At 43.3% G+C, this 72,089-nt stretch overlaps 1 protein-coding gene across 1 annotated transcript; it reads right to left on the reverse strand.

Moving 5' to 3' along the window:
- Positions 1-6,387: 6,387 nt before the first annotated feature.
- Positions 6,388-57,338, reverse strand: LOC126195011 (luciferin sulfotransferase-like). The gene is made up of 7 exons (XM_049933437.1): positions 57,300-57,338; positions 49,824-50,029; positions 39,996-40,095; positions 31,812-31,947; positions 22,188-22,308; positions 12,366-12,460; positions 6,388-6,944 (listed from the first exon to the last, which is right to left on the reverse strand). The coding sequence occupies exons 2-7, from the start codon at positions 50,011-50,013 to the stop codon at positions 6,618-6,620; spliced, it is 969 nt and encodes a 322-aa protein (XP_049789394.1). The 5' UTR covers positions 50,014-50,029; positions 57,300-57,338; the 3' UTR covers positions 6,388-6,617.
- Positions 57,339-72,089: the final 14,751 nt, after the last annotated feature.

Genomic DNA, 72,089 nt, shown 5'->3' on the forward strand with positions numbered 1-72,089 from the left:
TGCTTGAGAAAAATGTAAATGTGGATGTATTTAACTCGAGGGGTCATTTTATGAGTTACATAAGCAGCAGGCCTAATTAATTACATTCAGTTCGTCTATTTGTCTACCATAATATTTTTAGCTAACACCTATTTTTCTGCAGTTACAAGCCTGTTCACGTTAGTTTTATGACATCGAGTTATTAGGCATACATTCTCAAATGTCAGCATGTGTTGAATTATAGCCCTGGGGTATGTACCTTAGCATTTTGGGCACTAAAATGGCGAATATGTGTATATATGGAAATTAATTCACACTTACTTTTTCACTGCAGACATGTTTTTGCAATATTATGATACCATAGTAACTGATTTGAGTCTCACAGCGTTTTTATATAATACACTCCTGGAAATGGAAAAAAGAACACATTGACACCGGTGTGTCAGACCCACCATACTTGCTCCGGACACTGCGAGAGGGCTGTACAAGCAATGATCACACGCATGGCACAGCGGACACACCAGGAACCGCGGTGTTGGCCGTCGAATGGCGCTAGCTGCGCAGCATTTGTGCACCGCCGCCGTCAGTGTCAGCCAGTTTGCCGTGGTATACGGAGCTCCATCGCAGTCTTTAACACTGGTAGCATGCCGCGACAGCGTGGACGTGAACCGTATGTGCAGTTGACGGACTTTGAGCGAGGGCGTATAGTGGGCATGCGGGAGGCCGGGTGGACGTACCGCCGAATTGCTCAACACGTGGGGCGTGAGGTCTCCACAGTACATCGATGTTGTCGCCAGTGGTCGGCGGAAGGTGCACGTGCCCGTCGACCTGGGACCGGACCGCAGCGACGCACGGATGCACGCCAAGACCGTGGGATCCTACGCAGTGCCGTAGGGGACCGCACCGCCACTTCCCAGCAAATTAGGGACACTGTTGCTCCTGGGGTATCGGCTACGGTCCCGCACACCGTTAGGCCGTCTTCCGCTCACGCCCCAACATCGTGCAGCCCGCCTCCAGTGGTGTCGCGACAGGCGTGAATGGAGGGACGAATGGAGACGCGTCGTCTTCAGCGATGAGAGTCGCTTCTGCCTTGGTGCCAATGATGGTCGTATGCGTGTTTGGCGCCGTGCAGGTGAGCGCCACAATCAGGACTGCATACGACCGAGGCACACAGGGCCAACACCCGGCATCATGGTGTGGGGAGCGATCTCCTACACTGGCCGTACACCACTGGTGATCGTCGAGGGGACACTGAATAGTGCACGGTACATCCAAACCGTCATCGAACCCATCGTTCTACCATTCCTAGACCGGCAAGGGAACTTGCTGTTCCAACAGGACAATGCACGTCCGCATGTATCCCGTGCCACCCAACGTGCTCTAGAAGGTGTAAGTCAACTACCCTGGCCAGCAAGATCTCCGGATCTGTCCCCCATTGAGCATGTTTGGGACTGGATGAAGCGTCGTCTCACGCGGTCTGCACGTCCAGCACGAACGCTGGTCCAGCTGAGGCGCCAGGTGGAAATGGCATGGCAAGCCGTTCCACAGGACTACATCCAGCATCTCTACGATCGTCTCCATGGGAGAATAGCAGCCTGCATTGCTGCGAAAGGTGGATATACACTGTACTAGTGCCGACATTGTGCATGCTCTGTTGCCTGTGTCTATGTGCCTGTGGTTCTGTCAGTGTGATCATGTGATGTATCTGACCCCAGGAATGTGTCAATAAAGTTTCCCCTTCCTGGGACAATGAATTCACGGTGTTCTTATTTCAATTTCCAGGAGTGTATTAATCTCAACCAGCAATGTAAATCTTCGACTTGTCATGCTGCCGACTTATTTTGCAGACATTTCAGAATTTTTAGAGCATCTTAGGTGTGGAAAATAATTAATTTACGACTCTATTGCGTCTTAACTTACTAAAGGTGGCGGAGGTAGGTGTGAAAGAGATCGCAGGTACGGTGGTTTTTCATTTAACGCCTAAAGCGCACCTATAAGCTTGGGTGAAGAACTCCGTGTCTTTGGGGGACACTGATTTCAGAGATCAATGTGTCTACTGTTTAGGAATGATTAGCAAAAATTAAGAACAAACACGTGAAAAAATTTACGTGTCGTGCCACAACTGTAGGTTTTGTCAGTAGAAACTTTGTTTTTGGTTATCAGTGAACCCCTTGTGACCACATCTGCATAAATATTTGTTTTTCACTGTGTAGTGCATGGTGGAGCGTACTTCGAAGCAATGTTAGAGTCGTATACCTTTTTTGTGTGGAACAAGAAAACTGTGCAGCAATCTATTAGTAGCAGCAAAAAGCTACACACAAAGATCGAATATTGCTCGATTTTACAATGCTGCCCTCTGCTCATGATAGGATCAAACAGGATGTGAAACAGGACATGCTTCTCTTTCACATTTTCAAAGGTTGTGCGATGACATTTAAAGTAAAATTCATTTTCAACAAATACGAGTTCCCAGCTCGTTATTTATATTTTAGATGAAAATGTTGGTTTTTAATTGTTTCTAAGGAAATGCTGTCTACTTGTTCTAATATTCCATGGCGAATGATTTATAGCTTCAAATGAAATTTGTCACTGGCATGGTGTAACCAGTGGCTCCTGAAAATCAATCCTTCCAAGACCCACGCAATCATCATTGGTTGTACCACTTGTTCTTTCAGGCTCCTTGATTTCTCCCTTACCATCTGCACCCATCCTGTCCACATCTCCCCCCACCCTCACCTACCTTTGTCTCACCACTGACCCTCACCTCACCTTTATCCCTCATCTCCGCTCTATCCAATCCCAAGCCCACAACCGCCTCCAACTCCTGATATGAGGGTTGAACCCCTCTATGATCCTCCACACCTACAAATCCTTAATCCATCCCATCCTCTGTTATGCCAGTACCGCCTCTATATCTGCTCCCCCCCCCCTCGCAAATTCTATATGTCCTTCCCACTCCTCGAGCATCATGCACTCCGCCTCGCCTTCCGTATATGCCTCCCATCCTCCATGCGAATCCTCTATGATCTGATTCCTTTGCCCCATCTGCTCCTTTTCCTTGAACATATCCACATCCTCTACACCTCATCTCCTGATTGCTCCTTTACTCTCCGACCCCCACCCTCTGCCGCGCTTTCACTGTTGTGTCCCCCCTACCCTTCACCTCTCCACCCTTCATCTCCTTTCCTGAGGTGGCTTCCGTCGACTCCCTCTCTCCCTCCATTTATCCCTCCTATCAACTCTGATCCTCACCGCCTTTCCTCTGCCCTTTCCCTGAGCTTCTTCCCCCCCCCTTCCATCCTATTTTTTTCCCCACCTAACCTCTCTCTGCCTCCCTTGTCTCTCCTAAGTCCTTTCTGCTCTCCCCTCCACTGCCTTTCCCACTCCTTCTCGCGTCCGCTCAGCCCCACCCCCTTTTCTATGTCCCCTCCCACCACCGGATCCCCCTTTTTTTCTTCCCTTCCTCCCCTCTTGTCCCCCTCATAGACCTGGGTCCTCTCCCCTCCCCCCATCTGCCGCCATGTCACCTGTAGTGCTGGTATAACTGAGTGTTCAGTGTTGTGTTGTCCATCTCCTGTCAGTGTTGTGAACAGCCGCCATACTGTCTCTAGTTGTGTTTTTTATCTCGTGCTAACAGGAACCAGACTGTCGCCATGTTTTTTAACTGTGCCTGTCTACATCTTCTGTGTATTCATCCGCATCATCACCGCAATGTTTTTATATTTTAAATTCCACAACATTCCGCTATTTTACAATGCCTCCGTTTTATCGCCTGTTTTCTTGTTTTTTTATATTCTCATTATGTTTTTTAACTTTTTGTAGGCTGTAGAGCAGCATATTACGCTGCTGCCAGGGGGGGCGGGGGGAATTGAAATCCAATAAAGAAAAAAAAAAGAATTGCCACTGTGATTGGTGCAACAGTCCTTAAGCGAATTTTTGGAAATCAGTAATGTAAACAGTTGACAGATTCTTCAGTGATTCAGATACTTCATCGTATTTAGCCTCTGAGCAGGGATGCATGGGTGTGCAGGTTGCAGGATTGGTGTGCTTCATGCAAGCTGCAGGTGTGCAGGGTGTAGGGAAGCAAGTGGTGCTTGTGGCTGGATGCTGATGCTGATGCAGATGCTGATGTCAGCGAAATATGATATGCATCGGAACTGCAGTCAACTCTCGCTCTCACAAAAGTCTGGATGCATTGTTGCACTTTATGCTGACAACATGCACGCCACTGGTTACAGAGTGGAAGCACTCAGGGCTGGGGATGTTTCGTGCAAACTTCAGAAGAGCAGGGGGGAATCAGTCCTCCCCTCCTCTCCCCCTCCCCTCCTCCTCCCCCTCCTTCCTTGACCTTAGCACACGCTTCCTAGGAAAGCTGTGGAGATAAAGAAGTGCTGATGCTACTGTCAGCAAATACGACAGGTGCTATTGCTTCAGCTGTAATATGACACCACAGATAAGAAAGCACTGGTGCTGATGTTAGCACATTCTCCGCCAGAACATACACAGCTGTACTGCTTGATAGGCTCCAAAGTGTCTTCTACATTGAGAGCAATTGGTAGAAAACAAATTTTTTTTCTTGGTAGTTGGATTGATTATTTCTACTAACTTATACAACCAAAATCTCTTATTGAATTCACTAGGATTTTATCTTTTCAGTTCCCTTTCACCTTCTTGATAGGATTCGAAGTGTCTACTACATTGAGAGCAATTGGTAACAGAAAAATTCGCGATTTAAAGATTTTTTATTTTTTTGGTTGTTGGATTGATTATTTATGCTAACTTTTATAACCAAAATCTCTTCATGAATTCACTAGGTTTTTATCTTTTCAATTCTTCTGTGTAAGTTTATTGCCAGTGTGTTAACATAGATTTTTATTTAAATAATTATTTCCTGCTTTTTAGTGTCATGTATGCGAAATTATTCAATCGATTTCAAAAATTTCGTTACGACAGAAACGGAGACATGTGTAAACTTTCAGGTTTAGTTCAGTTTCTCTTCACCTGAGTCAAACAATCTACTGCTTCTTATTCCCTATATCTCGCGATAAAATAGTGAAATTCTTCTTTATGAACTTCTCCATAAATTTGTGCCTCTTTACTACTGTTTCAAAGGTTACATGATGCTTTGCTCTGTAATTTTCACGTCTCGTAAATCTTCTCTAGTGTCTTCTAAGCAGCTAATTTTGGTCTTGTCTGACTTAGTAATGATGATAAGACCTTCGATGAGGCTGCTGTTCTACATTGTATAAATATAGCCATAGAATTTTAATTACCTCTTGTACACGGTGAGAATGAACTTACCTATCACGTATGGAGATCAGACGTTCTCCTCTTCATCCAATTTTCATTATATTGTGTGTATCCATAATTTTCCGAAGGCTTTTCAGGTCCTATTTCTCCAAAAGTTAATCCCAGTGATGCATATAGTGCTTCTAGTAAAAGTAGATATTGCTACGCAAATTAAGTTACTTATGAGATAATTGTCTGGATAAAAATCTAGTTTGATATACCATATTTTTAAATTGGACTATTTATTTCAATAAAAATCTATTTTAATATACATCATTTTTATACTGGACCAAATGTATAAAATAATTTCTGATAGCCTCATACTGATTCCTAACTCCATACAGACGGTCCTGAAAATTTTTGAGCGTGATATGTAATAGCTGTGAAAATACTTGTAAAATTTAGAACGAAAAATTTGTAGTGCAGGCATATAATAATGAGGTGAACTATTCAGGAATGCATGAATGTATTACAGGCGTCTCATGTTTTTCGTTTTAAATCTTAGGAGTATTTCCGTAGCTATTAAAATTTCACACTCAGAAATTTTCAGAATTCTCTGTATCACCTAGGAGAAATTCTTGTACGCATTTTAGTCCAGTTTTAAAAAGTAAAATATTTAAATTGATTTTTATTTAAATAATTGTTTCCTGCTTTTTTGTGTCATGTATGTGAAATTGTTCAATGATTTCAAAAATTTCGATATGACAAAAACAGAGACATGTGTTAAATTTCAGGTTTAGTTTAGTTTCTCTTCACCTGATCAAACAACCTATTGGTTCTTCTTATTTATATCTTCCGATAAAATAGTGAAATAGTGGAGATATTCGAGCTCACAAAGGCTTATCGTCGATCGTTCTTCCCGCAAACAATTCACCCCTGGAACGGGAAAAGGGAGAGATTGTAGTGGTACATGAAGTACTCTCCGCCACACACCAGGCAAGCAGGTGAGTTAATATTGCATGTCATCCAGTTTTCAGTTGTGATTTAAGTAGTGAGTCTCTGGCTCACTGGAAGTAGGTTTAAAATCAGTTGCAAAATTTGTGCTGTGCGGACAGAAAGACATGAAAGCGACCTAATAAAAACGTGATAAATACATTACTGATAGTGAAACTACAGAGCTGGAATATTTGAAACTTTTTATTGACTGTTTCTCGAAAGTACAAAACATTTTAACAGATTATTATTTGACCAGAGGTGAAGAGGTCAGTAAGAACATGTCAGTGAGTCTGTAGCGACATTCAGTGATGGACCCACAGGGCCCAGATAGCTTCGTGTTTTCCTGGTCGGGTTCTACCACGCCAGCGATTGAGATGTGTGTGTCTTTGTGTGTGTGTCCGTCTGACAGCTTCCTAGGCGTGCCCCCCGGAGATGCCGACGGTGTAGCCGGTGCCGCTGGTCTTCTCCTGGATCCACTTGTCGAAGCGCTCGGCGAATCCTGGAGGGAACTCGTTCCTCCAGCCTCCCGGCTGGCCGCGGCGCATGAACTTGGGCAGGTCGGCCGCGTTCGGATCGAGGCCCATGCCCTTGCGCACGGCGGCCACGTAGCCCTCCTTGTTCACGGCGGGGTTCGTCTTCATGTTGTCGAAGCTCAGGTGGTCCACCAGCTTCTGCAGCAGATCCTCGCTTACGTCCGTAGACAAGAAGCGCGCGCACCGCCGTACTGCTGCCGGAAGGTCCTGCAAGGCAATTCAGACAGGTGCTTACATCATCACTTGTTTCCAGGCTCGGGTCCACGATTCGCTTGAGGTGGAGGGGGGATGTCTCAGTTACCGTCCACTGTCACGTTTTCATCAGAAGCGCCACATTCCTTATGGATAATTTCTATTAAAAGGTACCGCAGTGGGTGAAGTTGCCTTCAGCGCAAGCAAGTATATCATTTAAAAATGGTTCAAATGGCTCTAAGCACTATGCGACTTAACATCTGAGGTCATCAGTCCCCTACACTTAGAACGACTTAAACCTAACTAACCTAAAAATATCACACACATCCATGCCAAAGGCAGGATTCGAACCTGCAACCGTATCGGTCACGCGGTTCCGGACTAAAGCGCTTAGAACCGCTCGGCCACACCGGCCGGCAATAACTATGAAAATACTTGTAAGATTTATAGTGATAAACGTAGGATGCATGCGATAGATACGTAAGTCAACTATTCATGCAGTTATTTTCTGCATATACTAAACGTTTTTTGTCATAAACCTTACAAGTATTTTCATAACTATTAAAGTTCACAATGACAGATTTTCAGAACTATCTCTATGTGGGCATCAATCTGTATGGAGCTAGGGGAAATTATTTTATATTTAAAAAAAAAAGGCTAGGAGAAATTATTTTATATTTTTCAGTCTGATTTAAAATATGCTATATTATAGAATTTATTTTTATTTAAATAATTATTTTTTGCTTTTTAGTCGTGCATGTGAAACCTGTCAATCGATTTTAAACATTTTGATGAGATTATAACAGAGAGCTGTGCTAAATTTCAGGTTTACGAGGTGCATTCAAGTTCTAAGGCCTCCGATTTTTTTTCTCTGGACTGGAAAGAGATAGAAACATGCGCATTGTTTTAAAATGAGGCCGCATTCAGTGTCAATACGTTACAGAGATGGCAGCACCGTACGGCAGATGGAATTTTACCGCCAGCGGCGAGAATGAGAACTGTTTTAAATACTTAAAATGGTGACGTTTTCCTTACTTGAACAGCGTACAATCATTTGTTTTCTGAATTTGCGCGGTGTGAAACCAATTGAAATTCATCGACAGTTGAAGGAGACATGTGGTAATGGAGTTATGGATGTGTCGAAAGTGCGTTCGTGGGTGCGACAATTTAATGAAGGCAGAACATCGTGTGACAACAAACCAAAACAACCTCGGGCTCGCACAAGCCGGTCTGACGACATGATCGAGAAAGTGGAGAGAATTGTTTTGGGGGATCGCCGAATGACTGTTGAACAGATCACTTCCAGAGTGGCATTTCTGTGGGTTCTGTACACACAATCCTGCATGACGACCTGAAAATGCGAAAAGTGTCATCCAGGTGGGTGCCACGAATGCTGACGGACGACCACATGGATGCCTGTGTGGCATGTGTGGCATGTTGATAAGCAATGTTGACGCGCAACGACAACAGGAATGGGACTTTCTTTTCGTCGGTTGTGACAATGGATGAGACGTGGATGCCATTTTTCAACCCGAAACAAATAGCCAGTCAGCGCAATGGAAGCACACAGATTCACCGCCACCAAAAAAATTTTGGGTAACCGCCAGTGCTGAAAAAATGATGGTGTCCATGTTCTGGGACAGCGAGGGCGTAATCCTTACCCATTGCGTTCCAAAGGGCACTACGGTAACAGGTGCATCCTAAGAAAATGTTTTGAAGAACAAATTCCTTCCTGCACTGCAACAAAAACGTCCGGGAAGGACTACGCGTGTGCTGTTACACCAAGACAACGCACCCGCACATCGAGCTAACGTTACGCAACAGTTTCTTCGTGATAACAACTTTGAAGTGATTCCTCATGCTCCCTACTCACCTGACCTGGCTCCTAGTGACTTTTGCCTTTTTCCAACAATGAAAGACACTGTCCGTGGCCGTACATTCACCAGCTGTGCCGCTATGGTCTCAGCGATTTTCCAGTGGTCAAAACAGACTCCTAAAGAAGCCTTCGCCGCTGCCATGGAATCATGGCGTCAGCGTTGTGAAAAATGTGTACGTCTGCAGGGCAATTACGTCGAGAAGTAACGCCAGTTTCAACGATTTCGGGCGAGTAGTTAATTAGAAAAAAAATCGGAGGTCTTAGAACTTGAATGCACCTCGTATGTTAGAGTCTTTCCACTTGATCATATTTAAAATAGAACAGCGTTATACCAGTTCGCTATTAACTAAAGTGCAGCTAGTCACGGAGATCCACTGTAGGGTGTAATTATTATGTGATATCGAAACTTGGTACATATTCTATTGGGTTAATGCCGAACCGATTTACCCTGGAAAGAATTCAGTTCAAATTTCTGGAGCTGTACAGCATCTCGTCGATGTCCCTGGTGACCATATAACACAAAACGTGTAGGTGACAGTTAATAACAAAATCAGCTCGATGCCTTTCTCACCTGTTTGACCATTGTTACCCACATACCGTTCCTAATCTGTTACTTAAGGAAACATTTCTGTACATCTTTCTTGCCGTGAGAGCACCAATTGGACCCTGGTGGCCATACTTGGAACTAACATTTTTCCAGCGTATATCGATTTCGCATTATCACATTACAATATCTACCAAGTTTCACTGGCATTAAAACCCACTCTGGACTTCTGAGAGTAGCTGTACTTTCACTGAAACCACCTGGTACCTACCTAGTAGTAAGATATAGGATGCAAAATTAATTTTATATAATTTCATATAAGACTTATGTGAATACTATCTTTATATCAGTGTCTTTGCCCTTGTTCACATCTTCCTCTCCCTCCTCTCTCTGTCCATCTCCTCCTCCCCCTCTAATTGTCCATCGTCTTCCCTAATTCTCTGTGTACTTCCTCCTCCTCCCTCTACCTACATCTCTCCTCCTCCCCTCTCTGTCCGTCTCGTCCTTAGCCATCTCTGTCCATCTCCTCCTCTCACTTCTCTGTGGCTATCTGTTTATCCTCCCTCTCTCTGTGCATCTCTTACTACCACTTCTCCTTCTCCTCCTCCAATCTTCTCTGTCAATCTCCTCTTCCAGCTTCATCTTTTCGTCTCCTTCTCCTCTTGTCTCTGTCCTCTCACTCTCCTCCCTCTCACTACCCATCACTTCCATCTCTCTCTCAGCCATGTTGTACTTACATACACCTCCTGAGACGCAGCCCAATAGTACTTGGTCACGCAGGGTAACCTACATGTCAGGTGTTACCAAACACTTTCACTTTCGCCACACTGGGTAGTCACACAGTCTGAGGCGCCTTGTCATAGTTCACATGGCCTCCCCCTGTCGGACGTTCGAGTCCTCTCTCGGGCATAAATGTGTGTGTTGTCCTTAGCGTCAGTTTGTTTAAGTTAGATTAAGTAGTGTGTAAGTCTAGTGACTGATGACCTCAGAAGTTTGTTCCCTTAGAAGCTTACCACAAATTTCTGAAAATTTTCACTCTCACACCCTCCCCTACCGATTAGATTGACAAGAAAGCGAGATAATACTAAATTGTCATCCAGTTCTGAGCTAAGTTTAAAGTTTCAGGTCTCTAGGTTTAGTTTAAATTAAATTCCAAATTTTGCGGCGAATAGACGGACAGACAAGAAAACTATCAAATAAAAATGTTTAAAATGTTCATAATTAAGAAACCCAAAATTCAGGGAAGTTTTAGTAATCATAAGAAAGACACCACAATATAGAGAAACTGATAATACATATAATTTAACAATATGTGAGGGATTGTATTTTGAAACGAAGTACCCTTGAGAGATTACAAAGATGCAGGAAGTTCAGTTCAGTGTTATAACGACATGAAGCCAGTGAACTCTGAGGTCTCCGAAAATAGTGAAAGCGTTAACTGGATGGCACAAAGTTACATTCCGTGAGAAAAGTCAGGTGAGATCACTGTACATCATTAGGGAAGGAATGGTGCTGATTCCATGTATTTTGAGATTCTTCGTCAATACTGAACTGCCTTTACCATTAGACCCAAGACTACATAAAAGTTTCACATATATAAAAAATGTTCTATACTACGTATGGCCAATACACCCTTATTCAACAATGTCATTCTTGTATGTAGTTTGAAAGTCGTAACACATCACGGGATCGTGACACAGACGCCGCATCGTGGGTGACAAGAAAAAGTGCGGGGTCCGGAATCTTATTAACTGGACAGTGGTGGGATGGTGACAAGAAAAAGTGCGGGGTCCGGAATCTTATTAACTGGACAGTGGTGGGATGCCAACCTCAATATCACCAGCCATAAGGCCCAAAAACCTAGCGTGATGAGTCTGAGGTGCCATTTCACCTCATAGCCGGACCCCTTGTCATCCACAGCACTCTTGCAGCACTGCTGTCCGTCGACGACATTCTACGCCTCGTTTTGCTGCACTTCATGATAAGCCATCCTGGGCTTACATTCAGTAAGATACTGCCCTTCCGCACACACGGCGAGAGGTTCTACTGCTTTTATTCTTGCCTACCAAATCCTACCTTGGCCAGCAAGGTCGCCAAATCCCTCCCCAATTGAGAACGATTGGAGCATTATGGCGAGGGCCCTCCAACTATCTCGGGATTTTGATAATCTGTCGCTCCAACCGGACAGACTCTGGCACGATATCCCTCAGGAGCACTCTGTCAATCAGTGCCAATGAGAATGACTGCTTGTACAAGGGGCTGAGGTGGACCGACGCTTTACTGAATTGCTCAGTTTGTGAACCTCTTTCTCTTGAATAAATCATCCAGTTTTTCTGGAACCATAATCATTTGTTTGAACGTAAATGTAAGTCACATCTACCGATCTCCATCCCCTTCGGATAATTCCCTTTTTTTGGTCTTAGAGAGTATATAAAAGTAAATATCACTTTAACGACCCAGTGATTCCTCAACACTGTAAACTATAATCAGAACAACTAGTGCACCTGTAAATGACACAATCTGGTACTTTTTCTTATCAGAACAGGTCCACAGAAGCTAATGTTTGGAGCTACTAACATGGCGAAGGCTGGCTGCAAGTGTGTGACGTCATGATAATCCCCTTATTTACCTCCATGGTCTCTAATGTCTTGATTATGCACACAAAGTGCTCAGTCATGGTACATACATGTTTGTATATAGGCTTTTGTTTCCTAGGAACATGGACCGTGCACGCGAATAGTTGTTGCCGTGACATTCATCGAATCGACGAATGACGTTGAAGCACATTGTGTGAAGACACAGTTACAAACTAAGTGACCACGAATTCTTAATACTGCTATATCTGTTTTTCTTGCTTTTATATGTTTATTTTAAATTCTGAGTATGAGGACTTGCATCCTCGAAACGAGTTACTCCAAGTGCTTTTGCTTTATGAAGGGAGATTGAGTCTAGATTTTAATACTGAGTTTAACAACAACGACCTCTCTTCCATCATGGTACAAAAAATTATACTTACCCTCTTCATTTCTTCATAAGTGGTGAAGAGGACGTTCGGCTGATCCCGAAGCTTCCAGTAGCCCAGGACGTGCGCCCAGTATGGGCCGTACGGAACTGAAACATTAGAACGCTTGTCATAAAGCGAAGCTAAGTTTTTTTTATGTTTATTTGATAAAGATATGAAGTCCCCCCGATATGATATCTGCAACATATCATTACTTTTACCATGTTGCCAAAAAAGAAACTATATTATGAGCTCACTGTTTTTCAGCAAACTCTCTTCTTCTTTTGGCCAACAGTGCTCTTCCATGAGATGTCTAGTCCCATGACAGTTAGAACGTGACGAGAGCATAGAGATGAACATTGTCCTGAACTGCGAACTCCAATTTTTCAAATATTTTATTCCGTTTTTGCAATTTTATTAGGTATCGAAGTACGCCAGCTTTAACATTCAAGAGAACAGTTGAAGTTCGAGGCCCTGACCAAGTAAGGTAGGAAATTAGTGTAAATTTACAGAGCAATAATTCCTCGAAATCACAGTTATTATGGACTGCTGGACATGGATGACTCGGAGAGGGAAATACTGCGGTATTCACATCACGTATACTAGCTAGAGGACAGGGACTCTAAATCAGGCTAGCTGGACGGAGCACCTGAATACCAATCCAATGTCTAAGCCGCTGGGAGGACATTACAAATATTACGTACCTAATCTGAAAACTAAGGGTCTTGATGGAGAAACTAATCCAGCTGCACACAGAGTGAGCATAGTGATCTAATAAAGAAACTGGACTCGTATGTATTCGGGATAACGATGGTTCGATGGGAACAACATTTAGATTTTCTAAGTCTTTTTCCCTCAATAATCTAAAAGAATGATAATATTAAATTGGAAACACTTGGTAATAGTCTGCAAAGTTATGTTTATTTGGTCGTGAATCGCCGTCCGACTTATTAGGCCATCTTTATCTGACAAAGAATCTCCCAGATAAAAATAACGTACGACTTACAGAGATATTATTTACACAGAAGACAGAAACACGATGACATATAACGTGTTTGCAGATGAAAGTGTTACTTTTTTGTCTTGTAGAAAAAGTTACACTATACTAAGGAAGTTTTTTATGTGGAGACACATTTAACAGCTGATGAGAAGTAATACTGAATTTGCAATCTGAATCTAGTATTTGCAACTAAAACTTAATTTAACAGAGGAGAAACAGAAAATTAAGTTTCGGCATTTAATACTAAGGTGGAATTCTCTGTCATATGTTTCTTGATTTCCGGGATACCCAGTAGGGTCATTATTCTTTACATTCTGTTTAGAAAAGAAGACAATGTGTCATCTTTCTATATTTTCTGTTACGAAAAGCAGAAAGATGACCCTACTGTAAAAACTGGAAATCAATAAAACGTATGACACCGATTGCCAACTTACTATTAAATGACCAAACACAGTTTACTTTTTGCCCTGTGTTAAATTAAGTCGTCGTTACAAATACTAGATTGAAATTGTTCAATAGTTGTTAAACGTGCCTCCTCATAAAAACTTTGTTTGCTTCCTCAGGTAATGTAATTATTTCTGCATGATTAAAAAACGTAACACTTTCCTGTGTCAGCACTCCGCACGTCTTCATTTTGGTACCTTTTGTATTTTCGTGCAAAAAATCTAAGTAGCAATGCACTTTATCTGTTTTTGCGACAATCAGTTGTCATCTAAAGATAGAGTAAGACGCCGAAAGCTAGTTCCTGACCAAATAAACACAATTTGGCTGAACATCAGGAAGTGTATCCTATTTAACAGTGTCATATTCTGCCGAGCACTGACGGTAAACTCAAGTAGTGTTAAAAGAATGGTATTTTTTGCCAGTTGCCATACGTTTTATTATCAACTGTTTTTAGCTACTGTGTGCTTTTTTTTTAGCCATAAGATGTAACTGCTGACTGCGCGGTAAATATACCAAACGCCAGTAAGTAAAGAAAACTAGAATTTATTTGAGTGGGATCGAACGTTTCAAAGCAAAGATCATGGCATTCATCTTAAGAGAATTGCTATAAACACGATAATTCTAAGTCTGTTTTTTTTTTTTTTTTTTTTTTTTGGTGGGGTTTAAGGGCGCTCAACTACTGAGGTCATTAGCACCCAGTCACTGTTGTTAGAGCACAGGGAATCTAGTAAAACTCAAGGGGAGGGGGGGGGGACACCAGAAAGACCTAACAAAGATGTAGATAAAATAAGGAAAAAGGTTAGATGTCTTTGGACAATCCAGTCAAAGCTATAAAACGCAGAACACGAGCAGCTGCTCGATCGTCATCAGCTAAAATATCCGGTAAAGTAGATGGCAGGGACAGGACAACACGAGATTGACTAAAGCGGGGACACGACAATAAAACATGGCGCACTGTTAATGCCTGACCACAAGGGCACTGTGGGGCTGGGTCACCGGAGAGCAGGTAGCGGTGGCTAAACCGGCAATGCCCAATCCGCAACCTGGTCAGAAGGACCTCCTCTCGCCGAGATGGTCGGGAGGAGGTTGTCCAAGCAGTTGGGAGCGGTTTTACTGCCCGGAGCTTCTTTCCTTGGAGGGATGACCAAGCATCCCACCACAACGACACAAGCCTCTTACAAACATCCCCACGAACGTCAGATGACGGGACACAATGGGAGGCTGGCCGAGGCAGGAGGACTGCAGCCTTGGCTGCAGCATCCGCAGCCTCATTCCCAGGCACTCCTACATGTCCGGGAACCCACAGAAAGCTGACAGGAGAACCATTATCAGAGAAAGAATGGAGGGACTGCTGTATCCTTTGAGCCAAGGGATGGACCGGATAGGGAGCTCCAAGGCTCTGAAGAGCACTGAGTGAGTCAGAGCAGAGTACGTACGATGAATGGCGGTGGCGGCAGGCATACTGAACGGCCTGATGGAGAGCAAAAAGCTCGGCCGTAAAGCTGGAACATTGGTCGAGGAGCCGGTATTTAAAGTTGGCGGCCCCGACGACAAAGGCACAGCCAACACCATCGTCAGTTTTGGAGCCATCGGTATAAATAAAGGTGTGACCGGCAAGTCGAGCACGAAGTTCGACAAACCGTGAGCAATACACTGAAGCCGGAGTACCCTCCTTCGGGAGTGAGCTGAGGTCGAGATAAATATGAACCGGAGCCTGGAGCCAAGGTGGTGTCGGGCTCTCACCCTCTCTGAAGGTGGTAGGGAGGGCAAAATCCAATTGTCGAAGCAGGCGACGGAAGCGGACTCCGGGGGGCAGCAGGGCAGACACATACAACCCATACTGACGGTCGAGAGAATCGGCGAAGAAGGACTCGTAAGAGGGGTGGTCGGGCATAGACAACAGCCGGCAGGCATACCGACACAGCAGTACGCCGCGCCAGAAGGTCAATGGTAATTCGGCAGCTTCAGCATAAAGACTCTCGACAGGACTAGTGTAAAAGGCTCCGGTCGCAAGACGTAACCCCCAATGGTGGATGGAGTTGAGACGGCGTAAGAGGGATGGCCGAGCAGACGAGTAGACGAAGCTCCCATAACCCAGCTTCGATCGGACTATGGACCGATACAAGCGAAGCAGGACAGTGCGATCCGCTCTCCAAGATGAACCACTAAGAACTCTGAGGACATTAAGGGAACGTGTAGAACGGGCTGCCAAATAAGAGACATGCGGAGACCAACACAGTTTCCTGTCCAACGTGAGCCCTAGAAACTTTGTTGTTTCCACGAATGGGAGAACAACGGGACCGAGATGTAAGGATGGCGGAAGGAACGCTTTATATCGCCAAAAGTTGATACAAACCGTCTTCTCTTCAGAGAACCGGAAGCCATTTGCCACGCTCCATGAGAATAGGCTGTTTAGACAACGCTGAAGGCAGCGCTCCAGGAGGCATGTTCTCTGGGCACTGCAGTAGATCGCGAAGTCATCGACAAAGAGAGAGCCTGAGACATTAGGTGGAATGCAATCCATAATTGGATTGATCGCGATGGCAAAAAGGGCTACGCTCAAGACGGAGCCCTGAGGCACTCCGTTCTCCTGGAGGAAGATGTTGGACAATACGGAACCCACACGTACCCTAAACTTTCGATCCGTTAAAGGGGAATCAATAAAAAGGGGCAGGCGACCGCGTAGGCCCCACCTGTGCATAGTGCAGAGGATACCTCCTCTCCAACAGGTATCATAAGCCTTCTCCAAATCGAAGAACACGGCTACCGTTGTGCGCCTTCGCAAAAAGTTGTTCATGATGAATGTCGACAAGGTCACAAGGTGGTCAACAGCGGAGCGGCGGCGACGAAAACCGCATTGGACATTGGTAAGTAGCCGTCGAGATTCAAGAATCCAAACTAACCGAGCGTTAACCATGCGCTCCATCACCTTACAGACACAGCTTGTAAGGGAAATGGGGCGGTAACTAGAAGGAAGGTGTCTATCCTTCCCGGGTTTGGGTATAGGAACAACGACAGCGTCACGCCAACGCATTGGGACCTGACCTTCGGTCCAGACGCGATTGTAGGTACGAAGAAGGAAGCTTTTGCCCGCCGGAGAAAGGTGTGCCAGCATCTGAACGTGAATGGCATCTGGCCCCGGAGCAGAGGACCGGGACAGTGCAAGCGCACGTTCGAGTTCCCGCATAGTAAAGGGGGCATTATAAGTTTCCAGATTCAGCGAGTGGAAGGAAGGTCGCCGAGCCTCTTCTGCCTCTTTCCTGGGAAGGAAGGCAGGGTGGTAATGGGCGGAGCTTGAAACCTCCGCGAAAAACCGGCCGAAGGCGTTGGAGACAGCCACAGGATCAACGAGGACCTCATTACCTGAGGTCAGGCCAGGTACCGAGGAGTGGGCCTTAATGCCCGACAGCCGGCGCAGGCCACCCCATACGACAGAAGAGGGAGTAAAACTGTTAAAGGAGCTGGTGAAAGAGGCCCAACAAGCTTTTTTGCTGTCTTTGATGACTCTACGGCATTGCACTCGGAGTCGTTTGTATCCAATACAATTCGCCAACGTAGGATGGCGGCGAAAGGTGCGTAAAGCACGTCGTCGAGCACGGATAGCGTCTCTACAAGCCTCGTTCCACCAGGGGACGGAAATGCGACGTAAAGAAGAGGTAGTACGAGGAATGGAACGTTCGGCAGCATTGATGATAACAGCCATGAGGTATTCGACCTGACTGTCACAACTGAGAAAATCATGGTCCGGAAAGGTCGCCAGGGAGGAGTAAAGTCCCCAGTCAGCTTTCGGTATGTTCCAGCTCGAAGGACGTGAGGATGGAGTGTGGTGCAGGAGACGAACGACACAGGGGAGGTGGTCGCTCGAATAGGTGTCAGAAAGGACATACCACTCAAACCGATGGGCAAGAGTGGTAGAACAGATCGAGAGGTCCAAGTGAGAGTAGGTATGAGTAGAGTCCGAGAGGAAAGTCGGGGCGCCAGTATTGAGGCAGACAAGATTGAGATGGTTGAAGACATCCGCCAAGAGTGAGCCTCTTTGACAGGATGCAGGAGAGCCCCAAAGGGGATGATGGGCATTGAAGACGCCAAACAATAAAAACGGCGGGGGAAGCTGAACGATCAGGTGCATCATGTCAGCCCGAGGATACCGCCGCAGAAGGAGTGGACACAACTGAGGCAAACGAAGTGGTCAACGGCACAGGATGGAGGTGGTCATACTTCTTCCTGGCCTCAGAATAAGAGAGACGATCCAAAGTTTTGAGTTCTTGTATCTTCTTCTCCTTCTGATATGCGGGGCAGTCTGAGGATCTAGGCGAGTGGATGCCAGGACAATTAACGCACCAAGGTGGTGGGGTGCATGTATGTTCCTCACGAAGAGGACGTCCACAATCGTCACAAAGGGGCTCAGCCTCACACCGTGACGACATGTGCCCAAAGCGCAAACACCGAAAACAGCGCATAGGAGGCGGAACGTAAGGTCGCACGTCGCACCGGTAGCACATCACCTTTACCTTCTCTGGGAGAATGTCCCCCTCGAAGGCGAGGATAAAGGCCCCAGTGTCGATGCGACGGTCTTTGGGGCCGCGCTGGACTCGCCGGACGAAATGCACGCCTCGGCGCTCCAGGTTGGCCCTGAGCTCCTCATCAGATTGCAGCAGGAGGTCCCGATGAAAAATAACCCCCTGCGTCCTATTTAGTGCCAGATGCGGGACAATGGACACTGGGATGTCCCCTAGGCGGTCGCACGCCTGGAGCGCCGCCGACTGTGTGGCGGAGGTGGTCTTTATAAGAACGGACCCCGAACGCATCTTACCGAGAGCCTCGATTTCCCCGAAGATGTCCTCAATGTGCTGAACAAAAACATGGGCTTGGAGGTGGCGAACGTCCCCCCATCGGTTCGAGAACAGACCAAATAGCGGGGGAAGTACTTCGCCCCAAGCCGGCGGGCCTGTCCCTCCTCCCAGGGAGTGGCCAAGGGGGAAAGGGCAGGAGAACCAGAACTAGAAACAGTACCTTTCCTTTTGAAAGACTCGGCCGCAGAGCGACCTGATACGTGTTGACGTTTCATCTGCGAAACGTCCGCCCCGATACCACCCACTCCGTCCAGGGGCTCTCCGCACGGGCGCCACCCAGCCTCAGCAAGGGCCACCTGGCAGGATGACCGTTGCCGGGAGTCCTCATGCCCCAAGGAGACGGGCATCTACTCCTTGGTCGACGTGGGGAGGGTGCAGCTCAGGTATCGGTAGTACGATCCCTGTGTTGTCAGGGGGCTACAACCTAGAGGGTACATGACGACCCCATCACAACGGGCTGGCTACCGTGCTGGATTTCTGGTGCCATGGAAAGTCCATCATGATCGTAGGTGCAGATGGGGACGCACTATGGGCGTAACTTGTACAACCCATCAGGCGTTTAGGCCCAATTTGAGGAATAATGGGTATGGTTACAACGCCGGTACAATGCTGAGTGCTAAGGTCTTAGTGCACTGAGGACCAGTGGTACACCACGTAAGGCGTCCTTCCCCAAAAGGCTCGTACTTCTGTAGAATTTTGAAAAATGGAGGTCAAACCCCAAGGGGGACCATCACATGGAAGGCCGAAACGGTTGAAACTCCTTTTAGTCGCCTCTTACGACAGGCAGGAATACCGCGGGCCTATTCTAACCCCCGAACCCGCAGGGGGAATTCTAAGTCTGCATGTCCGTGTGGTGATTTGAACCTCTCACTTACGTAATACAAGTCCATCGCCATATCACTGCACCACCTCTGCAGAGTTATTTGAAGGACCCATGAACGCCCTCGGCTCGGTTTTTCTTTTTTTTTTTTTTTAAGAAAAGAGAAACAATCACGTTGCAGTTTTTCTCATTTTATGAAAGTTATTAATGTCACTATTCTCCCTCTGAAATGAAAATTGTGTGAGGTGTTTCAGTTTCTATAGTAAGCAGTTGTATTACAAGTTGGAACAAAAACAGTCATTGCTTGTACGGGTGCTGGTGTGTTTCTAGTGCGTTTCACGACGAAAGTTTGGCGCTAATTTTTGGACAAATGTATGATGTGAAGAAAGCAAGAATAATTCACCAAGGATTGGCGTGACGAATGCGTCACAGCAAACATTATATGACTAGAAAAACCATTCACGTCACTGCACGTCAATGTTTCTGGAAATACTATAGTTGATTGTAGCAGCACGTTCTGCTTGATCAGTTCGGTGCGATACTTTCTCCTGGAAGATCTGCTTACAATTTCAGGCGGTGTTTCAAAATCTCGTAATATTTCCAGTGAACTCTCATTACCGGTAAGTTAAGTAAGAATTTCACATATCTCAATGAGCGTGTAAAATGTGTGTGTAGTAAATGCCAGTCTCATTGATTGAAGCTGGTTTTTTTGACTCTCCATAGTTTTCATTTTTGTTCATTTCATTGTTGGAAACTCAAATTTAATGAATTACATGTGAATTCCTTTACTATAAAGAATCCATGGTGAATATTCAGTTCAACACCTACGCAAGCAGTTTATGTTAGAAACAGAAACTTATTTAAACGCATATGAATTCCTTGACTATGGCGAGTCCGTGGTGAAATATTTCGGCACACGTCCATGGATGCCGTTCATACGTGGAAAGCCAACCAGGCTTGGATATGAGATGTCGTGCCTAAACAGTGACAGTACATATTTGGTGAATTTAAAGGCTTCTCAAGGGGAAAAACACGCTAGCGATGGCAAAGCAACGGTTCTTGCGATTTCTTTTGTAGGCGAACTGGCAAGTGATAAAATAACAAAATGGTTCAAATGGCTCTGAGCACTATGGGACTCAACTGCTGAGGTCATTAGTCCCCTAGAACTTAGAACTAGTTAAACCTAACGAACCTAAGTACATCACAAACATCCATGCCCGAGGCAGGATTCGAACCTGCGACCGTAGCGGTCTTGCGGTTCCAGACTGCAGCGCCTTTAACCGCACGGCCACTTCGGCCGGCGATAAAATAACATTACCATATAGTTACAGACGATTTATTCACTAGCTAGAATCTTTTCGAGGGTTCAAAGAATGTAGGTATTCGGGAACTGGGACAATAAGGAACCACTGAATTCCAAACGATTTCAATTTAATGAGGTAATGAAGCTAACGAGCGTTGAAATTTTGAAGAAACTAAAAAAAAAAACAAGATGCTATTTTAACGGAAAAATTTATGGGCAGTAATATGGTCCTTATGGATTCAGATTCACTAGGATGAAAACGACAAACGCTCCTACCAAGCAGTAACTGAAGGAATCGATAGAAAAAAACATGCTAACACACAAGGACTTATTTTGAGATCTTACGTGCTGTATGTTTCGCTGGACTGAAAGACAAGAACATAAACACAACAAGACAAAATAATACGTAGCCAAAACAGTTCTTACTGGCAATAAATGCGGAATTACTAGTTATCAGCATGAATCAGATAATGCTGTCAGACTAAGGCTTACTAAATTGAACGTTACATCTTTCTACCGCTACCCCTTCAATATTTATGCCTAATGAAAACATGGGTAAGACAGACAGAATGGACCATGAAATCAACGAGTGTCGTATTTCTGTTGGAGGAAAGAAACAGCACTGGTCAGTACACGGACGTGGCTTTTTGTTGGCACAATGAAAATGACATAGAGGAAAGTGATAACACTTGGTTTCAAGTGATCTGACATACATTTTTAAGTACAAAACTCGTGAAAAATTTGCAGGGCTGACGGAGGTTTCGACAAAGAATTCGATGAGTGTTCTAAACAATATTTGTCGACGGGACCTTAAACACTAATATCCTCCTCCTCCTCCTCCTCCTCTAAACAATAAACACTATAATCGCACATATCTCCTCCTCAGAGAGATAGAAGAAAATAAGAAGGAATTTGCAAAAGCAAGGCAGCACAATCGATGTTGCATCCACTTAAGGAAAATGTGGTGCATTAAATAAAATATTCCGTTGCATACGAAACAACAATTATTTAGTTTTTATGACGATTTAATCTCAGTTCTGATGTTTAAACTTTGATACTTTGGCTACCATATAAGTGGTTTACTAAATACTTACATCCACCGATTAGGCAAAGATGTACTTACTGATACTGACATAAATCTGTCTTACGCAGAATATACAGTTTCTTTCGGCCCTCTACTGTATGACGCTACAAACGATGAGTGTCACACGCCCCCCTTCCTTATTAAATACTGATAACAATCTTGTAGAATTTTTATAGGTCTGAACTAAAGTTACCAGTTAAAAATTATAACATGTTTTTGTTTTCCAACAAAAAATAATTCCCATCCTTTGGGGCGATAAATTCGATGCATTCGCCGATGGAAAACGAGGCGGAGCCGTACCGGCGCTATACTGATTGGTGGCGCTCTACTTACGGGATTCGTCGAGGAAGGCCTCCAGGAAGTCGTCTATGGAGCCGGAGTATCCGTAGCACGTCCTCATGTAGTGGTAGTAGGACACGGCCACGTCCTTAGGGTCGCGCGCCACGTAGATGATCTGTAGGCAGCGCGTACACGTGACACATCATACAGGCCAACGATGGCAACACCTTTCTTTATGAAAGTGGCTTATTCTTGAGGTGTTTAGTAATTACAGTGAATCCTAACACGGTAACACAAAAGTAGTATGTATTACTCTACCTTTTTCTTACAATTTACTCTTTAGTGAGCCTGTTTTTGCAATTAAGAGTTGACGCATATGATTCAAATTTTGTATCCTAACGGTTGATACTGATATTCAGACGTTACTTGAGTGTTACAAACATGTTTCTGCATTACAAATATTGATATTTCTGGCAAATCATCAACTTGTATGGTAACGTAGTTTTCTCTTCCCCATGAGACTTATTCCGTTCACGAAAACTGACAACGGCCGGGAGAACGGCGTGCTGACCACATGCCGCTCCATATCGGCATCCAGTGACGCCTATGGGCTGAGGATGACATGGCGGCCGGTAGGTACCTTTGGGTCTTCATGTTAGGATGGAGTTTAGTTTAATTTTTATGTGATTGATTGTCAAAGTCCATAGACAATCGGTGTACTTGATTTCGATGTCCGTCCTCAAACCCCATCATCACGGTAATTGATTTCGGTGTGTGTTTCCACCCGAACCGCCGTAATTCTCGCACTGGCCGCTGCACGGCTAACGGCGAAATACAAACAACAACCTTTGTAATAAGGTATAACGTTCCTTAAGTGATAGTGACAGCTCACGTGCCTTTTATACTTACCAAAATCAGGCACCCCAATGGCGAGAGGCAAGGGGATTCACCGAAATCAAGCATCTCAGTGGAAACAGAAAACTATACGACCGTAGATGCTTCTGGAGCACGCTAAACGTAGTTTCTAAGCAGACACTATAACGGGTAATCGTATTATACTCTACAGTCAAATTTGCAACACTAAAGTGAATTTTGAACACAAATATCAACCGATAGGTCACAAATGTTTAGATTTACATAGTAAATTAAATGTAGAATCAAATGAGTCGATTATTAATTGCAAAAGCAGACGCACTTGAGATCTGTCGATTACAGTGCTATCTACCACGAATGGAAAAAGAATGGTATGACTAAACTGTACGGATTTCTTGGCGTGGAATCCTATTATGCAATAAAAATGGGGGTGGGTGTTGGGGTGGGGATCCCATTTGAAAATACAGAGTTGACCCCGTCCACGCTGGAGGGGTGGTTAGAAGGTGGCCAATTGTTTCAGACAGATGTCGCCTTCACTAATATTTTCACCTAGAACATTTTTTTCCGTACGATGGCGTCATTTTCTAGATATTCAGTTCTCTCAAGTTGAAACAAACATCCTGAGTATGAACATCCCAACTCACTCATCACAAAATTTAAATAGAATGTTCTTGTTCGTCCCCTGATTTTCTTCCATACCATCTTGACTTAGCAAACAGATCGTAAAGGTGTGTTATGTCTAATTAAGTGTCGAACGAATTTTGCTTTGCATTAGTCTACAGCTTTCAGTAGTCCTTTCTCCTCTGCTGTTTCTAGCAGAACCGCCTAACTCATTTTTCTGTCATTCCAGTTCTCCCGCAGATCCACATTCCTGTACCTTTCTCCTGCTTTGCTAACACTGAGTTTCACATCCGTATGTCAGGACACTCCATACAAAGATCTTCACATATATTCTCTTAACGTGGAAATCGATATTCTGCTTGAGCAGAAGGTTCTTCACATTTTCGATGACACCCTTTGTCAATATTGCTCTTCCCTTGATCGCCTTGAGATTCCTCCATAACGATAGTGAGACGGTGAACTTCGGTTACCTTCTCGAGCTGCTCACTGCGTGCTCTTATTTCAGTCTTACTTCCATCACCTTTCTTGTCTACAACCCTGAATTTTGTCTTGTTGGTATTTACTTTGAATTGTAGTTTTATTATCTCTTGATTTAAGACCCTAACCTTTTTATGTAATTCCTTCTCTGGCTCTGCCTCTATTCCTGTGTCATTGACGAATCTGACATAGTGAACATGCATTCCATCCATTTTGACGTGAATGTGATGGAAACAAAGTTATCACATGACAGAATCAACTAATGTCCTCTGATTACAAGCTGCTTCACCGATTCGATGATCAGTTATCATTCTAACACAAATGAAGATACTTTAATAACTAGATTTGATACGTGGGGCTATTTATTAACCTCCTATCAGTGAAATCCGATGAAGCTTTGCGCAAATGTGTTGTGCAGTGTATCTAATATACCCGTGAATCGCGTCACTTCGCACTTTCCAGGTCTGACGGCACAGTGAGCACATAAATATCCCTAGATCAGAAGTGTTGACCACCACGAGTGAAGTGCACGCTGAAATGTTCAGCGTGATTTCACGTAGCCCACACAACGTAAATGCCATGTGTGTCCTTCTTCATCATAACGATCAGCCGCAAACTGCTGGTACAACAAGGACACTCCTTCAGCATTTTCGGTGGGAAGTGTTTGATCACCATCCATACACACCGGATTTGACTCCCTCTGATTTTCATCTCTGTGTTCACTTGAACCGCAGGCTATGACAGCATTTTGGCACCGGAAACGAGCTGCGGACCAGCGTAGGCAACTGGCGGATAGCATAGGCGGCCACCTTCTTTGACGAGGATATTGGAAACTTGGTACCACGCTACGAAAAATCTCTAAGTCGGAGCGGCAATTATATAGAGAAGTAGCTAGTAACTGCAGCTAAATGTTGCAAATAAAATATGTCAAATTTCCACAGTGGTTTCCATTTCCCAACCGATCAGGGGTTGAAAAGCAAAGTAGCCCTCGTATATGGCTTTCTATTTTGCTTCTTGGAAGATTGTCAGCTAACGTTTGTGAAGAAATATGGTTTTGATACGTTAGCACATTTTGCAACTCGCGTCCAAAACATTCTCAACGCAAGTTTCAGGGAACCGAGCTTCCCAGATTTGACTACTTTAGTCCTTCTCCGGTGGAGCGATATGTGAAGTGTGGGTATAGAGATTTCTACGGAGTCGGAAGAAAAAATGTTTCCACCGGTTGCTGGTAGGATCACCAGGGTCGCGTTAACGTCACGCGGGGTCTGGGCATGGGATACTATTGAAATGCACGACCCTGTTGAACAATACATATATTCTGTAATACATGCTGTTTTATTTACTTATACGAGTAATACGTGAAGCTAGAGTCTGATAAAATTTTATTTCGCGAATGTAAGCATTAACAGTCACATCTGATTATTATTCGCTCCATTCACATATGAAGGAAAAACTACTGCTTCAAAATTATTCCGTAAGATAAAAACTTTTAATACTCTTTTTATTTTACTTTGTTGATTTTTCTGTCTATTTCTAATTGAAGTGCTAACGCTTTATGCACTTTATCTTGGTAATCAATGTCACATACTCTGCTGGCCATTAAAATTGCTACACCACGAAGATGACGTGCTACAGACGCGATATTTAACCGACAGGAAGGAGATGCTGTGATAGGCAAATGATTAGCTTTACTGAGCATTCACACAAGGTTGGAGCCGGTAGCGACACCTACAACGTGTTGACATGACGAAAGTTTCCAACCGATTTCTCATACACAAACAGCAGTTGACCGGCGTTGCCTGGTGAAACGTTGTTGTGATGCCTCTTGTAAGAGAGGGAAATGCGTACCATCACGTTTCCGACTTTGATAATGGTCGGATTGTAGCCTATCGCGATTGCGATTTATCGTATCGCGACACTGCTGCTCTCGTTGGTCGATATCCAATGACTGTTAGCAGAATATGGAATCGGTGGGTTCAGGAGGGTAATGCGGAATGCCGTGCTGGATCCCAACGGCCTCGTATCACTAGCAGTCGAGATGTCAGGCATCTTATCCGCATAGCTGTAAAGAATCGTACAGCCACGTCTCGATCCCTGAGTCCACAGATGAGGACGTTTGCAAGACAACAACCATCTGCACGAACAGTTCGACGACGTTTGCAGCAGCATGCACTATCAGCTCGGAGACCATGGCTGCGGTTACCCTTGACGCTGCATCGCAGACAGGAGGTGTACGAATGGCAAAACGTCATTTTTTCGGATGAATCCATGTTTTGTTTACAGCATCATGATGGTCGCGTCCGTGTTTGGCGACATCGTGGTGAACGCACATTGGAAGCGTGTATTCGTCATCGCCATACTGGCGTATCACCCGGCGTGATGGTATAGGGTGCCATTGGTTACACGTCTCGGTCACCTCTTGTTCGCATTGACGGCACTTTGAACAGTGGACGTTACATTTCAGATGTGTTACGACCCGTGGCTGTATCCTGCGTTCGATCCTTGCGAAACCCTACATTTCAGCAGGATAATGCACGACCGCATTTTGCAGGTCCTGTACGGACCTTTATGGATACAGAAACTGTTCGACTGCTGCCCTGGCCAGCGCATTCTCCAGGTCTCTCACCAATTGAAAACGTCTAGTCAATGGTGGCCGAGCAACTGGCTCGTCACAATACGCTAGTCACTACTCTTGATAAACTGTGGTACCGTGTTGAAGCTGCATGGGCAGCTGTATCTCTACACGCCATCAAAGCTCTGTTTGACTCCATACCCAGGCGTATCAAGGCCGTCATTACGGCCAGAGGTGGTTGTTCTGGGTATTGATTTCTCAGGATCTATGCACCCAAATTGCGTGAAAATGTAATCACATGTCAGTTATAGTATAATATATTTGTCCAATGAATACCCGTTTATCATCTCCATTTCTTCTGGGTGTAGCAATTTTAATGGCCAGTAGTGTAATTCCGGAAATCTATAGTGTTACTGAAGTTCAGCATCCTTTGGTATGGTTACTATCACCACCGGTGAACTGAGAGTTGCGCACCATTACAGGCCTTGACTTGTGCACATTATCTAGAAGTTAATTAGAAACTGTTACAGCTCAATTAGTAAGTCCCGTCAGTTTTTTATAATGGGCACCGGGCCAGAATGGAACGGAACAAAATAAAATTGTTGTGCTAAATTGCAGTACGTAAAATGTGGTTCAATGAAGTAGAATTACATTAAATGGCGTGCGTGAAGAAGAAATGGGAGTCGATGTGGAACACATAGGCGATCGAATATTAGAGTCAGAGTTTAACAGAGCTTTGGAAGATTTGCCACCAAATGGCTGAAAAGGAATGTCTAGGGGGGAAAATGTAAGGAATTAGAAACATATTTCACTAAGAGAAAGGTAGATATCGCCTACAGGAAAAATGAAGTGGCCTTTGGAGAAAAGAGAAGCGGTTGTATAAATATCAAGAGCTCTCATGGAAAACCAGTCCTAAGCAAAAAAGGAAAGATGGAATGTGGAAGGATTATATAGAGGATCTCTACAAGGGAGATTAGCTTGAAGGCAAGATTACAGAAATGGAAGAGATCGTAGATGAAGCTGTGATTGGAGGTACGATACTGCGAGAAGAACCTGACAGAGCTCTGAAATACGTAAGTCGGAACAAGGCCCCGGAAGTAGACGACATTCCGTTAGAACTACTGGTAGCCTTGAGAGAGCCAGCCATGATAAAACTATTCCATCTGGTGTGCCAGATGTATGAGGCGGATGAAATAACGTCAGGCTGCAAGAAGACAGTAATAATACCAATTCGAAAGAAAACAGTTCCCGATAAGTGTGAAAATTACCTATCAATTCAGTACTGCAAAATAGGCGACTAACACGAATTGTTTACAGAATAATGGAAAACCTGGAAGAAGCCGGGCTTGGGAAGAACAGTTTGGATTCTAGAGAACTGTAGGAACAAGCGAGGCAATACCTACCCTAAGACTTATCTTACAAGGTAGGTTAAGGAAAGGAAAAACTTCGTTCATAGCATATTTAGACTTAAAGAAAGCTTTTGACAATATTGAGTGGACTACTCTGTTTGAAATTCTCAAGGTAGTAGGAGTAAAATACAGGGAGAGAAAGGCTATTTACAACTTGAATGGAAACCAGGCGGCAATTATAAGAGTCGGGGGGCCCAGAGGGGGAACAGTGGTTGAGAAAGGAGTGAGACAAGGTTGTAGCCTAACCCTGATGTTATTCAATCCGTACATTGAACAAGCAGTAAAGGAAACAAAAAAAAATGGAGTCGGAATTAAAGTTCTGGCAGAACAAATAAAAACTTAAAGGTCTGTCGATGACACTGTGATTCTGTCAGCAAAGGACTTGGAAGTGCAGTTAAACGGGATGGACAGTATCTTAAAAGGAGGTCATTAGATGAACATATACAAACGCGAAACAAGTATAGTGAAATGTAGTTGAATTAAATCAGGTGATGCTGAGGACATTAGATTAGGAAACGAGACACTGAAAGTAATTGATGGGTTTTGCAATTTGGGCAGCAGAATAACTGATGATGGCAGAAGTAGAGAGGATGTAAAATGCAGACTGGTAGTGACAAGAAAAGTGTTTTTGAAGAAGAGAAATTTTTTAACATCGAATATAGAATTAACCTTTAGGAAGTCTTTTCTGAAAGTATTTGTCTGGAGCGTAGCTACGTATGGAAGTGAAACATAGGCGATAAACAGTTTAGGCAAGAAGAGAACAGAAACTCTGAAATGTTGTGATACTGAAGAATACTGAAGATTAGACAGGTGCCGGCCGTTGTGGCTGATCGGTTCTAGACGCTTCAGTCTGGAACCGCGCGACCGCTCTGGTCGCAGCTTCGAATCACGCCTCGGGCATGGATGTGTGTGGTGTCCTTAGGTTAGTTAGGTTTAAGTAGTTCTACGTTCTAGGGGACTGATGACCTCAGATGTTAAGTCCCATAGTGCTCAGAGCCATTTGAACCATTTTTTTATTAGATAGGTAGACAGCTAATCAGGAGGTACTGAATAGAATTGTGGAGACAAGAAATTTGTGTCCAACTTGAGGAAAAGAACGGATTGGTTGATAGGATACATTCTGTGAGATCAATGAATTGCCAGTTTAGCATTGGAGAGAAATGTGGGGGTAAAAATTGTAGAGGGAAACCAAAAGATGAATACAGTAAGTAGTGTCAGAAGTGTGTAGGTTACAGCAGTTATTCGGAAATGAAGGACTTGCACAGGATAGATGGCATGGAGAGCTGCACCAAACCAGTCTTTGGACTGAAGACCACAACAACAACAACAACAACAACAATGGTGCGGAAGGGGCAGACAATATTCCTTTTGAACTACTACAAATCAGCAACCAAACATTTTTGTTTGTAAAATCTATGAGTTTCCAGACAATGTTTCGGGAAAGTGTCATTCGTACAGTCGCAAAGATACTAAGTTCAGGTAAGTGCGAGAACAATTGCACGACCTGCTTAACAGTTCTTGCAACCAAGATGCTGGCAAGAATAACATAGAGAAGAATGGAAAAGACATTAGGGAATATGTTATATGGTGATCAGTTTGGGGAAGGTCAAGGCACCAAAAGGCAGTTTTGTCGTTACGCGTGATATTAGAAGCAAAACGGAAGAAGAATCAGGGAACTTTCATAGGATTTCTCCACCTCGAAAAGCGCTTGGGAATAGAAAAGGCTTAGAAGATGTTCGAAACTCTCACAAATATCTGTGTACAATATGTACAAGAAACAAAAGGCAACAACAGGAATGGAAGGCCAAGAGCGAACTGAATTGCTCGGATAAAAAAAATGGCGTGAGACGGGGATGCAGTCTTTCATTACTACTTTTTAATGTATACTTCGAAGAAGCAATAACTAAAATAAAAGTTAGGTTGAGGAATGGGATTAAAATTCACAGTGAATGGTTTTCAGTGATAAGATTCGCTGATGATATTGCTATCCTCAGTGAAAATGAGAAAGAATTGCAAACTGAATGAGCAGTGTAATGAGCACACACGGTGGTCTGAGAAGAAACGGAAGAAATACGAATGTAATGATGAGCAGCAGAAAAAAATATTAGTGATGAAATTAAAATGAAAATCGGTGAGCATGAAATCAAGGAAAAGAATTAATTCTTCTACGGCTCTAACGCTTGGCAGACGAAGCAAGGAGGAAATAATAAGCAGACTAGCAGAAGCAAGGAGGGCGTTCCTGGCCAAAATAACTCCACTAGTTTAAAAAATTTTAGGAAACATTTGTGATCATGTAATTTTAGAGCACTGGATAGTTTGGAAGTAAATCGTGGGCTCTGGGAGAAACGGAGAAGAACAGAACAAAGCGTTTGACATGAGGAGATTCAGAAGGATGTTGAAAATCAGTTTGACTGGTAATAAATGCGGAGGTTCGCCGTGGAATAAGTGAGGAGAGCAACATGTGGGAAACATCAACAAGAAGGAAGAGAACAATAGTTCGTGTGTTAAGACGTCATGGAATATCTCCCATTGTACTTAAGGGATCTAAAATCTGTAGAGAAAGACAGAAATTGTAACATATCTAACAAATAATTGAAGGTATTGGGTGCAAGTACGTAAGGCCAAAACAAAAAAGTACAACAATACATACACATATACACGGACAGACTTACACCTTGGTTCTATCCACAGATATATTTTTTTGGACTGAATGTGTCAGTTTAAGGGCGTACCCAGCATGCGACGCTCTCCCCCCCCCCTCCCCACCCTTCCCAAAATTGTGATTTTCGTTACTCGCATTCACATTTCCCCCATAAGCATTTGTTTTATTGCAACTGATTATTTTACGAAGTTGTTTTGATCTGTTGTGGTTGTTGTGGTCTTCAGTCCTGAGACTGGTTTGATGCAGCTCTCCATGCTGCTCTATCCTGTGCAAGCTGCTTCATCTCCCAGTACGTACTGCAGCCTACATCCTTCTGAAACTGCTTAGTGTATTCATCTATCGGTCTCCCTCTACAATTTTTACCCTCCACGCTGCCCTTCAATACTAAATTGGTGATCCCCTGATGCTTCAGAACATATCCTACCAACCGATCCCTTCTTCTAGTCAAGTTTTGCCGCAAACTCCTCTTCTCCCCAATTCTATTCTATAACTCCTCATTAGTTATGTGAATTACCCATCTAATCTTCAGCATTCTTCTTTAGCACCACATTTCGAAAGCTTCTCTTCTTGTTCGAACAATTTATCGTCCATGTTTCACTTCCATACATGGCTACACTCCATACAAATACTCTCAGAAACGACTTCCTTAAATCTATATTCGATGTTAACAAATTTTTCTTCTTCAGAAACGCTTTCCTAGCCATTGCCAGTCTACATTTTATATCCTCTCTACTTCGACCATCATCAGTTAGTTTGCTCCCCAAATAGCAAAACTCATTTACTACTTTAAGTGTGTCACTCCGTAATCTAATTCCCTCAGCATCACCCGAGTTAACTCGACTACATTCCATTAGCTTCGTTTTGCTTTTGTTGATGTTCATGTTTTGATCTAAAGATGGGAACAGCCTAAAAGTTTTAATAAATAAATATACATTAAGTGAGGTAGACGACATTATTAGTAACCAAAAAGTGTTCGTGAAAAAGTACATACAATTTATACCCGAGTGCACGGTGTTGTTGGTCATTTAAAAATTTAATTTCTGTCAACGCGAGCAGGACAGTACCTTGGCCTTGGTCTTCCAGATCTGCTGCGGCAGCAGCTCCGTGGGCAGGTGGCACTTGATGTAGCGCGGCGCCGGCATGTCGAGCAGCTGCTGCAGGGGGTTCACGCCCTCCTCGGACCGCACGATCACCTGGTGCCTGCACACACACACACCCCACACTTATACCTTAACCACTGCCCACATATCTTGTTGCGCTGGTTTTAAATCTCCCGCTAGTGCGTCATCGGGACGGCCTCGCTCTTCCATTGCTTGCACTCTCAGATGAGGAGGGGGTGAGGGGGCCGCATACACGCCGCTGGAGGACGCGGAACTGACACGACATCACTGCTTGGGGCTCCGATTGGCCCGTGGGTCTTTTTACGCAGCCGCAATTCAGAGCTTCACCCCAGTTCAGATCGTCTGTATACACATTAATACAGAAGACTGCACTGAGGACAATACAACGACATAGCACGACGCTACTAACCTTTACTAAAAATCCTTTCTGTCTCACGCCATTCTTCAGCCACTTTCTCGAAATCCTTCTCAGTTGCAGGAACCCGACAATGAAATTACCTCGGGCACTATATTAGAGAAATGAATACAATCTCCCGCTTCAGAAGTCTGAAGCAACAACAATGACTACCATTGTCCCTGTACACATTCGTTACTCCTGTACATTATTCTCTCCAAGCAGATCTTCCTCATTTCCCACTATTCTTAGCTGGTGCAGCCTTCTACATCAGAAAACATCTATTTTGTATACCTATAAATTCTTTTTATAGCTGGAACTACCATTATTGTTGTTACTGTCATTTTTGCTATTATTATTATTGTTATTATTATTAGTTGCAGCAGCAACAGTAGTAGAAGTACCACCAGTATCAACTTTATTAGTTCATAGTCACTATCATTTACTCGCATTATCTCTATAGACACTCAAATTATTTTAACATTGCTTATCATGCTCAAATTGTCATTTCTGAGGTAAATACGATATAAAAAAAGTACTGTACGTGCGAAAACCTGGTGGTCCTAATCAGATCAGGTTAAACAAGTAAATATAAAAAATTAATTCAGTGTCTTATTGAAGTGCATGACCATTAGAGACTATTTGTTGTAATCAAGTACTTTACTCTCGCTGTATACACTCTAGCACCAGAGAAGAACCTACAGCACTTCAAAGTTATGTACATCTCATTTATAAAGCGTACCTAACATAAATAAACTTATTAATGTGTTACCTTTTTAAAGATTTCTGATTGCCTTTATATTCCCCTCTACTATGGAAATTTTTCACTTCCTTAGAACTCACAAGTTGGGTGTGCTGGCTGTGGTACAACACATTGCCCTTGTGTCAAAAGTGCAGGGTTATTCGTAAGCACCTCCTGGGCTCAGAACACAACTTGTGAAAGTTACATTATATACAGAAAATAGACATATATCCGTGGATAGATCGTCTCTCCATTCTTTTAGCTCACACTGCAGGTGCTGAGTATCGCCACCGTGTGTTTCTTTCGCTGTGACGCAGCAAGCGGCTGCCAACTGCTGGTAGTTTGTTGGAAATAAATATTACCTCCTGCCAACTGCTAAATCGATGATACACCTCTTAATATTTTATTACACTTTTAAGATTTTCACATGAATCACCCTCACAAATAAGCATAAAACTGTGGCCAACCCAAAGGTTTGGTCGAACGCTGCGTCGCTTTGCTAGAGCTGCTCCTGTGGGAAGAAGGATGCCATTGTCTTCCTCTAATCTCAGAAACAACTTATCCAGGTGATAAGAGCAGGACCTGCATTTTAACAGTCTGTGAACCACAGTGCAAATCGTCATTTTTCATACATACTGAAACGGGTCTCCTTTTTCGCCTCATTTGACTAACGCATTAAGCTGACGCTACTCCAGCGCGTTATATCCTTTGCTATCCACAATGATCAGTCCAACCAGTGTCGTTGAGCCAATACAGACTGCGAAGCTCTTTGGACCTGCAGAAAGCCGGACGGAAGACATGTCTCACGTGGATCGCTTTTGGTACATTCAGCCATTCAGATCCGTTGTGGTGAGAGTTCGATTCACGTCAGTTAAATTTCTACACTTCCATCTGTCCAACAGTAGTTTTCCAGTCTGAGGTAGTGATTCGTTTTGTGTCCTATTTTCGTCTGGCGTCCTGTCTACACTCAAACTGCGGCTGATTTTGGTCATTGCTACTGCAAACTGTTGGATTCTCTTTGGGCGACCTTATAATTATTCCTGATGTCGCCACATTATATCACCAGATGTGTAATTCAATGAGCCTGCCAGGAAAACGGCTTCAGCGAAATTCCGAATATTACTGCCTTGCGATGTTTATTTGTTGTTCAATCTCCCGGTGACCCTAGTAGTTTTCGGTGACATTATCTCATCTTTGATCCCCAGAAATATTTGGAACTCCTGGCAGGCTCATTTAATTACGCATCTGTGCTATTATATGGCGGCAACAGTTAACCTTCGTAATATTAAATGCAATGGAACACAGTCTATCAAGCATCAGCAGAACTAGTTAACTGCAGGAATGAAAGTCTACCCCACAAAATGATTTATAGAATATGTAGCTAAGAGCCAAATGCTAAATTTTTAGTTACATGCTTAGGCTCTTAGCCACTGAGACTCTTTTTAATGTGATGTATCAATAAAATACTGAAGATCTATTTTTGCCCATTTCTTCAAATGGTTCAAATGGCTCTGAGCACTATGCGGCTTAAATTCTGAGGTCATCAGTCCCATAGAACTTAGAACTAATTAAACCTAACTAACCTAAGGACATCACATACATCCATGCACGAGGCAGGATTCGAACCTGCGACCGTAGCGGTCGCTCGGCTCCAGACTGCAGCGCCTAGAACCGCACGGCCACTCCGGCCGGCACCATTTCTTCCCTGTCTTTTTAACATCCTCTACCATTTGTAACATTTTTTCAAACTAACAGTTTGGGACAACCTGAAAATCATCTGTTAGAAATGTCTTTCAATTTACGCTTCGACGAGCGAGTTGGGATTCACTCCCATGGTTCAAAGACTGTCAGGGAACTCACACTTTTGGTTGTGTAGTGAAGCATATCTGGAAGTTGTACATTTATCGGGGACCACTGCTGACCAACCAGGTGGCGGGGCAGTTAGTTTACAGTTTGAACAGTGTCGTGTGGCAGACACATACTGTTGTTCTGCTTCCTCCCACGGTGGTGGTTGTATTTTGTGGCTTCCAGCCGCACAGGGTATTGTGGTAATACAGTGTCGAAAGTTGAAACTGTCTGCCGCATCGGGATTCAAACTCGAATTTCCCGCTACTCTTGAGCGGTTGCCTTAACTTCTTCGGCCATCCGGACACGCTCTCTGACAGACTCAACTTTCCAACTTACCCCACGGTGCAATACAGCGTCCCTCGTCCGTTAACACGCTATTACTGATTCCGGTAGGTGCTCGTAAGATATGTCAAGGAGCCGTCACGATCCTACAGAAATGTATGTATGTGGCTAAGAGCCTAAGCATGTAATTAAAAATTTAGCATTTGGCTCTTAGCTACATATGTTCTGCCGGACATATCACAGCTCGCAATCTACGACAGGTGGTTCGAAGAGAACCAGTATGCGTTTACCGTACCCTCCTGGCCACCAGATCCAGTCGAGAATCTGTAGGGCCACCTCAACTGGACTTTTCACGTCATGGACACTCAGCCGAGCAACACATAAACGCGACTGGACATGTAATTGTTTACATGTTTTCAATTTGATGTTTTTTTTTTTTTTTTGTTCCAAATTAAGTTTCAGACATGGAGTGAACTGATAAATCAAAAATGTGTACTTTATTTATGTTTCTATTTGTTAAGAAATTTATTGTGTACCAAACTGTGAAGCATTAGTTTTTATATCTGTATGTATATATTTATGTATTCTTTTCGTACAGTTAAGTATACAATGTAACCATGTATTTTAGATGGATAAATTGAGTACAAAATCTGAAGGTCAAACAAGAAAACCTTGGTCTTAGACAGGCGAACGTGCGTAGTTTTTCAAGGTACCACCACCAACGCCGATAAAGCAGGTAGTTCTTACGAAATACGAATAGTTTAAAAACACGAACGTTACACACATTGCCCATCCAAGATCGCGAAAAGCCTGTAAAAATCTTCTCCGACCATTAGTTACATATCTGAAAAGGTTTAGAGCAACCTCTATTTTAGTCTCTAGCAGAGTAACTAAGACAATTTTCAATTAAAGTTTTATGTTACTTCCTTCTTTGAAATAGCGTGAAATATTGCTGCGTCCGTCAGAAAATACAGTACAGCTATGCACGGAGACGGTACCACACGGCAAGGCCAGCGACTAGAGAGGCTCATTTGGTTATGGTCACACACAACAGAGAGCATACACAACACCGTCTATTATTATGCTTCTGCTTTGCACTACACAAGTGCTAGGGTTCGAACTTTAATAGTGGCAACTATTTATTTACAGCTCGTACAAAACAGATACGTGTTTCAAAGTTTTACTGACCTTCAAAGTAGTCACCAGCATTGTGTATAACCCGTTGCCAGCGATGTGGAAGTCGTAGCATACTCTTAGCAGTGCTGGTTGTGTTGACAATTAGAGCGGTGCGGTCTTTTGCCCGAAGAATTTGTAGCAGTTTTGAAGCGAATGCCGTGAAGTGTTTCCTTCAGTTCATAAATCGAGTTGAACTTACGAGGGCTTAAGCCATGGGAGTACAGTTGGTGGTACAGCACTTAGTAGCCCCATAAACCAAACAAATCAATAACAGCTTTCACTGTACGTGCTTGAGCATTGTCCTGCAAAATGGTCAGGCCCTGCAGAAAGTGTCATCATTTCTGTCTCTATGCTGTTCGCTTCTGGAACAGAACCTACGACCAGCTTAGAGACAGAAGTGATGACACTTTCTGCAGGGCCTGACCATCATTTTGCAGGACAATGCTCAAGCACGTACAGTGCAAGCTGTTACTGATATGTTTGACTGATGGGGCTGCTAAGTGCTATACCACCTACAGCACTCCCCTGACTTAAGCCCTCGTGAGTTCAACTAGATTTCTAAACTGAAGGAAAAAATTCGCGGCATTCGCCTCAGAACTTCTACAAATTCGTCGGGCAGTAGACTGCGCCGCTCGAACTATCAACACAACTGTAACTCCTAAGAGTATACTACGACATCCACATCGCTGGCAACGGGTTATACGCAAAGCTGGTGATTACTTCGAAGGTCAGTAAAACTTTGAAACACGTATCTATTTTGTACGAGCTGTAAATAAATAGTTGCCACTATTAAAGTTCCAACCCTCGTATATCACGGGTGGACACCTATCAGCCAAACGCGTATATAATCAGATGCACTGCTCCACTCATGTAGGTAGTTCGACAGTATCAACACCCAGCCTGAAGACAGCATCAGGTCGTATCTACAGTCACCCAAAAGAAAAGCCCAACGTTACATTCTGCTAGTTGTGTTAGTCAATGTTCACTAGATTCAGGACTAGACTAGTGCTCAAAGACAGATCAGGAAAAGTAAACAATTTACAGGGTATATGAAGATAATAACTGTTCCGAAAGAACAGCTACCAATGATGACCATGCAGCCTCTCTAGAAAGAAATGGTAATTAATCGAAACGCTCAGCTGCCAACAGGTGTTGTTGATGTACCTCAATGGGGACAGTTGAAAATGTGTGCTCCGACCGGGACTCGAACACGGGATCTCCTGCTTACATGACAGGGGCTCTATCCATCTGAGCCACCGAGGGCACTGAGGATAGGGCGACTGCAGGGACTTATCCCTAGCTTGCTTCCCGTGAGGCCCACATTCCCAACTGTCCACAACCTATAAGGTAGTTATAATTAAACTTCCGCAATATGAAAGAGCACCATGACAAACGACTGATTGTGCGACAATGAAACTTTGTGGAAACATTTGTAAGGACACGCGGAAGAGAAATAACGAATTAACTATTCAAAGAAACACAGTGTAATTTCCACATTAGAGGATAACATCTGTTAATTGCGTACCATGTTTACGTTCCGAGTTACAAACGTTGGTCAGTGTGACGACCGTCTCCATCCACGACAGCCTGGAATCGCAATAGAGATTAATCTGCTGCTGTACTAAATAGTGGTGGACGATGGAGTGCTCAGTTGTCATGACACAGGTGGTGCTCCTTTTGAAGATCACACATTCTCATATCTGCTATTGTCAGCCATGGAAGTAGTAACTTCTTCAACGATCTGTGGCGCAATTGGCCCTCGGACGCTCCTAGGAGAAATTCAAAAATCGCTAGTTATTTCGAACTTCGGAATCACGTTTTTGAACCTCCTTCCTTTAATGCGTCGATACTCACGAAGAGCAGCACCACCATTGTTGTTGTTTCCATATAACAACTTTACCAGAAAAGTCCTGCTCACCTTGTCCAGGCCCATGTTGACTGTCAGCAACTTACTGCACAATGATGTTTGTGTTACAATCGTACGTCGCCGTAGCAGCAGCGGCGCCTAACGGGAAGTCTTAACACCAACACTACTAACAAGGCAAATGCTGTAGCGCAGAGTCTGAACATCATTCCAACACAATTAGGTCCCCATACGGTGAACACTTTCCATGCCTACACAGACTCAAGTAGGAAAGTTTAATTATAACCTCCGCGCACCACACTGACACGCGGTCTCAAGACACGTGATGTATAACTTCCTTTAATAAATTTGTAAACGTTTGCTAATCTGTCTTGCCACAATGTTTGTCATACACAAGGTGATCAAAAGTATCCGGCCACTCCCAAAAACATACGTTTTTCGTATTACGTGCATTGTGCTGCCATATACTGCCAGGTACTCGGTATCAGCGACCTCAGTAGTCATTAGGTATCGTGAGAGAGCAGAAGGGAGCGCTCCGCGGAACTCACGGACTTCGAACATGGTCAGGTTATGGGGTGTCATTTGTGTCATACTTTGTACGCGAGATTTACACACTCCTAAATATCCCTAGGTCCACTGTTTCCGATGTGATAGTGAAGTGGAAATGTGAAGGGACACGTACAGCTCAAAAGCGTACAGGTCGACCTCGTTTGTTGACTGACACAGACCACCGACAGATAAAGAGGGTCGTAATGTGTAACGGGCAGATATCTATACAGACCATCACTCTGGAATTCCGAACTGCAACAGGATCGACTGCAAGTACGATGACAGTAGGCGGGCGATGAGAAAACTTGGATTTCATGGTCAAGCGGATGCTTATAAGCCGCACATCACGCTGGTAAATGCCAAACGACGCCTCGCTTGGTGTAAGAAGCGTAAACATTGGACGATTGAACAGTGTAAAAACGTAGTGTGGAGTGACGAATGACGGTAGACAAAGTCGCTATCCGATGGCAGGGTGTGGGTATGGTGAATGCCCGGTGAACGACATCTGCCAGCATGTGTAGTGCCAACAGTAAAATTCGGAGGCGGTGGTGTTATGGTGTGGTCGTGTTTTTCATGGAGGGGGCTTGCACCCCTTGTTGTTTTGCGTGGTACTATCACAGCACAGCCCGACATTGATGTATTAAGCAAGTTCTTGCTTCCCACGTCGAAGAGCAATTCGGGGATGGCAATTGCATCTTTCAACACAATCGAGCACCTGTTCGTAATGCACGGCCTGTGGTGGACTGGTTGGACGACAATAACATCCCTGTAATGGACTGGGCTGCACAGAGTCCTGGCCTGAATCCTAAGAACACCTCTGGGATGTTTTGGAACGCCAACTTCGTGCCAGGCCTCACGGCCGATATCGATCCTCTCCTCAGTGCTGCAGTGAAGAATGGGCTGCCATTCCCAAAGAAACCTTCCAGCACCAGATTGAACGTATGCCTGCGAAAGTGGAAGCTGACATCAAGGCTAAGGGGTAGGCTAACACCATATTTAATTCCAGCATTACCAACGGAGGGCGCCACGAATTTGTAAGTCATTTTCAGCCAAGTGTCCCGGTACTTTTGATCACATAAGTGAAGATTTTTCCTAACCGTATTCGGCTCTGGTACGAGATGTAGAGTTTCTGCCTGCAATCAAGGCACATGCATAACAGTAACTACTTTCGACGACACGGGGTTTAGTTCTTGCCACAAATTGTGTTTGACGGCATGTATAATTGGTGAATACAACAAATATCCTGCGAACAACTTTTTTTTTAATACTCACTCTATGTGTGGCATTCTGAAGTCGAGGGGCACCTTCTTCGCCGTCTCGAAGTCGCAGTTGTGGCCGAGCAACCACGACATCTCCTGCGTCCATGTCGTTCCTGAAAAATAATCAGTGCCGCTAATGTACTGGAAAGTGTGGGAAATACCAGTTTTAAATTTAATATTTGAAACTGAGAATTTCATCTACATGTGTCTACAGCTATACTCCGCAAGCCACCTCACGGTATTTGGCTGAGGGTACTTCGCGTACCAGTGTCAGTACCCTCTTCTCCTATTCCAGTAGCGAATGTTTCACGGAAAGAACGATCGCTGATAAGCGCCTCCGCGTTGGCTCGAAACTATCTGAGTTTATTTTCGTGGACTTTTTGCGAGACATTCGTAGGAGGAAGCTAAATATTACTTGATTGTTCGTGCCACGTACACCGTCGAAACTTCAACTGTAAACTACACATTGATGCAGAGCGCCGCTTTTGCAGCGCTGCTTCTACCATTGGAATTGGTTGACCATATCCGTGACGCTTTTGTGCTTACTAAATGAAGGTGTAACGAAACGTGGTGCTCTTCTTTGTATCTTCTCTGTTTCCTCTATCAGTCCTGTCTGGTACAGATCCCAGATTTCCTAGCAGTATTCAACCATTGGTCGAAGAATTGCTTCATAAGCTACCTCTGTTGCTGATGGTCTACATTTCCTGAGATTTTTCCATTGAATCTCACTGTGGAACGTGCCTTACCTACTATTAATTTTACGTGGTCTTTCCACTTCATATCGCTCCGTATACTTACACCTAGATGTTTTATAGAAGTAACTGCTTCCAGTGATTTTTCTGCAATTGTGTAATCATATAATGTCTATGTATACGCAATACATTTATTTATGTTGGGTGTCGATTGCCACCGCGTGCACCAAGCGTCGAACCTCTGCAGATCTATCTGCATTTCGGTGCAATTTTCTGGCTTTACATCTTCTCTGTATGCAACATCATTCGTGCATAGCCTCATTGAACTTCTGACGTGATCTGCTAGATCACTTATATATATATTGAGAGAAGTAATTGTCCTGTATCAGTCTAATGGAGTACGCCCAAAGTTACTTCTAGGTCTGAAAACCTCTCCCCGTTCAGAATGACATGCTGTGTTCTCTTAGCTAGGAACTCTTCGGTCCAGTCAGACAGTTGGTCTCGTATTCCGTACGCTCGTATTTTGTTCATCACGTGCCAGTTCTGCGGCACTGTATCGAACACCTGCCGGAAGTCAAGGAATACGGCGTCTACATGTGTTTCTGTATCTACTGCTGGCTCCCACACTATCATTCTGCTCTGAATCCATGTTTATTCCTACAGAGTGGATTTTCCTAGCAAGTAGGTTTTCCCAGCAAATTACCGAGAAAGTAATTCCATGATATATTTTGTTAGTAGAGTATATTTTGTGAGTAACGTGTATGAAAGGTTGAAGCTAGGCTCTGATTTCGACTCCTGATACAAAACAAGTGCTATGCGGAAAAAGTTCATCAGTGACAATGGTGATGATGACTGTGACTATGAGAATAGTACGGTCAACCGAAGTATTTTAGGGCCCTTAGTAAGGCACTCTGGTTGTTGTCATAACGCCCAGAACGCCAAATATCCGTTAATATAGCACTTCCCCATCTCCCACCCCAAGTACACACACACACACACACACACACACACACACACACTCTCTCTCTCTCTCTCTCTCTCTCTCTCTCTCTCTCTCACTCACACACACACACACACACACACACACACACACACAGAGACGCACGCATGCATTCACACGCACGCACACACGCGCACAAAAGCAAACAAAACTGTAAGCTGTTAATAACGTCTTTCCCGTCAAAGTAAGAGTACGCTAACAGAATCAAACCTAGATAAATAGAACAGTTACTACAGTCTGTTACCTTATAAATTGCTGGGTATACGAAATATTTTCTTGGTCTTCGTGTACATGACTGTCAACAGATTCCACATTCTGCTCTCTAGTGCTAGTGTTCCATTTACTGTTTTCGACGTTACTCGTTTTCGTCTGGTTAAGAACAGAGCAATTATCAAATGGCTCGGAGCACTATGCGACTTAACTTCTGAGGTAATCAGTCGCCTAGAACTTAGAACTAATTAAACCTAACTAACCTAAGGACATCACACACATCCATGCCCGAGGCAGGATTCGAACCTGCGACCGTAGCGGTCGCGCGGTTCCAGACTGTAGCGCCTAGAACCGCACGGCCACTCCGGCCGGCAGAGCAATTATCACCATACGCTTTGGCGTACAACGTCTTCGTCTATCTTACGCTGAAACGACACAAAGGTTTTTAAATACTTGAAACCATAAGCAGAATAACTGAGCTGAAGATATTTCACTAATTACTTTGGCTGAAATGCTGCTTGGATCACAAACATCGCAAGCCTAAACATCATAATGTTTCTGACTGAAACACAAACACAGAAGTTTCTATGTCCAATGGCTAAATACTGTCATTCCTTCTCAGGAACCTCATTCACACCTCACTTACTATGTTGTAACACAAATAAACCTAAATATACTCCTACACGGCGTAGACATCTTACATCGATAGTCATGTTACAAATTGCAAGGCTTTTGAGGCTGTCGAATAAACGACATATATTTAATAAGAATGTACCAGCAAAATACAATTTCCTTTCTGCAAATGAAACAAACGTACAAGCCATCGCTGGCCATCAGTTAACGTGCATCTGAGAGGGCTAGACATCGTACCAGCAGATCCGGTGAAACCCGAACAAGGCACCGTCTTCTACAATGCGGACATGCAGGAACGGATTCAGTGAGGTTCTGGAAGCTACCGACAGGGATTTAGTGCCATGACAATTCAGCGATAGGTTTCTTGGTTGAGGACCCATGCCGGTCGTGTGGACGAGCGGTTCTCGTTCTTCAGTCCGGAAACACTCTGCTGCTACAGTCGCAGGTTCGAATCCTGCCTCGGGCATGGATGTGTGTGATGTCCCTAGGTTATTTAGGTTTAAGTAGTTCTAAGTCTAGGGGACTGATAGATATTAAGTCCCATAGTGCTTAGAGCCATTTGAACCATTTGAGGATCCTTGGTGAGTAAAGCCGATCGAGGTGATCCCACAGATTCTCGATTGGGTTTATGTTGGGGGAGTGTGGTGACCAGGTGACTGCGGTAAACTCAGCCCAGTGGTCTTCGAACCACGCTCGCGCACTGCTAGCTGTGTGACATGTTGCATTGTCCTGCTGGCAGATGCCATCGTGCCGAGGAAAACAAACTGCATGTAGGGGTGGACGTGGTCCGCAAGAATAGTTGTGTACTTCCCATATTGTCTTCCAGAATGACGAAATCACCCAGGAAATGCCACGAAAGTATTCCGCAGACCGTAACGCTAACTCCTGCGTACTGAAGCCGTACGACGGTTGTTGCAGACCCACACAAGGTAAGGGTATCTCTCAGAGGAAACATAAAACGTGATTCATCTGAAAAGACCACCTGTCGCCACTCAGTGGATGTCCAGTTGCGGTATTAGCGTGCAAATTGCAGCATTCGTCGTTGATGAACAGCATTCAGCATGAATGAGGCGGCTGCTGCGGAGGGCCATACGCAACAACGTTCGTTGAACAGTCTGAGGAGACAGTTTTGGTAGCCACTTCGTCCGTCTGGATGGCCAGTTGCTCAACCGCAGCACGTCTACTCTCCCGTATACATCTCCGCAGCCGCCAGTCGCCCCTGTCATCTATGACTCTACATCTACATCTACATTTGTACTCCGCAAGCCACCCAACGGTGTGTGGCGGACTCATTACCTCCCTTTTCTGTTCCAGTCGTATGGTTCGCGGGAAGAACAACTGTCTGAAAGCCTCCGTGCGCGCTCGAATCTCTCTAATTTTACATTCGTGATCTCCTCGGGAGGTATAAGTAGGGGGAAGCAATACATTCGATACCTCATCCAGAAACGCACCCTCTCGAAACCTGGCGAGCAAGCTACACCGCGATGCAGAGCGCCTCTCTTGCAGAGTCTGCCACTTGAGTTTGCTAAACATCTCCGTATCGCTATCACGGTTACCAAATAACCCTGTGACGAAACGCGCCGCTCTTCTTTGGATCTTCTCTATCTCCTACGTCAACCCGATCTGCTACGGATCCCACACTGATGAGCAATACTCAAGTATATGTCGAACGAGTGTTTTGTAAGCCACCTCCTTTGTTGATGGACTACATTTTCTAAGGACTCTCCCAATGAATCTCAAGCTGGTACCCGCCTTACCAACAATTAATTTTATATGATCATTCCACTTCAAATCGTTCCGCACGCATACTCCCAGATATTTTACAGAAGTAACTGCTACCAGTGTTTGTTCCGCTGTCATATAATCATACAACAAAGGATCCTTCTTTCTATGTATTCGCAACATTACATTTGTCTATGTTAAGGGTCCGTTGCCACTCCCTGCACTCGTGGCTCATCACAGTTGCCACGGCGCCAGTTTTGCATAGCGCCATTTTGTCATCCACGATATGGTTTAACCACGGCGGCAATCGAACAGTTTAAAAATTTTGTCTTTCCAGAAATGCTTCCACCCTTGTCCCGAAAGTCAACGGTCACGCCGTTTTGGACGTCAGATAAATCGCTCCGGTTCCACGTGCCCCAGACACGCTTCATATACCCTCCACCGCTAGTGCTGCCATCTGCTGTCTGCGAGTAGTTTTTGCTCCTTGATGCCGAACGTTCACGTTGGTCACATCGATGTGACTGGATCATGCATACTTTCAGTTATCTGGTGACTTAAGTGCATAACTGCTGGCTTGCATATGCAAGGCCGGTGAGGGATGGTAGTAGTCCGCGCCGCTTAACTCATCGATCGCACCTGATGTGTGGCTATTTGCGAAGGTCGTATTGCATCATTTTGATTATATCACATATCACAGTGAATATGCTTTTGCGAGCTGTAATTTAATGAATATGGAATGAATTAGTATAGTCACATTAAAACATTACTAGTATTTGCTTCACGTTCATTACAGGAATAACATATTGCCACAAACGACCTTACACACCACATGCAAATGATTCGACATCATCAGTGAAATATTTTTATAATTTTAAACTCTTAATGAAAAATAGTTATTCTTCTTTTTTAATGACTTCTATGCTGCCTTCTTCTTGTAAATCTGGTTAACTGAAATGATTCTAGTTATTCTATATCACAAACAATCCCGTTGGGAGAACATCCGCAACTGAGCATTGTAGCAGAGGTTGAAAATACCGCTTTAGTCGTAAATTATTTTAGTCCCTGTTCTGCGCTCATAGGCAGCACACCGCGCCTGGTACACGCGGCGCTTGGGGACCACAGCACAGCTACGACACCTGAGGATGGGCGTATAACAGTCCGGTCGTATGAAAATAAAGTAATTTACAAGTGAAGAGGTATTTTCATCCTCTGCTATTGTATATCAAAAGAACTAGGATTCTGTGAGGAACACGATTTAAAATTGTAGTCGGTTTACATATGTTTGAATCTGGATTTCACACAATATTTTAAAATGCCCTTTTAATCATAAATGGTGCGTCCATGTTTCTGTCGTTTTTTGCCTTAATGCAGGCTGAAAAGACTATTATTACTGAGCTCCCTTAGGAGTTGGACATGTCTCTGCCGTCGTCGTCTCTGTGTTGGCTTGTAAACAAGAGGAAAGTTGAAACTTCCTGGCAGATTAAAACTGTGTGCCCGACCGAGACTCGAGCTCGGGACCTTTGCCTTTCGCGGGCAAGTGCTCTACCATCTGAGCTACCTAAGCACGACTCACGCCCGCTGCAGAGTGAAAATCTCATTCTGGAAACATCCCCCAGGCTGTGGCTAAGCCATGTCTCCGCAGTATCCTTTCTTTCAGGAGTGCTAGTTCTGCAAGTTTCGCAGGAGAGCTTCTGTAAAGTTTGGAAGGTAGGAGACGAGATACTGGCAGAAGTAAAGCTGTGAGGACAGGGCGTGAGTCGTGCTTCGGTAGCTCAGATGGTAGAGCACTTGCCCGCGAAAGGCAAAGGTCCCGAGTTCGAGTCTCGGTCGGGCACACAGTTTTAATCTGCCAGGAAGTTTCATATCAGCGCACACTCCGCTGCAGAGTGGAAATCTCATTCTGGAAGAGGGAAGTTTTTTTTTTCTCCAAAATGAACACATAATCTAACAAACCAGTAAAAACAACAAATCCTGGTTTGCGCAATCGAGCGCAAAATTTTTATTCCTGTATTGTAGCCCTCCCGAAATTTTGGAAATGTAAGTTCCTATGGGACCAAACTGCTGAGGTCATCGGTATAGGCTTACACACTTCTTAAGGTAACAAGGACAACACACACACCCATACCCTAGGGAGGACTCGAACCTCCGATGGGGGGAGCCTCACGGACCGTGGCAAGACGCCCAAGACCGCACGACTACCCCGCGCGGTGTGGACTTCCCAACATGTGCCCTCAAACACGATGGGCCCGATAGGATAGTCACAAAGTCCTATGATTCTCTCTGGATGTAGATCATTAATTATAAATTCAACATGCACTCGCAGGAAAAACAGTAGCGCAGATAAAACCAGCACTCGAAGGAGGACAAACACATTGCAGTTGTCAGTCGTCTCCCCCTTATTGTCTTCACTGGCTATCGAAATGCGTCGTTATGAAATACAGAGAAGATATTATTCCTTCAGAGGACCAAAAGTGCCGGCCGCTGTGGCCGAGTGGTTCTAGGCACTTCAGTCCGCAACCGTGCTGCTGCTACGGTCGCAGGTTCGAATCCTGCCTTGGGCATTGGTGTGTGTGTTGTCCTTAGGTTAGTTACGTTTAAGTAGCGCCAAGTCCAAGGGACTGATGACCTCATATTTTAAGTCCCATAATGCTTAGAGCGGTTTGAACCATTTTTGGACCAAAAGTAAATAATTCAGAAACTTGTCAATAAAATTCTTCTGGGTTTGTGAGCGCATTGTCAACTATCAAATTCTTACGTTTCGGTGACTATTGTAAGACGCCTTCCTTAGGGTGTGTTGCTAACTGCTGAATGGGCGCTAGTTTGATTACTTATATATTATGGAGGAGTGCTGTAATTGTATATGAGGGCGAGGAGGAATGGTATCAGGTGTTCTTTTTATTGGTCTTTGATTGTGTGTTGTCATCCACATTCGCATCCGGAGGCATGAAATTTGTCAATTGTATCTTTCGTTGAGCCCAGAACCTCTTTGTTGTTGCTACGACGGAGAATTTTGCCCAGGCGTTGAATGACGCCTTGTACATATGGTAGCAGGACGGTGTTCCGTGTTTCGTTGTGCATTTCCCTATTGCCCTCCTCCTTTGGCGCCATAGCTTTTCGTATCATCCTCGTCTTGAGGTTCAGTAGTTCAGCTTTGAGATTGTGTTCGTCGCTGATCCTGCAAGCTTTCTTAGTTAAAGTTTGCAGGGCCGATTTCTTTTGCGCAAGAAGGTGGTGGAAGGGTGGATGCAAGGACCTGTCCGTGTTGGTGGGCTTTCTATAAAGTCCAAGCTTCCCATGGTACTTACAGTAAACTTCCAGGTCGAGAAAAGACAGCACCCCATTCTTTTCTATTTCCATGGTGAAGGGAATTTTGCTGTGCTGCTGAATGAGACGTGGATGGAAGTTCAGAAGCTCTTCTTCTCCGTGTGGGCAGGTAACAAAGGACTCGTCGACGTACGGTAGCGAGCATTCTGGGCGTAATGGTGCCGACTGGAATGCTGTTTCTTCGAACACTTGCTTAAAACTGTCTGCTGTGACAGGTGATAGATGGGAACCCACAGCTACACTGTCCGTCTGGTCGAATAAACTTGATTTAATTGTTCTTAACTGTTGTTAGAGACAGATAGATCTCCCTAGATTTCCGGAAGCTGGTCAACACTCAATTACTAATCAATATACGATCGTACGGAACATCGTCACAAATATATGATTGGGTCAAGAAATATATATGATAACAGAACCCAGTGAGTTATATTAGACGGGGAATGTTCCATAGAAACGAAACTGACTGAGTGTACCTAAAACAAGCATTGTCGGTTCCACAACGTTTTCAACATACATAAATGTTCTATCATATACGACCTGTAACACTATAAGAAGACGCCGTCGCTTGCAGCGAAATATCGTCCTTAATCGTTCATAAGAAAGTGTAAAAAGACTGGAACAAAATTTCCTGTTAGTGTAGGTTGTCAGCTCTTCTTTAACCTCTTTGTTTTTAGCCTTTCGCGTGGAACCACCCGCGCTATTACAGGACAGAGTCTCCAAGTGGTACAATGAGGTACGTCTGTGGATGCAGCACTCGCCAACAGCGTTCAAAGCAACAGTGAGCGCGGAGTGTTTGCTAGGCAATAGTAGGAGATTTGTGTCTGCAAATTTTTGTTATACTTTTGTTATACTTTTGCATAATGATTACATTATGGAGATCATGGACAGTGAAGACATGTATATCTGAAATTCTTGTAACATAAATTCGAATTTGTACTAAAGTTTTTATGAGTGATGTCAACAGGAAACCACTGTGGGTGTATGTACTTTTACGATTAATTTTATAATTGGATGTAAATTTATTAAATTTTAGGGTCGTTTTTTAGTTGTTATTTAATGCTGTAATATGTTTTAGGCATTATGTTTTCATGAAAGTTTCTAGAAGTCACTCATGATCTAAACATCAGTGTATTATAAGAAGAAATTCCGAGTGATTTGAAATCAGAGACACCTGAGGATAGTTCTGTGAATGTTATTCATCAAGCAAGTACTTAAGAAACTTAAGCTCCGTTTCCAGTTCCTGAGCTGCTAATTGAAAATGTAATTCATGACTATGTTGATTACGACAGTTGAAGATGAACCTACCATGATAAACTCACAAATAAAATGAATCTGCACATGACTTCGCTGAGGATGTTGATGTAAGCTGGGAATCTCCTGTGGAATTGTTTCTGGATTCGTTTCCACAGGAAATGACGGGAGATTGATAACTATATGCCCTAGTTGCTCCATAGTGAAACCACCTCCAACAGTCGGTTGTTTACTTTTTGACAATTTATTTTGTTGTATTCATTGCTTACGATGTCAACAAAAGTTAGTTTTGTGGAAAATTTTAAAAATCTATTTTTTCATATTGTTGGAGCTCAGAGGGTTAAATGTGGACAAATGCACAAAAAATATTACTAAGAAGCGATACCAGATTCGATTATGACGTAAAATCAGTATTAAGGAAGTTGAATGGAAGACTTGGATCTGTTGGAATGGTTCTGGGAATTCGCGGTGCACCTGTAAAGGAAGTGACATACAAGACGCCATTGCAGCCAGTTCTAGTGTATTGCTCCAGGGTTTGGAGTTCTTATTGAGTAATTGTGACAACAGAAACCAAAAGAATTCACGGTCGTAAGAGGTTGGTATTGCTCGTACTAAAGCGGAACAGATATACTCGGACAACACAAATGGGAATCCTTGGAAAAAATACGAGGTACTCACGCGAAACCATGTTGGAGAAACCTATATTTGAAGAAGACTGTGGAATCATTACGCGTCAGCATCTTACATCTCACTGTGAAGTCATGAGAATGGATGTGATTAGGGTCTATTTTACCTCAATTCGCGAATGGGATAGGAGGCAAAACTGATAGTACTGGTACTATGTGAAACCCGCAGTTGTCTTTACAGTGTATCACTGAATATACATACACACGTAGATCGCCTTTGTACGTGTGCTGATATTCAAATGTTATTTACTCAGCGCCCATTGAAAGCTGTAGCAGCTTGTACAGGAATTCGGAACAGGCTGATGCCGTGCTGTTGACCTTACCGCTCTTGGGCTGTGAGATGACCCAGATGTCTCCGTCGGTGACGGGGAAGTCCCTGAGCTTCTGCCAGTGCTTCATGTAGTTCCCTGAGAGGACGCAGTTGGACGGCATCACCCGCCACAGCCGCACGCCGCAGTTGTCCGCCACCTTCTTCCCTGGTCCTTCCTCCAGCTCTTTAAAGTCTTGCTCCATGGCTGCTACAGTTCTCCTGCACACAACACACAGAAACCACCAAAACTTTATGTGCGAGCTTCTACAACGGGGAGTGCTCGTCTTTTACTCTGCAACAAGCGTCTGTCCTGTGACTGACGACGTTCTAAGCTAGTCTAAGTGACTGCGTAGTTGCTGCATTGTGCTAGTTTTATCCACTCGCAGAGGAAGAGGAAACAAGATTGTCGTTTAATGTCCCTTCGAGGTCATTAGAGATGGATCACAAGCTCTAATTAGGGAAGGACGGGAAAGAAAATCGGCAGTGGCCTTTCAATGGAACCAACCTGCCATTCGCGTTAAACGATTTATGAGAATCACACAAAACTAATTCTGGAAAGTTGGCCAGGGATTTAAACCGCCATCCTCCCGAATATGAGTTTAGCGTGCTAACCACTTCGCTCGGTAACAAATCCGTACTAATGATGATGTTGGAAGTGCATCTGGCGGTCAGGATAGCTTCAACAATTGGGATTACTATGGAAGAGAGACAGTCTTCAGGGGAATATAGCTAGCCTCAAGCATCACAGCACCGTATGAAAGCAGTCTGCCAACCTTGTTACGCAAAAGTATAGATTGAACTGACTAGTGTAGCGGCAGAGACATTTTAAGACCAGAGCAGCCATCAAAGCGAAAGTTCATTGGAACAGTATAGTGTTCTACTAAATCGAGACTTATTGGAGGTGGTGTGTTGTGACTCAGGCTTCAAAGCCACCTTGTCATATTTTTATAAGGGAAGCCGTAATCTAACATGGAATCTAGACCGTATCACAAAGTGACTCATCTTACATGAACAAATCACACAGCTGTCAGACATTAATCCCAATTGAGAACCAAACTTCATACATTTAGATTTGTGCTCCGACATTAAATCAGCCAGTCATGGACTGTGCGGCTGGTTCTGGCGGAGGTTCGATTCCTCCCTCGGGCATGGGGGTGTGTGTTTGTCCTTAGGATAATTTAGGTTAAGTAGTGTGTAAGCTAAGGGACTGATGACCTTAGCAGTTAAGTCCCATAAGATTTCACACCCATTTGAACACCCACTAAATCAGCGCAGACAGCAAGTTTCTCCGCCTTTTCGTCACTTTAAACACCCGACTAAATACGCTCAGTGTAGGGTCACGTCACGCATCCAAGGGAATGCAATTTCGTGGAAAATGGATTCATATTACTGGCGTGTTTTGTGTCAGGATGATACAACTATTTGAGCTAGTTCGGAAAAGGAATTTTCGTAGCGGGCTACTAGTTAAGACAGTCCGTGATTTGAGACCTGATGGGAGTTAAGTGTGCCCAGGCACACCACTAATGACGTCATTCTTACGCCTAATAAACTGACTGATAGAGACCAGCGAGTTTCAAAGTGTGTTGTAGAAATCTCCTGTCGGGCATAGTTGTTACCTGGTGCAGTGGACTTCAGTTGGAGCTGAGGTGCAAATGTCACCGCCGGCCGCGGTGGTCTAGCGGTTCTAGGCGCGCAGTCCGGAACCGCGCGACTGCTACGGTCGCAGGTTCGAATCCTGCCTCGGTCATGGATGTGTGTGATGTCCTTAGGTTAGTTAGGTTTAAGTAGTTCTAAGTTCTAGGGGACTGATGACCACAGATGTTAAGTCCCATAGTGCTCAGAGCCATTTGAACCATTTTTTTGCAAATGTCACCGCCAGACCTATCCATGGATAGTAGGACTGGAGCAAATGACATACCTCTAAGGTTCTACGAAAATTATGCGAAAGAACTTGCTCCTTATCTATCAGAAGTTTATCGTCGGCCACTAGAGTAGCGAAGGATACCTAGTGACTATGAAAGAGCGCAGCTCATCCCAATTTTTAAGGAAGATCGTCGGTAGTGGCGGCCAAGAATTCGGCTTGCTAGCCTTGCCCTGGCGCAAGTGCTGCCATACTGCTCAGCCTCACTGCACACTTCCCCCACCGCCACGCCACACTGTCTGAGCGCAATGAGGGGGCAGAGGGAGAAACAGGGAACACACCGTATTTACGTGGCAGTGTAGTCGTACTACAGACGATTTGTTTTCATATTCCACATTTCTTAACAACATAGATCATAAAAAAACGTTTTCAGTATTTCAGAAAGACCTGCAGAGGTCGACGGTTGATGTACAGACTGGCAGTTGACCTCGAGTGTAAATAAGTACAGCGTACTGTCCATTAACAGGTAAGGAAATTCACCGCTATTTGATTATTGGCGACATATAACTGGAAACGTGAGCGACAGTAAACGCCTTGGTATAATCATCTGGAGCGACTTAAACGAAATTACCACGTAAAACAAGTAGCTGGAAAAGCAGATGATTGACAAGTTCATTGGGAGACTCTCAAGGAAACGACTCATCCACGAAAGAAGGGTTCACAGAACACTCGTTCGACAGTTTCTTAAGTATCTACTGTTCATGAGACTGAGACATATACCAAGTGTCATTAACAGAAGACCCAACGAAGAGCGGCGCGTTACGAGACGAGATCGTGTGGTCGAAAGTGTTGCAGAGGTGTTCAACAAACCGCAGCAGTAGAGGCCTCAAGAGAGGCGGTGTGCATCATGGAGTGTCCGTTCGAATAACAGTGAGGGAATACATTACATCTTTCAAGATACATCTCTCAAAATGATAGCGACAGGAAAAGACAGCCGGCCGCGCTGGCTGAGCGGTTCTAGGCGCTTCAGTCCGGAACCACGCGACTGCTACGGTCGCAGGTTCGAATTCTGCCTCGGTTATGGATGTGTGTGATGTCCTTAGGTTAGTTAGGTTTAAGTAGTTCTAAGTTCTAGGGGACTGATGACCACAGAAGTTGAGTCCCGTAGTGCTCAGAGCCATTTGAACTAGGAAAAGACAGACAAATTGGATATCATACGGAGCTTTACCGACAGTCATTCTTCCTACGAGCCATTTGAGAATGTAACATGAAATGGGGGTTAGATAGTCGTAACAGAAGTACCCTCCGCCACACACCGTAAGATGGTGCACGGAGTGAAGATGTAGGTGTAAATGTTGTAGTTTCCAGGAAGCTGGAAGCTGTTGGTCGCAAAAGTTAATGTGTTACATGGCTTGGAGAGGTGCAAACGACGTATATCTTTGGCTGGATGAGTCGCAGTAAATGATGCGATAGTGAGAAGGACGTTGGTGAACTGTCGAGCGCAGTATACTTGAAATAAAATTCGGTGGTGATAATTTGACGAGTGAGGCCTGTCTTCACTGCTATCAGTTCAGATTATTCGTTTTGATGGCTGGCATCATGAACGTAGGTATTAACTAAGTTATTTTAGAGTGAACTACATTTCGCATATGGTGCTCACGAAGGGTAAGTCAAATTTTTGAAGTAACAGAAATACAGACTTGGGCAGGCAAACTGGAGCCTCATCACAATGTCATGCGAAATACTTACAGTACATAATAGGAACACAGTTTTTGTTACCACAAGGATCTCTGAAAAATGGTTCAAATGGCTCTGAGCACTATGGGACTTAACTTCTGAGGTCATCAGTCCCCTAGAACTTAGAACTACTTAAACCAAACTTAACCTGACATCACACACATCCATGCCCGAGGCAGGATTCGAACCTGCGACCGGAGCGGTCGCACGGTTTCAGACTGTAGCGCCTAGAAACGCTCGGCCATCCCGGCCGGCCTCTGAAAGACGTAATGTAACGACACTATTGAAGAATAACTGTCAAATACCATAGAGAGATATATAAACTCTACAATTATGAGCACACATGTCCTTTGTTACAACGTTTGGGGACCAACTGTCAGGCCATAAGAGAGAGAAATAAATCCCTCCTATAATGGCTGCACGCGCTCTGTTTCCCGATCGTCAGAGGTTAACTACTCAAACATAAAATAAGGAAATGCATTTTCACTGCTTTTTGGGAGCTATCAAAGAACTTTTTGGGCAGCTTCTTACACTGGCCGAAAATCAGAGTGGAAACCAACCAACAGAAGTCATGCACTCAGGACAGTTAAAGTCAGGGAAGCAGCGCTGTTTAGTAAAACGGGGAGCCCAAGGTATGAGAGAGAAAAGATGAGGCGCATTGTAGGGCGTACTGTACAAAAGTCGTGAACCTCAAACAGATGAAATCCTTCTCTTTCCAAAAAGGAGGGAGAGTCTGTGGAGAACACTATCAAAACAAACGGTGAAAATGGTCTCTGCGTCAGTTATTGTCAGTTTTCAGACAGAATTTTGGGAGACATAAGCTGTTCAGTTCCCAAGCGTCTCCTTGAAACTCTGCCATTGTTGCTGCTATATAGATTTGGGATTCGAACAGTAGAAAACTATATCAGTCTGAATGCTTTTAAATCCACGTCACTTGTTTACTGTATTGATAGCAACCTGCTTCGACTACATTTTGGAGTCAGCTAAGAAATCTCCGATGACAGCTTCCGCAGTTTAGGATAACCCGTTAAAAATTTACAAATGTCTTAATGCGGCTTATAATCCATGAATTTTCTACATGTATCCATTTACACTGATTCTGGACAATGGAAATGCATTACAACGATTTATGTTGCGTTGTTTTTGTTTGACGAGATCTACCAGCTCTTTTCCTTAAGCATTAGCGAAGATAGCATTAAGAAGAGAGCTCTCAAGAAAATAGTGTTTATGAAGAAAGTATTCACGAAGGGGCTATTCAGGAAGGGACAGCTCGCGAAGGGACTATTCAAGAAGGGACTATTCAGCAATGTGCTACTCACGAAGATATTACTTACGAAGAGAAGTTCACGAAGAGCGTATTCACGAAGACTGCACTTACAAAGATGTACTTACAAAAAACGTACCTACATAGAGCGTACACACGAAATGACTATCGTATGGTCAATACTATTATAATACGTAATATTTCAAGTTACTCATATTTTTACTGGGAACTTACTGTTCCTTATACAGGGTGTTACAAAAAGGTACGGCCAAACTTTCAGGAAACATCCCTCACACACAAAGAAAGAAAATATGTTATGCGGACATGTGTCCGGAAACGCTTACTTTCCATGTTAGAGCTCATTTTATTACTTCTCTTCAAATCACATTAATCATGGAATGGAAACACACAGCAACAGAACGTACCAGCCTGACTTCAAACACTTTGTTACAGGAAATGTTCAAAATGTCCTCCGTTAGCGAGGATACATGCATCCACCCTCCGTCGCATGGAATCCCTGATGCGCTGATGCAGCCCTGGAGAATGGCGTATTGTATCACAGCCGTCCACAATACGAGCACGAAGAGTCTCTCTACATTTGGTACCGGGAGATTTCAAATGCCCCCATAAATGAAAGTCAGGAGGGTTGAGGTCAGGAGACCGTGGAGGCCATGGAATTGGTCCGCCTCTATCAATCCATCGGTCACCGAATCTGTTGTTGAGAAGCATAGGAACACTTCGACTGAAATGTGCAGGAGCTCCATCGTGCATGAACCACATGTTGTGTCGTACTTGTAAAGGCACATGTTCCAGCAGCACAGGTAGAGTATCCCGTATGAAATCATGATGACGTGCTCCATTGAGCGTAGGTGGAAATACATACTGACGAAACTAAAATGAGCTCTAACATGGAAATTAAGCGTTTTCGGACACATGTCCACATAACATCTTTTCTTTATTTGTGTCTGAGGAATGTTTCCTGAAAGCTTGGCCGTACCTTTTTGTAACACCCTGTATGTGCATCCAAAGTGAGTTACTGCAATATATGCTTGGTGCAATACATGAAGATTCTCATTGTGTCTGATTTTTGGAAGCGACTGCCTCTTCAACGATGGTTATCAAAAGTAAATAGTTTACAGATCCACTGAATTCATTTTTATCTGTGTTCTTAGGTTTAACAACATCTTTGATTTGTCACTATCTACTCGTTACACAGCATCAGACGTGCTATCGGCAAGTATTTGATGTTGCGTAAGTCGCCGTCATAATAGGAACTTGGGTTTCAAGAAATTGGGAATTGCAGCAGAATTTCTAAACGATTTTATATAAATTTCGTTATACAGTTTAGCAACTGCAAACAACTTCTGTAAGTACTGCAGTACAACTTCTGTAAGTACAGCATAATTAACTTCTCACAAGGTATCCATATATCGTGACTTATCACCATTTGTCTCTTTTTCTCATGTTAGAAAATAAAGACTAACAATAAGAGTACCAGTTGCGATTCACAACGGCATGCTGAAAAGTAATGCCTCAGCTTTTTAAATGAAACAAACGTTATTAACAATCTACATCTTTGTCCATCATGTGTAGATATCTGTTTCTCAACATAGTCACCCTGACGAGGAACGTATTTCACCTAACAAGAGACCAGTTTGTTGACACCGTCAATGTAGAATGTTTGGATCTGTTGGTGCAGCCACAACTCTACTTGTACCGCTTCATGTCTATCAAAGTGAAGTCCTGGAAGGCGTTCTTTAAGTTTTGGAAACAGATCCAAATCGGATGGGGCCAAGTCGGGAGTGGATGAAGGATGATCGATGACAGCTTGTGGGTAGTCTGGCATTGTCCGCGAACTCTTCGCATTCCAAACTCAATTATAGCACATAGTTACGTTTCACAAATGTTATACGCTACAATTCGGAGCCCTTTAGCGGAAGCCGATTGCAAGTATGTAGACATGTAGAATGTTAAGAAAGTTTGTTTTGTTTACAAAGCTACGTACAAGGGTTTTCACATAACGATATTCAGAGGCATTACCTATCGACTCGCTCTCGTTTGTTTGGTAGCAATGAAGTTTGACATTCGTATCTGGGGAATCGATTTTATGTGTTGCAATGTTCATAGCTTCAAGTAGTGAGCTGATATCGTCTTCCCATAGTTAACGAAGTTTTATATCGTACTACCAAGACCTGGCAATCACGTGTTCTGGAACATAACGTCATAGGTTCAGGTGTCACCGGATCCTACTTTAGAATGAATTGCGAAAGATGTGACGGTTTGCTGACGATATGGTAGACAAAAAAAGATTGGGAGTTAGTGGTGACGGTTCACGCGTTTCCAGAAAAAACAAGAAGTGGCGAAGGGGAGGTCAGGGAAGAGCAGTCGGTATGGAGAGAAAAGCGACGGGTGATAGACGGCAAAATAAGATTCATCGATTTGACTCTTATTCATCCCTCACACACTTCAGTTACACAGTATTTTAACAATCTAAATTTTGTTGCCTAGTGATTATGAAAGAGTTAGTTTTATATGTGTCCACAGGATCAAGGTATACAACGATCTTTCGACGAGAGTAAGCCATTATAGTGCTCTGCAATCGCAAAGAATGGCGACGTCTTACTTACCTTTCCTCTGTCCCGCTTCACTCTGCAGACACTACTGGGTATCTATTTGAGGCACACTGCCGCTTATTAAACGATTTGTCGATAAGATACACCGGCGAAAATAGTCGATAAGACGACGCTACATAACACCTAATGAGTCTAAGTGATAAACGAAAATCACCTATATAGTATCGATCATCATCTTATATGGCGGACACATGAGAAAATCTCTTTTTAACGCTGTTAAGAAATCCTCGTGAACATATATTCTGGGCAGTAATTTGAATCCTTCTCCTACATATAGGATTTCATTGAGCGCGACCTGCGGCACTCTCACTCGGCATGAAACGAAACAATGTAAAACTTGAGGGAAGGGGTAAATCTATGTCCCATACTAGACTATTACGTTATGTTATTGTTATATTGGTTTTAGAACACCTTCCAGAGTTGTCAGATGCTCAGTTCTCACGATTGTCTGTCATCCCATTGATCTTATGTTAAATCTCTTGATCTCACTCGTTTTAAACTTCCTCCCCGATCTTTCACGTCATCGGTGGTCTCGTCAGCATAGTCTTCTTAGGTAATCTGGGTTCATCCCTGTGTTCGGCATTATCATACAACATTAATTGAGGATCTCCAATGTGTCATAAATGAAGAAAACTTCACAAGCCAAGATCGCTAGAAAGCATCTTTTTTTATGTTGGATTTAGATGGAGCTATGCTGTTATCATCGGATCTTATGCTTTAATTTTAAAAAATTAAAAAAGTTTTTCAACAAGCTGTCCACCAGTGTTGCAAGTGATAAAAATTTTAAATTATAAGGCCCAATCATTACACTATAGGTTTGTCGAAACCACTCATCCAATAAAATGCTTTTTTTAGTAATCTTGGCTTATCAATTTTTCTTCAGTTATCACATCGTCATCATGCGTGTTCTGTCTTCTGGATAATCCCAATGACCGTCTGAACCTGTTTCTGTAGCATCGATATTTTAGTTAGAATTTCATAGATAATATATTTCCCTTTCGACATAAAAGTTTTCTGGGTTTGGTACCGCGTCATAACCGCCGAACCGTTGGCTTTTCTATAGCAGCAGTAGTTTTTACATTATGACGCGGTACCAAACCCAGAAAACTTTTATGTCGAGTGACTCTGGCCGCGGAAGCCTACGCAATTATATTTCCCTTTCTTTGCTATTTCGCTTCTAGAAAGGAATCCATTGAAACAGGGCTGGTCCGTCTCATGTTTGTGCTTCATCTAAGAATCTGCTGGTGTTCCTGAGCTATAAGTAACCTTATTATTGTCCGGCAAGCATTTTTTTTTCCTGCCAGCAGCCTGCCTTCTTCCGTAGTACCACAGTTTCACGCGCGTCCCTGCGTGAATTCTTGGCTCTTTGTGTCTACACTCCATCTCAGTGCATGCAAGGGTCGATAGTTATTGGAACATGTCTCGCTTATAAGGCAGGCGAAAATGGCTGATGTCAGCCAGAAGTTTCACATGCCTCCAGCTGTGCGTTCCTGCTACCTTATTTACAGTTTGATAACTTAGTATGGCATAACTACTGAAAAAACCATGTTAAGTTTTCAATGAATTTATGGTGTTTCGGTACGAAGTAACGTAATACCAGTAACACTCAAAGATTCCCCCCCCCCCCCCCCACCCAAGAACCATGGACCATGCCGTAGTCTACCGTAGGTGCAACCACAGTGGAGGGGTATCTGTTAAGAGGCCAGACAAACGTGTGGTTCCTGAAGAGGGGCAGCAACCTTTTCAGTAGTTGCAGGGGCAACAGTCTGGATGATTGTCTGGTCTGGCCTTGTAACTCTAACCAAAACGGCCTTGCTGTGCTGGTACTGCGAACGGCTGAAAGCAAGGGGAAACTACAGCCGTAATTTTTCCCGAGGGCATGCAGCTTTACTGTATGGTTAAATGATGATGGCGTCCTCTTGGGTAAAATATTCCGGAGGTAAAATAGTCCCCCATTCGGATGTCCGGGCGGGGACTACTCAGGAGGACGTCGTTATCAGGAGAAAGAAAATGGCGTTCTACGGATCGGAGCGTGGAATGTCAGATCCCTTAATCGGGCAGGTAGGTTAGAAAATTTAAAAAGGGAAATGGATAGGTTAAAGTTAGATATAGTGGGAATTAGTGAAGTTCGGTGGCAGGAGGAACAAGACCTTTGGTCAGGTGAATACAGGGTTATAAATACAAAATCAAATTGGGGTAATGCAGGAGTATGTTTAATAATGAATAAAAAATAGGAGTGCGGGTAAGCTACTACCAACAGCATAGTGAACGCATTATTGTGGCCAAGATAGACACAAAGCTGATGCCTACTACAGTAGTACAAGTTTATATGCCAATTAGCTCTGCAAATGACGAAGAAATTGATGAAATGTATGATGAGATAAAAGAAATTATTTACATAGTGAAGGGAGACGAAAATGTAATAGTCATGGGTGACTGGAATTCGATAGTAGGAAAAGGAAGAGAAGCAAACGTAGTAAGTGAATATGGATTGCGGGTAAGAAACGAAAGAGGCCGCCTGGTAGAATTTTGCACAGAGCATAACTTAATCATAGCTAACACTTGGTTCAAGAATCATGAAAGAAGGTTGTATACATGGAAGACCCCTGGAGATACTAAAAGGTATCAGATAGATTATATAATGGCAAGAAAGAGATTTAGGAACCAGGTTTTAAATTGTAAGACATTTCGAGGGGCAGATGTGGACTCTGACCACAATCTATTGGTTATCAACTGTAGATTAAGACTGAAGAAACTACAAAAAGGTGGGAATTTAAGGAGATGGGACCTAGATAAACTGACTAAACCAGAGGTTGTACAGAGTTTCAGGGAGAGCATAAGGGAACAATTGACAGGAATGGGGGAAAGAAATACAGTAGAATGGGTAGCTGTGAGGGATGTAGTGAAGGCAGCAGAGGATAGTGTAGGTAAAAAGACGAGGGCTAGTAGAAATTCTTTGGTGATAGAAGAAATACTCAATTTAATTGATGAAAGGAGAAAATATAAAACGCAATAAATGAAGCAGGCAAAAAGGAATACAAACGTCTCAAAAATGAGATCGACAGAAAGTGCAAAATGGCTAAGCAGGGATGGCTAGAGGACAAATGTAAGGATGTAGAGGCTTATCTCACTAGGGGTGAGATAGATACTGCCTACAGGAAAATTAAAGAGACCTTTCGACAAAAGAGAATCACTTGTATGAATGTCAAGAGCTCAGATGGAAACACAGCTCTAAGCAAAGAAGGGAAAGCAGAGAGGTGGAAGGAGTATATAGAGGGTCTATATAAGGGCGATGTACTTGAGGACAATATTATGGAAATGGAAGAGGATGTAGATGAAGATGAAATGGGAGATACGATACTGCGTGAAGAGTTGGACAGAGCACTGAAAGACCTGAGTCGAAACAAGGCCCCGGGAGTAGACAACATTCCATCAGAACTTCTGACGACCCTGGGAGAGCCAGTCTTGACAAAACTCTACCAACTGGTGAGCAAGATGTATGAGACAGGCGAAATACCCTCAGACTTCAAGAAGAATATAATAATTCCAATCCCAAAGAAAGCAAGTGTTGACAGATGTGAAAATTACCGAACTATCAGTTTAATAAGTCACAGCGGCAAAATATTAACCCGAATTCTTTACAGACGAATGGAAAAACTGGTAGAAGCCGACCTCGGGGAAGATCAGTTTGGATTCCGTAGAAATATTGGAACACGTGAGGCAATATTGACCCTACGTCTTATCTTAGAAGCTAGATTAAGGAAAGGCAAACCTACGTTTCCTGCATTTGTAGACTTAGAGAAAGCTTTTGACAATCTTGACCGGAATACTCTCTTTCAAATTCTGAAGGTGGCAGGGCAAAATACCGGGAGCGAAAGGCTATTTACAATTTGTACAGAAAGCTGATGGCAGTTATAAGAGTCGAGGGGTATGAAAGGGAAGCAGTGGTTGGGAAGAGAGTGAGACACGGTTATAGCCTATCCCCGATGTTATTCCATCTGTATATTGAGCAATCAGTGAAGGAAAGAAAAGAAAATATCGGAGTATTTATTAAAATCCTGGAGAAGAAATAAAATCTTTAAGGTTCGCCGATGACATTGTAATTCTGTCAGAGACAGCAAAGGACTTGGAAGAGCAGCTGAACGGAATGGACAGTGTCTTGAAGGGAGGATATAAGATGAACATCAACTAAAGCAAAACGAGGATAATGGAATGTAATCGAATTAAGTCTGGTGATTCTGAGGGAATTAGATTAGGAAATGAGACACTTAAAGTAGTAAAGGAGTTTTGATATGTGGGGGCAAAATAACCTATGATGGTCGAAGTAGAGAGGATATAAAATGTAGACTGGCAATAGCAAGGAAAGCGTTTCTGACAGTCGCTGGTCAAGAAATCGTTATAGGAGCAGCGACTGTCAGATGCAAACGTCAAAAATGGATTTGTAAACTGACACACTTATACTGATTTCTATCAATTTATAAAAGCTCCTGGATGTTTTGTGCGTCCTAAGAACTAGATGCAACTCTTGAAACTGACAGTAAGTCGAAACAAGCTTGTAGTGTAAATAACTGAACTAGATAAAATTGTTGCAGCTAAATTGGACTACAAATATTCCCGAATAATAGGTTTGTCACTCCTGTATTGCAATATGCTATAGCTGTGTTTAAATTATTTTATTATCATGAATTACATAGCGTTCCCAGAAAACTGAGGTAAGAAAATTAGAGGCAAAGAAAAAGAAAAAAACCTACAAAGTACGTAAGCTAGGACGGATGCGACCCATAATGTTTGTCCTTTTTTATTTCATCTCCATACCACTAAGGCGCTGCTATTGGTCTCTGTTTCCCTCTTTTAACACGGGAGTTGCGCTTCTCTTTTCTTGTCGTTCTGTGGTTATCATGGACCTCACACATCCCCTGGATCTTTACCAAGTAGAATTGACAAGCAGCATTCTTTTTTTTTTCTTCAAACTGCATTATGACTACTACGACTTGCCATCTCATTACCCTATGCAAGCCGTAGTGCTCCACACAGACCTCTTAGCTAATAACCATGGCCACCACCATGGCTCAAAATTGTGCCACAGGCACTGTTGCCCATGCAGTTCCGTGTAGACATGGGGCTGTGTGGAGTTCTACTGTCTGCACTTTGGTGTCATATTTTATTTACTTACAGCAATTGCACTTTTTTTAAAAAGAAGTGCAGAAATTTGGAAGTAGAAAATTATAATTCTATGGTGTACTGTAACAAGAGAATAAAAGAAGACAGGAAAGAGCAGATATAGATATTTGTCCACCATCACCACCTGGGGAATGGGGCTTGGTACTGCACTTCAAGTCCAGCATCTGCATGTGGTCCTACCCACTTTAGTGTTATCCACATGAACATCCCTCTTCGAAAAAACTCGATTCGTTCAGTCCATACGGATCTAATAATAGTCGGTGTTGTTTGTTAGACTGAGTTAATGTTTGTTATGTAACATAACAATAACTACTACTATGATAGTAAACAAATTCTGCATGGCTTTGGAACAATATCCTGCCTCACTGTAATCTAATTAAGTTATGTGCTGTTCATACATAGCTGTAGGAGAAATAACAAGTCACCACTAACCTATTATAAATCTTGTAAAAAAATTTATGCACTAAAACTAGACTTTTTGAGTAGTGGACCCATTAATTTTGTATAACTGCATATTAAAGCATCATACGTTTCTGTTGCGTATTTACACTGTTTGATTTTGCTTGCTTTCTTTATATAAAATTAATGTGACATTCATATTATTACATTTACAATGATATTGTCATTTATGTAACTACTTAACAATGTTGCGTACAGGTTTAACGTGGATTTCAGAGGAATATCTATCTGTGGACTGTTCTGCTCACTTCTACTTTTAATTAAATTCATTCATAATAAGATATAAATTGCAATCTTCGATTAATCTTCATGCGAGTAGTTGTGCATGTTTTACATGTTTCATGTTATGTATTTTTTGTGTGTTTGTGTTATATCAGTGTTGTCACTGTCACTTGTTTCATCATGAGTACTGAAACTACTCGAGCTATCCATGTCCATGTCGAACTGTCTTCATCTTCTGCGCCTTCTGTACGCATGAGACTGTTTGTATATTTCATGTTCTGCTCTCGAGATGTTGTTGGCGATGCGTTCAACTGTATTCAAGTGTTTGGGTTCCCCAGTGCAGCTTGTAGTGTTGTTTCTGCTATATGTTTTATATTATTATGAAAGTGCCTGTATCTAATGCATTTCAGAAGTGTTCTGGGGAATCAGTTTCCAACATGTGGAACGACTGCCTTCTGAAAGGGAAATGTGCTCCAAGTGTGTGGGATAAGGGCCTTACCCAGTCATAAAATGAAGCATGCATCAGCCGGGGTTGACATGGTTCAACCGTAACTGCTGGTATTGGGAAAAGTGAACAGAGTCCACTGTACTTATCACTCTCGTCCCACTCTTTTTTCCAAGGATCTACATGCCAATTTTTTTAGTTGGAATCTATTATCTGTGTGCTGCTCAGTGACCTGCAACACTCTCTCAGCCCTACCCATCTTCAGCCAGTATCTTGCAGCATTATATCTGATGGTTGTATCGACTGGGTATGTTCCAAGCACCACATGCAGCGAATCGACTGATGTTGTGCCAAACATCCCAGTAGTCTAGTCAAAGTAGCCACTCCTCTACCCCCCCCCTCTCCCTTCCCAACAGTGGTACTGTTAATGACGAGAGCGAGTGTATATGCCCATGTAGTAGTTTCGAAGCTCAATACAGGCTGAAAAAGTGCTCAGTGATACATACTTATGTGCGTGAGTGGTAAGCTATATCATGTCGAATTTAATGACTCTAGTTTGTGAATTAAACTTTAGGCTTTCTTTGTGATTAGTCGTATGTGTTCGTTGAAGCTATATCGTTGGTCAATGTGTACCCCAATGAACTTAGCTACTATTTCACTTTTTATGTTTGTGTTGTTTATTCCAATTGCTGGGTGGTTTTTTAATGATCCCTTAACCATTATGTATGCTGTTTTGGTGCTGCTATGGCTAATTTGTTTTGGTTTCACCATTGTTGTATTCTGTATAGCATACAGCTTATAGCATGTTGTTTCCAACATCGCTGTTGCGTTGGCTGATATTACAGCAAAGAAACAATCATCAGCATATGCAACGATCCGGCCTGAACGTTCATCTACCGCGGTTAAATTTGAGAGCAGCCCAATTATGATATCCCAGAAGACGGGTCCGCAGATAGCCTTGTGGACATCCTTTGGTAATCCTTTTTGCAACCTTGGGGTTGACCTCTTGCCACTTAGCCACTCTGTTCCTATAATAGCCCCCAAGGCTGTTGTACAGGGATCCGCTGCCTGTAGTTCTCAAAATCAAACTTTGCTGGGCACCAAAGATGATCAAAGGCGTCAGCAATGTCAATAAGAAACGCAAGTGCGTAGTTCATTAAAGTCTGTTCTGCAATTACGAAAGCCCAATTAACTGCATCGTCAATAGATTTTCCGTATCTAAAGTCAAACTGATGTTGACTAAGGTCATGAAGTTCCTTGTTAGTTTGGAGGCTGTTACACAGAAGCCTCTCATGGACCTTAGCCAATGTATTTAACAAGCAAATTGGTCGATATGATTTTGGTTCTGATGGATCCCTATCACGTCTTTTTTAATAATATTTTTTTAATAATTCTGAGTTTGTTGTTTTCCCTATAAATTATCTCCCTACGGTGCGTGTGAATTTCTGTATTTGTATGTGCATCGTCATCGGGGAGGAGTTTGTCGAGCAGATATCGTGTGTGTCATAGTTCCGTCATCCTGCCTTTGCATGGTCAGGACAAGAGGGGAGTTAATTTTCTAAGTTATAAGTTTCTATGGTATTTCTCACATGGTGTACTGTAGATCTGTTGTGAGGTATTCATCCTAGTGTTCTTGTGTAGTCGTGATTAGTACGGTTTTTAATATAGTTTTTGCGTCACTGTATTCTTGTAGTCGGATCTGTCTGTCCCGATAAGTAATTTCCTTGTGATAGAGCATTCTCTTGTGTCTCACATCCTGTCTTAGTCTAGATAGCTCGGATCCCCAGGGAGCACCTGTGTTACGCTGGTTAGTGAAAGTCGATGTGTATTTTCGTTGGGCAGTTTGTAATATTTGCTGAAGTTTATATGCCCTTAGCTCTACACTTTCTTCTACGTTTCCCAGCAGTTTCTCTCTTACATAGTTTTGGATCCCCACTCAATTTCCCCTGCTAAATATATATTTGTTCGATGATGGAGTACAGTGCGCTGTAGTCTTTGTGTCAGTTATGATAGCATTATGATCACTTGTCGTTACATTCAGGTACACATGACAATTTGTTCCTTTATTTACAGCCATATGTTAACTGCAGTTATGTCTATATTGCTACTGTCACCAACATGTCCTGTATATGTAGATGGTTTTCCTTCTTTGTTGATAACGTACAGGCTGTATGCACCTAGGATGTCGTTGATGGTCTGACCTTGGTCATCAATACGATCACAGTGCCACAAGGTGGATATCTCATTGATGTCGGCTGCAATGATCATCATCTTCCCTCTTGACTAAAGTGCTGTTGAATTACATCTGTGTGTAGTTGAACTGTATGGGAATACTGGGAGGACAATGAAACCAGTACCCTTATGTCTATAGCCTTGGTTACCTCTACTGTTACAACATGTCTGTTGCACAAACTGTGTGATTTTTTTAGTATTGTACTCTGTGACCATTATCATCATAGCAACCGTAGCCTCTCTATTCCTGTTATATGGGTTGCTGGAGGGGGGGGGGGGATATTAATGTGGTGCTACAGAAGAATGCTGAAGATTAGATGGGTAGATCACATAACTAATGATGAGGTATTGAATAGAATTGGGGAGAAGTGGAGTTTGTGGCACAACTTGACTAGAAGAAGAGATCGGTTGGTAGGACATGTTCTGAGGCATCAAGGGATCACCAATTTAGTACTGGAGGGCAGCGTGGAGGGTAAAAATCGTAGAGGGAGACCAAGAGATGAATACACTAAGCAGATTCAGAAGGATGTAGGTTGCAGTAGTTACTGGGAGATGAAGAAGCTTGCACAGGATAGAGTAGCATGGAGAGCTGCATCAAACCAGTCTCAGGACTGAAAACCACAACAACAACAACAACAACAACAACAACAACAATGTGGGTCCTGTGTGCACGTAACATCAACGTCAATGCCTTGCGTCAGCCTGGGGAGTTCCGCACTTACAATTCTACTCCTCATGCAGCTGGGGTGCAAGATCTTCACGACTGCCTTGTATAGACGTAGCACTTCATACCCGTCTGCTCTGGGTGAAAATAAACTCTCCTGTGCGCCCCGACAAGGTCTTTATAAATTTTCTTAGTGCTGAGATCTTCTGAACGCCGTCCGCAGTCCTGTCTTAGGAGATCAGCAAGCTCATTCACAACAGTGGGTAAGTTTTCCGTCCGAAGGGTTATCCTATCCTTTTGCTCGGTTGTAGGGAAGCAAGTGGACTAACTTTTCGCTTGTGTTAATCGTTTAACTAATCTTTGTGCAGTTTACAGGAAATCACTTTGCTCGAGCCTACTGAGATTTAAGTCCAATTCAGACACACTGTAGTGTGCTGGTTCTTGATTATGTATTTGTTCATCCTATGTGTTTTTCAGTTCGTACTTAATGTACGAGCAATTAACTACCTCCTGCTTCTGATTACAAACTTGTTCGTCGTTTATTTTGTTCATCGCTTGTTCATGCACCTCTACCTGTGTATCTTTTTTACATTCATTATTGTGAGAGTTAACTTTGCTCCCCCGCTTTGTTTTCATGGCTTTATATTTTGTCACAAAAATTTCTGCCTTGCTGATTTCACTACCTACTGTGGCTTTATCTTTTTTCTCCTGATATGTGTTTTCATTACTAGCGGTTGATGCGGTTGACACTGTCTCACTACACGCCATATCAATGGGGATTATTTGGATTGTTCTTAGTCTATCATATGGCACATATCTGGAAATTGGTGGTGGTACCTCCACTTTGTCATACGCCTTATGTGTGGGGATTGGTGGTGGTACCCCTACTTCATTACTTCCCCATGCTTGGGGATTAGTGAAGGTTTCCCACCTTCTTCACAAGCCATCAGCAAGTTCGGCAGTCATTAGACATCGTGGAAGAGCAGAATGGGGGCACTCCGTCGAACTCACGGACTTCGAATATGGTCAGGTGATTGGGTGTCACTTGTGTCAAACGTCTGTACATGAGATTTCCACACTCCTAAACATCCCGAGGTCCACTGTTTCCGATGTGATAATGAGGTGGAAACGTGAAGGGTCACGTACAGCCCAAAATCGTACAAACCGACCTCGTCTGCTGACTGACAGAGACTGTCGACGGTTGAAGAGGGTCGTAGTGTGTAATAGGCAGACATCTATCCAGACCATCACACAGGAATTCCAAACTGCATCAGGATCCACTGCAAGGACTATCACAGTTAGGCGGGAGGTGAGAAAACAGATTTCATGGTCGAGCGGCTGCTCATAAGTCACACATCAAGCCGATAAGTGCCAAACGACGCCTCGCATGGTGTAGGAAGCGTAAACATTGGACGATTGAACAGCGGAAAAACTTTTTTTGAGTGACGAATCACTGTACACAATGCGGCGATCCGATGGCAGGGTTTGGATCTGGCGAATGCCCGATGAACGTCATCCGTCAGTAAAATTCGAAGGCGGTGGTGTTATGGCGTGGTCGTGTTTTTCATGGAGGGGGCTTGCACCCCTTGTTGTTTTGCGTGGCACTATCACAGCACAGGCCTTCATTGATGTCTCAAGAACCTTCTTGCTTCCCACTGTTGAAGAGCAATTCGGGGATGGTGATTCCATCATTCAACACCTGTTCATAAGGCACGACCTATGGCGGAGTGGTTACACGACAATAACATCCCTTTAATGGACTGGCCTGCACAGAGTCCTGACCTGAATCCTATAGCACAACTTTGGGATGTTTTGGAACGCCGATTCCGTGCCACGTCTTACCGACCGACATCGATACCTCTCCTCAGTGGAGCACTCCGTGAAGAATGGGCTGCCATTCCCCAAGAAACCTTCCAGTACCTGATTGAACGTATAGCTGCGAGTGTGGAAGCTGTCGTCAAGGCTAATGATGGGCCGACACAATACTGAATTCCAGCATTACCGATGGAGGACGCCACAAACTTGTAAGTCATTTTCAACCAATTGTCCGGATACTTTTGATCACATAGTGTAAATGTCTTGGATGGTCTGTGTGAATATTAATGAAATTATTTCAATTTTGCTGTTTAATATCTCCTGCTGCAATAAACTATGCTGCTATCGCCATTCTACGGCACATTCTACGGGACTTCAGTTCTTGTGGATGCAGATTGTTTTTTCATTCTATGTGTGAAAATCTCCGATTCTGGATTTAGAACTTACTGCGTGTGGTGGCTGGAATTCATATTGTAGTTAGAGGCCATAGTCAGCCCTCTCAATTTGTCCGTTGCACAAGAGTTTGTGAGTTACACAGTCAGTCGAACCACCATTGTTGCAAATATTGCCCCGTTTCTTACAGGGGATACATCTTGTTCTATGCTCCGGTCGTAGGCATTGCGCTTTTTTATGTCCTTCTTCACTAAATGCTTCACAAATAATATGAGAGGCTCTGTAACCCTTTACCCATGACTACATTATAATCTTTGACAGCTAGAGACTGGAAACGACAAGTACTCTGCTCAGTAACTGGTTTATTATTCCGGGACTTACCTCTACAATGTTATGTGAAAAATCTATCACGTGGCCCGGTTTTAAATCTTAGTTACACTTCATTTGTAAATTCCTCTCTGGGTACGTGTTCTGATAAATTCGACTCACACAGTTCGTCCAGGAACTCATAATCCTTATAAGTTGTTGGTACCTGATAGATTGTCACTAGCGGCCTTCTCTTTGTTATGGTCTCGGACTTAATTTCTGAAATGTTACGACTTTTCTCCAAAAATCCTGCGTCTGTTTCCATAATGACAACAGATTGTGTTTTCTTGATTGATCTTATACTCAGCTTTTCTTTTTTTATCAAGGCATGCCATCGAATTGTTTAAGACTTCATTTGTGTCCTTGTGTTTGTTATTCTCTCTTTTTAGGATGTCAGTCTCTCCCTTTAGAAGCTTTGGTCTTAATTCATCCAAGGACTTAACTTCCTGTTGTGCTCTATACATAGTATGTTTCTCTAAACTTGCACGCAGTCTGACGTTCTCATTACTTAATGCGTGGACTTCCCCTTCCAGTTGCATCTGGGCGAGAGTGAATATGATTAATCTGCGTCTCAGTTATTGCACACATGCCAGTGGCAATTTCTTCGTCCCCAATTCCTGGGTAAGTTCATCGACTGTTTCATCTATTGCAGATAGTTACACCTCAACAAGTCTCTCTCTCTCTCTCTCTCGCTCTCTCTCTCTCTCTCTCTCTCGCTCTCTCTCTCTCTCTCTCTCTCTCTCTCTCTCTCTCTCTCACACACACACACACACACACACACACACACATTCTTATAACGTGAACTTAACAGTGCAGAACACATTGCCAAAGATGTTAGACAGGTGGGCAGAGATCGTACAACATAAAGAGTAGTCATAAATCTGAAAATACGTATAACATTACAGCAGTTGTACCTTATTTTTATTGACTCAATGATAAAACCGAAAAACATAGGTGGAAAACTCGTTAATTATTTTGGATATGATCTCTAGTCATAGCAGATTACAACACTGCATAAAATAAAATAGAGCGGTATTTTACATAATCATAAATGTACATGAAAAAGAATAAGTGAAAACCCTGAGGACATCATTGTCTCAAAAAATCGATGAACATCTTATGTTGTCAAAATATTAACAATATTTTCCTTTCAATCGTTTATCAATGTAAAGTATGACGTTGTATAAAGTAAAATATTAAAAAAAGGAACATACTTCTTGACAACCCACAAATGTGTTTAGTAAACAATCAAAATTCATCTTTTATGACATTGTAGTTAACTTGGAAACATAGTCCTCAGTAATAAAGAATCAAGTTTACTGATAAAAGGACATAAATACAATATCAGACATAATACTTTCAATGTGGAGAAGTTAATTGCTCATACGAAGCTGGCAGTACACCAGGTTTTATGGCCTTCATATCATAAAAAGAGCAAAGTTGTAAAAATTATTAATGCTCATCTAAAGTACAAGGAGAACACAGCAATTCTAACAATGACAGTAGGTGTTTAAGACATATTAATATGAAGAATATGAAGAATACTAAACTTAAACCCTAGTGCAGATATGGATTGAGAGCAAATCATAAAAAGGCATAGGTAATGAAATTTGGCAGCAGTGTGAATAGCAAGAAACTTAAAACCAAAATTGGAGATAAAAAAGTAGACAAAGTTAAGGAATTCTCCTACTTTGGAGTCAAAATGACCCACGATGGACAGGGCAAGGCAGACATAAAAAGCAGGCTAGCACAGGTAAAAAATGACATTCCTGGACGAGAGAAGTCTACAGGTATCAAACAGTGGCCTTAATTTGAGAAATAAATTAATGAGAACGTAAATTTGGAGCACAGCATTGTACGATAGTGAATAACAGACAATGGAAAACTGGAAAGATGTGGTTCTCCGTAGAATTGGAGAAGGATGGAGTATTTGGAGAAACTGACAAAAAAAGGGACAGGCTGATAAGTCATGTGTTAAGGTAATGGGGAATAACCTCCATGGTACTAGAGGGAAATGTAGAGGATGAAAACTGTTGGGGAAATGTATTTCAACACATCCAAGAAACAATTCGGGATGCAGGTTGCAAGTGCTACTGTGACACGATGAGGTTACGAGAGAAGAGGATTTCGTGGTGGGCCACATGAAACCAATCAGAAGACTGATGTCTCATAAAAAAGTTCTAAGAGCTGATAAATGGAATTTTGGTGTTATAGTGGATGAGGTACAGCATGTAGACAAAAACAGTGGGTTTTCTGACGCAAATAAAATCACGAAGGTAGATTGAAACCTCACAATAAGGTTAAACAATAGCTTAAATCAAGCCATTACAAAATATTCATTTTTACTTGATCTTGAAAGAAAATGTTGTAATGTTATGAATGATAATGGCACTGAGACTGAGGTCCCAGGCAAACATACACAAAATAGGTAATCAAATAAAACCTGTTGTTAAATAGATTGGCAGTAAAGATTATTTAATTAGCCAGAAGTTAAGTAAAATTACAATTAAAAGATACACTTCCTCTAATAATCAGATGATTAGCACAGAATTGACTGAATTAATTAACGATGCAGACATTCCAGTAGGGGCCAAGTTTATTTCCCTAGGTGTGCAAAATTTGTACAATAATACGCCTGTACGAGAAACAACAGACCCTGTCAGGAACTACCTCCTAAAATATAGAAAACTGGGGTCATATAATTATTGAATCAAATGACCTTCTTACTGTTGTACAGTCTCAAACTTACTACTGTTGCAATGGTATCTGTCACAAAGAAGTAAACAGATCAACTATGGGCGTTGTCTTGTTGGAATTTTGGAAAACATTTTCATGGATTACATCACACACATCCATGCCAGAGGCAGAATTCGAACTTGCGACCGTAGCGGTCGCTCGGCTCCAGACTGTAGCGCCTAGAACCACACGGCGACTCCGGCCGGCCAATGACAAATGATTGGAAGGATAACATCATTAATGTTTTGACAATATGGTCTGTTTAACAGCT

The sequence above is a fragment of the Schistocerca nitens genome, chromosome 7 (assembly GCF_023898315.1).
Source record: "Schistocerca nitens isolate TAMUIC-IGC-003100 chromosome 7, iqSchNite1.1, whole genome shotgun sequence".
In the NCBI taxonomy this organism is placed as follows: domain Eukaryota; kingdom Metazoa; phylum Arthropoda; class Insecta; order Orthoptera; family Acrididae; genus Schistocerca; species Schistocerca nitens.

What these genes read in the sequence shown, in the direction of transcription:
- LOC126195011 (XM_049933437.1), bottom strand. Translation starts at nt 50,013, where the DNA reads ATGGAGCAAGACTTTAAAGAGCTGGAGGAAGGACCAGGGAAGAAGGTG. An exon ending in TCTGGAAGACCAAGGCCAAG is followed by an intron (nt 22,309 to 31,811) that starts GTACTGTCCTGC and finishes CGCTGCCTACAG; the next exon opens with ATCATCTACGTGGCGCGCGA. An exon ending in GGCCTTCCTCGACGAATCCC is followed by an intron (nt 12,461 to 22,187) that starts GTAAGTAGAGCG and finishes CTAATGTTTCAG; the next exon opens with TTCCGTACGGCCCATACTGG.